This window comes from Miniopterus natalensis, chromosome 1 (genome assembly GCF_054644295.1).
Source record: "Miniopterus natalensis isolate mMinNat1 chromosome 1, mMinNat1.hap1, whole genome shotgun sequence".
Lineage (NCBI taxonomy): Eukaryota > Metazoa > Chordata > Mammalia > Chiroptera > Miniopteridae > Miniopterus > Miniopterus natalensis.
The window spans coordinates 194,393,091-194,461,833 of record NC_142081.1 but is presented as its reverse complement, the minus strand read 5'-3'; the positions used below and the strand labels follow the sequence as shown (position 1 = coordinate 194,461,833).

Sequence of the window (68,743 nt, the reverse complement as noted above, 5' to 3'; positions counted from 1 at the left end):
AGGGAACAAAGGCAAGGCAATGGAAGAGTTCTGAATGCTTCCACCAGGGCTAGTACTGAGCCAATTGATAGAGGACCTTGGGGTCCATAGGCAGTGTGTAAAATTTCCTCCCATTCCTTACAAAGAAAGCTTAAGCTTCAAAATCACACAATAAAATATATTTTAATTTTGCAAATAACCATGGACTTGTAAAAAACCAAACACTCCAAACCAAACACACCGTTAACAACAACCACCACCAAACAAACATGGAATGCCATTTTCCAGTGTTTTTGCTAATACACAGCAGGGCGGGTTGAGGGAAGATGTTCTCTTAAACAACACCAACACCAGACGACCTGGCCTTGCAAAGAGTTGTGAAAAAAGGCTGTGCGGTGAAACTTAGCTACGAAAGACCCTCAATGGAATGGATCTCGCCCTCTGAAACAACTAGCTCAGAGCTTTTCTTTCTAATCTCCAATATTTTGGTTTTAGGCAGTTTGGTTTATGGCTAACAGTTTGTATCACAAGGCAGGGCTGGAGTTGGGATACATTTGAATAAACATTTTGAATTTAGCCCGGCTGAGCCTGGCTCAGCAGTTGAGCATAGACCTAGCATCCAGGAGATCGCTGTTCGATTCCGGGCCGGGGCACATGTGCGGGTTGTGGGGCTCGATCCCCAGCAGAGGGTGTGCAGGAGGCAGCCGATCAAGGACAACTCTCTCGATCCTTGATGTTTCAGCTCTCTTCCTCTCTCTGAAATCAATAAAGATATTTAAAAAAAAAAAAAAAAGGAAAGAAAGAGAAATTGTGAATTCATATTTGCAGTACAGGCCACACCCAGGAAGTGACACTCAACCATTTCCTTGAGCTGAGTGGCGACGTGGTGAGAGTGTGTTGGATAGGTTAAGGAAGGCTGAGAAACATTTTAACTGCGAATGTATTACATACTCCTTGACCTTGTGAAGATGGTGCCCTAAGCAGAATGTGAACCTTCTCTGGAGGAGCCGGGCCATCGTCATGAACTTGGGTCATTGTAGCATCCTGCAGGTGGTCTGGGCTGGGGAGCGATGTTGTGCCTGCTCGTGGCCTTGGAGGGTGAGCGACAGAGTGACTTTCCCAGGTTTTCCGTGTGGCGTCTGATTGTGCAGTGGCTGGCCGGGTCCCTTTCCATGATGTTTAGTCTTCGATGTATCATTCTGAGCCCAAGGTCAAGCACCAGCTCCACTATGCCTTTGTCTTGTGACCCTGGCTGAACACAAGGGTGCTCCTCCCGTCTGTAAGAAGACAAAGACACGCCTCCAGGACTGCTGCAAAAAGCGCCCCTTCTCGTCAGGAACACGTCCCCTCCCCACGCTCGCCTTCTTCTCACCACTCCTTCCCTTAATATTGTAGAGGATCGTTCACGAGGAGTTCATTAGAGAGCACATGTTTCACTTTAAAAGGTCTAATGACGTCAGCATGTTGATGACTAAGATTTAATATCAGGTAATGAAGTTATGTATAAGCTTTGTGGTGTCAGTGCCTGTATGTTCCCATAACGAAACCGAACAAAACGCTTCCCACCTGAGCCAGGCGCTCATCACAGCTCGTGTGCCGGTGCCCTTTTCGCTGTGGGGGGTCTCACAGCTCAGTGCCTTTTGTAGGGTGTTGGGCTAAGCCTATGCCTACAGTTAGGTGGACAGGGGTCGAACCCCGTATCCACCACACGTTACCTGCGGGTCTTTAGTTAACTGACTCCCCCTGCAGCGGTCAGGGCTCTTAATTATGTGCGACAGGACTGTGTCCCAGTAGTGCATTCCAGGATATTAGGAAGCTCCAAATCTCTGGGAGGGCAAAGGAATTCGCCAAGAGGGACAGAGAATGTGCAGATTATCCCACTGCTCCGGTAGGGAGCCCAGTGCCCAGACCTCTGGGAAAGGAGCCGAAGTCTGCACCACGGATGTGCAGGCCAAGATTCAAACACCAGAATCCTCACCAGCGCTACCTCTGAAAAGTCCCTGCCCATCACACTCAGTTTCTAAATCTGTAGAATGGGCGCAGTGATAGCACCTGCCTCGGGTTATTTTGAAGATTCAATAACGTGGTGCGTGCTGGGCACATGGCAACGCTCAGCCGCCGTTTCCTCTTCGTTTCCTGCTCTCCCTGCTCCCTTTGCTGCTCCTTCGCTTCCTTTTTTCTGCCTCCGTTTCTCTTTTTCTTTCCCTCACGCTCCCCTCTTTCCGCCTCTCTGCTCCTTCTGCCCGAAGGGACGGGAAGGAGTGTGGAAAGGTCCAGGCTACGGAAATAGTTTTCCCTGCCCCGGGCCGGGGGGTCCAGGGCGCAGCGCTCCGCCAGACCGCGGTGGACAGCCCCCTGCTCGCTTCCCCAGCCCTTCCCGGGGGCATCGACGGCGACCTGGGCTGTCTTGCATCAGGCCCAGAAGAAGGGGGGGGGGCTGCACTAGAGCATGGAAACTGCACCAGGGCAAGGGTTTTAAACCAGCCTCTCTTGTTTAAACCTGTACAGTTCACGTGCCATACGTCTACACATCCATCACACACGTCTATACAGCTTACACAGCAGAACATCCACCCTCCTGAAGCCTCCGATTCGGTGCTTTTTAGAACATTTACAGCTTTGCAACCACCACGTGATCCAAGTTTAGGACATTTTGATCCCCAAAGAAGCCTCGGTGCCACTAGCAGTCACTTCTCATTCCCCACGTGCAGCCCTGGGCACCACTAAGCCCCTGTCCCTCTCTGCGCTGAACGACAGTCCAGGGTCCGGGCGGGCCACGTGCTGTTTGTCCAGTCGCCCCTGACGAACATTTGGGTTGTTCCCACGTTTAGGTTATTACGTGATGCTGCTATGAACATTCGCGTACATTTTTGTGTGGATATATGTTTTCTTCTCTCTTGGGTAGAGGCATAGAATTGGAATGACTAGTTGTATATTAGCTCTAAAATCTGAAGAACTGCCAGGCTGAGGGCAAGGATTTGCATCTGGTTTTTCCACTGCTGATACCATGCTGGCATATGGTGAACTCAACATAAATGTTAAACAAATTGAATATAGTCTGGTGAATACATATCTTTTTCTTATATATATAAACATGCATAAAATAATTTTTTTTGAACATCGAATATGACATACAGTTCTTTCTTTTCTTGGTAACGGATGCCTATTAAAAATGGGATTTTGAGACTCCACTCCAGCTTGTGCAGTTGTGAGAAGGAGGTCTTTTATTGGTGTCCTGGGTGCCACCCTCTTGTTCTAAAAGAAAAAACAATTAACTAAGTGTGAAATTGAAACGAGATAATACTGCATATGACAATGCATGTTTAGTATAGAACAGGTATGCGTTAAAGCACTACAAAAAAAGAAAGTAGTTACTTTCTTCTTACCTTCTAGGCCGGTCATAGGTTGGTGGCTGAAAAACCAAGCTTCAAGACTGTATCTAAAATATGAGAACATAATTTATGAATGAGGACCTGAGTGACGTTCTACTTTAGTTCATTCCCCATCCGTCAGTCTTGTTACCACGCTTCTGCTCATGAGCTGTACCACGGCGTGGGTAACAATCAGTCATCCTTAGTTAATAAGAATCCCTTCTCCTGAATAGACTACAGGCCTGTACAGGGCAGACACCTTGTCTTGAAGGTGTTTTATGTTCCTGGAATCTAGCCCGCAGCTGGCACACGGCACGGGCTCAATGCACAGTTTTTGAAAGTGTATGTGAAGGAATGAGTGAACTTTTGTGACATTACTTTGGTGCTTATAGGCCGTTTTCTGTTATGTGGGTGGTTTTAAGAACTTAAATCTAAACTGTGCATTTATATATGTGTGTATGTATGTAACTATATGTTGTATGCATATATATTTGATTGGCAGGATACATAAACACAAATTTGTAAATTGTATATATTTTCAAATTATTTTGCAAAAAGCATGTATGACACTTCTGATGAGAAAAAAACTGTAATAAACGCATTTCTATAAACAAAATGGAATAACTTATTTCTAGGTGCTTGATAACGTTCTCAGTAGGCGACATCACTGGGAGGGCTGGGCTCCTTCGGCCCTTCATGACTTCTAATGACTGTAGCTTTGCATAGGTTTTAATTTCCAGTTTCTTCTGACTGTCCTTTTTCTTCTAACACCAATAATTGTATTTTCACTCACATTCCAGACATCTATTGTAAGAAACCACAAGACGTGTCCAGCAGACTTCGTTAGGATGATATCAGAGCATAGCAAAAGATTGGAAATAAACTATGGTATGATGATACCCTAAAAGATTAGCATTAGAAACACTATATATGAAGAATATTTGAAGGCAAGTAAAATATCTATCATATAATGTAAAGTTAAAATCCTTGGACATAAATTCTGGGAAAATGATATATGTAACTATATATTGTGTGTGTGTATATATATGTGTATAATTTTATTTTCTTCTTTGCACTCTTCTTTTTTTAATGTTTTAATTCATCTTTATTCTTGAAAGTATTACAAATGTCCCCCTTTGCCCCCCATTGATCCCTTTCACCCTGCACCCCCCTCCAGGCCTTCACCACACTATTGCCTGTGTCCATGGGTTGTGCATATATGCATATAAGTTCTTAGGTTAATCTCTCCCCCCACTCCCCCTCCCACCCCGACCCCTCACCCCTGCCTTCCCTCTGAGATTCCTCAGTCTGTTCCATGCTTCTATGTCTCTGGATCTATTTTGTTCATCAGTTTATTTTGTTCATTAGATTCCACATATGAGTAAGATCATGTGATACCTGACTTTCTCTGACTGGCTTATTTCGATTAGCATGATACACTCAAGTTCCCACCATGCTGTCTCAAAGGGCAAGGGGTTCCTTTTCACAGCTGCATAGTATTCCATGGTGTAAATGTCTGAGAAGACGCTTGATATGATTTCAATTTTCTTGAACTTGTAGGCTTGTTTTGTGTCCTAACATGTGGTCTATCTTTGAGAATGTCCCATGTGCATTTCAGGAGAATGTATATTCTGCAGCTTTGGGGTGAAATGTTCTGTAAATGTCAATTAAATCCATTTGATCTAGTGTGTCACTTAGAGTCACCGTTTCCTTGTTGATTTTTTTTTCCTGAAAGATCTATCCAGTAAAGTCAGTGGAGTGTTAAAGTCCCCTGCTATGACTGTATTGCTATCTCTCCTTCAAAGTCTTACAGAAGTTTTGGGGTTTTTTTCCAGCCTGTGTGAGTCTTTTGTTCTGAGGTGGTCTCTTGTAGACAGCATATATTTGGGTCTTGTTTTCTTATCCATTCAGCTACCCTATGTCTTTTGATTGGAGCATCTAATCCATTTACATTTAAGGTTATTATTGATAGGTACTTATATATTGCCATTTTATTTCTTTATGCCTATGTTTCTCATTCTCTCTATTTCAATTTATTATTACAGCAGTCTCTAACATTTCCTGCAATGCTGGTTTTTGTGGTCATAAACTCCTTTAGCCTTGTTTTCTCTGGGAAGCTCTTTATTTCACCATCTGTTTTGAATAATAGCCTTGCTGGTAGAGTAGTTTTGGTTTCAGATCCTTGCTTTTCATTACCTTGAATACTTCATGCCATTCCCTTCTGGCATGTAGAGTGTCTGATGAGAAATCAGCTGTAAGCCTTATGGGAGCTCCTTTTTAGTTAACAGATTGCTTTTCCCTTTCTGCCTTTAAGATTCTCTCTTTGTTTTGAATTCTTGGCATTTTAATTATGATGTGTCTTGGTGTTGGCCTCTTTAGGTTCTTCTTGTTTGGGACTCTCTGTGCCTCCTGAACTTCTGTGACTTTTTCCTTTACCAAGTTAGGGAAGTTTTCTACCATTATTTCTTCAAACAGGTTCTCTAATCCTTGCTTACTTTCTTTTCTTTCTTTTTTTAAAAAATATATCTTTATTGTTGAAAGTATTACAGGTGTTCCATTTTTTTTCTCCAATTGACCCCCTCCACCTCACTCCCACCCCCTCCCCTGGCCTTCACCCTGTTATTGAGTGCGTGCATGGGTTATGCATATATGCATATAACTTCTTTGGTTAATCTCTTCCCACCCTCCACCCCCCTTCCCTCTTTCCTCTGAAATATGATCATCTGTTGCATGCATCAGTGTCTCTGGATCTATTTAGTTCATCAGGTTCTTTTGCTCATTAGTTTCTTCTTAAAGAAGAACCCTCAACATTTCCTGTAGTACTGGTCTGGTGGTGATGAACTTTAGCTTTTTCTTGTCTGTGAAGCTCTTTATCTGACCTTCAGTTCTAAATGATAGCTTTGCTGGGTAGAGTAATCTTGGTTGTAGTAACATGTTTTTCATCACTTTGAATGTTTCTTGCCACTCCCTTCTGGCCTGCAAGGTTTCTGTTGAGAAATCAGCTGACAGTCGTATGGGTGCTTCCTTGTAGGTAACTAATTGCTTTTCTCCTGCTGCTTCTAAGATTCTCTCTTTGTCTTTAACCTTTGGCATTTTAATGATGATGTGTCTTGGTGTGGGCCTCTTTGGGTTCCTCTTGTTTGGGACCCTCTGTGCTTCCTGGACTTGTAAGTCGATTTCTTTCCCCAGGTAGGGGGAAGTTTTCTGTCATTATTTTTTCAAATAGGTTTTCAATTTCTTGCTCTCTTTCTTCCCCTTCTGGCACCCCAATAATATAAATGTTGGGAAGCTTGGAGTTGTCCCAGAGGCTCCTTACAGTATCTTCATATTTCTGGATTCTTTTTTCTTTTTTGCTCTTCTGGTTGGGTGCTTTTTGTTTTCTCATGTTCCAAATTGCTCATTTAATTCTCAGTGTCCTCTACTCTACTGTTGATTCCCTGTAAATTATTCTTCATTTCAGTTCGTGTAGCCTTCATTTCAAATCCGCACTTTATTATGTCATCGGTTTTCTCAGTTGTTTTCATAATACTCTTACTAATATGCTTGAGCATCCTTATAAACAAAATTCTGAACTCTGTATCTGTTAGCTTGGTTGTATCTATTTCATTTAGTTCCTTTTCTAGAGATTTCTTCTGTTCTTCCCTTTGTGACATGTTTCTTTGCCTCCACATTTTGGCTGCTTCCAGGTGTTTGTTTCTATGTATTAGGTAGAGACATTAGCTATGTCTCCTGGAATTTGTAGAGTGGCTTTGTGTAGTAGGTGTCCTGTAGGGCCCAGTGGCTCAGCCTCCCCAGTCACCTGAGCTGGGCCTTCTAGGTGCTCCCCTGTGTGGGCTGAGTGCACTGTTCTGTTGTAGTTGAGCCTTGGTTGCTGTTGGTGTCACTGGGAGGAATTGACCCCCAGGCCAATCAGCTGTGAGGACCAGCTGCAACCACAGCCAAAGAACTGCTGTGCTGGAGACACACTATGGAGCAGGATTTACTTCAGTGGAGCTTTGGTGTTCACCAAGTGTGCCTCTTGAGTGTCACTCGTGGATGTGGTAGAGTTCTAATCCAGCGTGGTTGAGTCTGACTACCAGGTGCACTGTCTCTGGGGCCTCCGGGGAGGTGCAAAGTCAGCCTCTGCCAGTGTTGCCCAGGGCCACCCAGCATGAGCTACACAGTAAACCATAGTTGGCTGCTACTTGTGCTGGGCTTGGCGGTGTCCAGGAGAGGCCAAGCTATGGACCAATGGAGGCTGCCACTAGTGCCATGCCTGGGGCCATGTATCAAGCTGTATGGAGCACACTGAGGCCAGCTGCTGCTTGTTTGAGAGATTTTAGGAAAGTCCTAAGCATAAGGCTTGAGAGGCCACTTGCACAGAAAAGCCACTGGAAATGGCCCGGATGAGCTGCAGGTGGGGAGGGGTAGGGTCTCCAGGAATCACCAGGGCAGAGCCAGAGGTGTGAATCAGGTGCTGGAGATTCAAATATGATTCCTGTTTGCAAGCTGTGTGGGGGGGAGGGCTCGCCAAAGGAGCAACGGCCTCTGCCAGCCCTTCTGTCTGGGAGGAAGCTGCCCCTCCACCTCTCACCCCAATTTCAGGCAGGCTATTTCTCCCCAAGTGTCCTACTTTCCTTTCAAGCTGCTGTCTGGTGCTGGGGCTCAGAGGAGGCACATCTGAGTCCGTGTGCGGGCCCTTTAAGAGGAGCTGGCTGGGACTCCCGCAGCCTGTGACCCTCAGCCACAGTCCCTGCTGTTTTTCACAGCCCCAGGTTATGGGGCCTTCTCTTCCCAGCCCTGGAGCCCTGGGACGGGGGCCTGCTGTGGGGGTGGGACAACTCACTCTTCCGGAAAACCTCCACCCCGGGATGCCCTCCCGGGTTTAACCCGTGGCACCAGATGTGGGCCCACGGCTGCGTCTCCACCCCTCCTACTCGTCTCGGTGCTTTTTCAGATTCCTGGTTGTAGGGCTTCTGTTCAGCCAGATCTCAGGAGGCTCTGAGTGATGGTGGTTCTGTATTTTAGCTGTAATTTTGATGTGGTTGTGGGAGGAGGGGGGTACAGCTGTTACCTACACCGCCGTCTTGTTTCCCCTCCTTGCTTACTTCCTAGATCTTCTGGCATTCCTGTGATGTGATGTGAATATTGTTATGTTTCGTGTTGTCCCACAGCTCCCTTAGACTGTCCTGCTGTTTTTTAATTGTTTTTTTCCTCTTTGGATCTCGGATTGAGTGATTTTTTCTACCCTGTCTTCTAATTCACTGATCTGATCGTCAGCTTTTTCTAATCTGTTTATTCTTCCAATGTATTCATAATTTATGCTATGTCATTCTTCATTTCTGACTGGTCATTTTTCATAGATTCCATATCTTTTTTCATGCTGATGAGCATCCTTACAATCAGTACTCTGAACTCTATAACTGATAGATTGCTTATCTCCATTTCATTTAGCTCTTTTTCTAAAGATGTCTATGTTCTTTCATTTGGAGCTTTTTTTTTTTTTTTTGTCTTTCCATTTTGGCTACCTATTTGGGTTTGTTTCTATGTATTAGGTAGATCTAGTAGGACTCTCAGTCTTTTTGGATGGTCTCTGGCTCTGGTGCAGGCCAATGACAGATGCTGCTTGTGACTAGCCTTGAATATCCTGTTTGGAGCTATCAACAACCCATGGCTTGAGGTTCCCTCTGTTGGGGCTGGGTGCATTTGGACAGGACCAAGATGCACACCAAAGTCTGCTTTTCCAAGGCCCGGATCCTGAAGAAGATCAGGCAAGGATTCAAAGAACTCTGAGGTCTGCCTCTGCTTGCAGGCTGATTAATCTGATTCTCTTAATAAGCCTCAGGCTGTAGAAACTCCATAGAGTAGGGCAGCTAATTGTTATCAGTCTCTTAATGAGCCTCAGGCTGTAGCAACTCCACTGGGTAGGTCAAGAGGTTTTTCAGCAGGGTGGCACAATTGCTTCCCTCTCAGGCAAAAGCTGCTTGGGAAGTAAATCTCTGTCTATGAAAGATGTCCTCTGCAGTAAGGGGGAATGACTCAGCATAGAAATCCAGAGGGGTGCCCTCTAAGCTCTATCTCCAGAGCCCACAACTCTAGTTTCTCCTCACACAGCTCCAGTCCACTCCACCCTCCCTCTGCTGGAGCCCAAGGTGAGTGGCTGCACACAAAACTTTATGCATTGGCTCTTTAATGGGGGCCTGTATTTCCTGCTGGCTTTCCTTGGCAGACAGAAACCCAGTTGCTTTTCACAGCCAGTTGTTATGTGGGCACCTTTCTCAGTTCTGGTGCTCTTGGCTGGGAAGCCCAGCCTGGGGTTTTGGCCCCAGAATCCTCAGAGGGAACCCCCCCACAGCTGAGATATCCCTCCAGACCTTCAGCTGCTGCGTGTGGGAGCCCAGCCAGCCCTCTCCCACCTCTGCACTTCCTTCCAGAGTCTATGTGGTCTCCACTTTTCCTCCTTGATCATGAGGGTGCTCTCCAGCTTGTCTTCAGTTGGTAGTTGATTATTCAGGATGGTTTTTCTATATTTTAGTTGTAATTCCAGTTTGGTCCTGTGGGTGTCAGTGTAGCTTTCACTCAGTGTGTCATCTTTTTCTTCCTGTTTTTTAATTGTTTTTTTCTTATTGGTTCTCTGATTGGGTGACTTTTTCTGCCCTGTCTTCTAATTCAGTGATCCGATCTTCATCTTTCCCTAATCTGCTGTTTATTCCTTCCAATGTTTTATTTATTTATTTTTTTGTTTCTACTATGTTATTCTTAATTTCCTTCATAGTTTCCATTTCTTTTCTCATGCTGTTGAGAAAAGAAATTTCTTTTCTCATGCTTTTCTCATCTTTATGATCAGTGTTCTGAACTCTATATCTGATAGATTGCTTAGCTCCATTTCATTTAGCTCTTCTTCTGGAGAATTTTTTTGTTCTTTCATTTGGAGCTTGTTTGTTTATCTCCCCATTTTGGCTGCCTGTTTGGATTTGTTTCCATGTATCATGTAGATCTTCTAGGGGTCCCAGTCTTTTGGATGTTCTCTGGTGCAGGCCAATGTAAGATGCTGTTTTGACTGGCCTTTAGTACCCTGTTTGAAGTTTTCCACACTCCATAGCTCTTGATTCTCTCTGCTGGGACTGTGTGTGTTTGTGTTATATCCAGTTTTTGCGAGATTAATTCACACAGAGGCCAAATTGAGCGTTTGGAGATTTATTATGCCGGTGGCTGCCAGGGGCTCATGCCCTAAACAGACTTGCAGCCCAGAACAGTCTTTGCAGGGAGAATATAAAGGCAAAAACCATATTGTTTGGCGAAGGGGGCAGGTGGGGGGCTAGTGAAGCAGCAGACAGAAGCTAAGATAAGCGTTAATTAACTTTCTTGGTTAACTATTTCCTGGAATTTACTCCTTGGGATATTTACGGAGGAAACTTTTTCCAAAGTTCACCAAGATACAGGAGAAGGAGAAGAGGTCATTGTTTACCAAATTTTGTTGCTCTTGCTTGTCTTCAAAGTAGCGGTTGTAAAGGCTGAAATGGGAGCACTATACTTCATTTAGAAAGGACCAAGATGCGTGCCAAGGTCTATTTTTTCAAGCTCTGGGTTCAGAAGCAGATCAGGCAAAGTCTCAGAGCACCCACCCAGATACTGACTGTTATCTGTCTCTTAATGAGTCTCAGGCTATAGAAACACCAGAGTGTAAGGTCAAGAGATTTTCCAATAGGGTGGGGCAATTGCCCCCCCCCCCCCAAGGCAAAAGCTGCTTGGAAGGTGAAGGTCTGTCTGAGAAAGAAGTCCTCTGCTGTATGGGGAATGGCTCAGCACAGGAATCCAGATGGCTACTCTAGGAACTCCATCCCCCAAGCCAGAATCCCTGGATTCTCCCCACACAGCTCCAGTCCACTCTGCCCTCCCTCTGCCAGAGCCCAAGGTGAGTGGCTGCACACAAAACTTTGTGCATTGGCCCTTTAAGAGGGTGCCTGTATTTCTAGCCACCTCTCCCTGGCAGACAGAAACCCCACTGCTTTTCACAGCCAGGTGTTATGTGGGCACCTTTCTCAGTTCTGGTGCTCTAGGTTGGGGAGCCCATCTTGGGGTTTAGGTCCCCAAATTCTCAGTGGGAACCCCGCACAGCTGAGATATTCCTCTGGACCTTCAGCTGCTGCCTGTGGGAGCCCAGCCAGCCCTCTCGTGTCTCTGCATGTCCTACCTATCTCTATGTGGTCTCTACTTTATGTCCTTGGTTATGAGGATGCTCTCCAGCTAGTCTTCAGTTGCTTTTCAAGATGGTTTTTCTATATTCTAGTTCTAATTCCAATTTTGTCCTGGGAGAGCATCAGTGTAACTTCTACTCAATCCACCACCATCTAGGAATCCCCCACCCATATTTCTTAATCTGCTGGTGACCTCTGCATTCTTTTTAATTTTCAAAATTATATATGAGCACAAAATTGATATTATAATTTGAAAAATATTTATAGAGCTGTTACTTTGCAAAAAGGGATATCTTTCTAAAATATAAGTTTGAACTTTGCTTTTACTACTAATCAATTAGCAAAATTTGCAGAATTTTAACATTTATTAAGTTGAAAGAAATTTAGTCTCAGAAACAAAACAAAATAATCAAAAATGTCCTTCAGTAAGTGAAAGAATAAGTAAACTGTGGTACATTTAGACAATGGAATATTATTCAGTGCTAAAATGAGCTATCAGGCCATGAAAAGACATGGAGGAAACAAATGCATATTAAAGAAAGAAGCCAATCTGAAAAGGCTACATACTCTATGACTCTGACTGCATGACATTCTGGAAAAGCAAAACCAGGTAGGTAGTAAATAGGTCGGTGGTTGCCAGAAGTTGGGGGAAAGGAGTGCTGAATAGGTGAAGCACAGAGGATATTTAAGGCAGTGAAACTATTCTGTATAATACTACAATGGTAGATAGATGACATTACACATTTGTCTAATCCTATTTAATGTACAATGCCAAAGGTGTGCCTTAATGGAATCTATGGACTTTGGTTGACTGTGATGTGTCAGTACAGGTTCATCGATTGTATCAAATGTACTGCTGTGGTCGGGGATGTTCAAGGTGAGGGAGCTGTATGTGTGTGGGGGAAGGGACATGGGAACTCCACTCTCTGCTCAGTTTTGCTGAGAGCTTAAAACTGCTCTAAAAACTTAAGTTTATTTAAAATAATAAAGCAAAATAAAACAGTATCCTCACTTTCAATGAATTCTACTTGGGGCTTTCTTTTGAGTTTTGTGTCTCTTTTGTTGTTAGCCTGCTCTGAAGAACGCTAGGTTGGGAACACATTGAACAGCTGCCTCTTAGATACTCAAGTGTGTGTTCCTCCCCTCAGCTGAAATATTTGACCTTCAACCTCTTTGTGTTGGACTATAAGAATGGAAAGAACAAAAATCCCAGGGAATCAAGTAAACATCTCATAAGAAAAGCTGTTGAGAAAATCTTGGCATGAATTTTAGGGTATTCTGGGGTGGTTTGAAATATATATATGAGTGGGCTAAATTGGACATCAGTGAGTGTGCTTTTCAGTTGTTTTTGAAATTCAGCATCTATTTACCCTTCTTTGGGTGACAATATCTTGATTTTTCTCCAGAAAGCATCCTTTGTGACACTCTAAGCCCATGTGGGCCTCCACCCAGTTCAGGCAGCAGGGGACTGAGGCCTAATCTAATCAGAGCAAGCCAGCCCTAGGCCCCAGTGATTGGCTCAGAGCTAATGGAAAGGATTTTTGTAAGTGACTGAAATTTGGTGGGGCATGTTTGTATGCATTTGCTCAGCCCAGGGGCAGCATGGTTTAGAAGAGCATGCATTTCTGCCTGGCCCGGCATGGCTCAGCGGTTGAGCATCGACCTAGGATCCAGGAGATCAAGATTTGATTCCTGGTCAGGGCACATGCCCAGTTTGAGGGCTCAATCACCAATTGGGGGCATGCAGGAGGCAACCGATGAATGACTCCCTCATCATTGATGTTTCAACTCTCTCTCTCCCTCTTCCTTCCTCTCTCTGAAATCAATAAAGAAAAAAAATTGGAGAGAAAAAAAAGAGCATGTATTCCGGAGCTCAATGCTTGGGTTTGAATCTCAGTTCCCCAGTTCCACTACCTACTAGCTAGATGACCTTGGGTAAGTCACTTATCCTCTCTGGCTCTCAACCTCTCCTTATAAAATGGGACCAAGAATATGCACCACATCATGGGGTTGTTGTAGGGATTGAAGGAGGTCATATTTGTGAAGTCTGGCACCATGTTTGTCTCCTTGACGTTTTCACTTGGGTATGTAATGAGCATCTGAAATTTACTGTGCTTCAAATGAATTGTCCTTTCATAGTCTTTGTCAGCTCAGTTAATGATATTTCCATCCTTCCAGTTGCTCGAGCCCAAATCCTTAGGCTTGTCTTTGACCTTTCTCTTTGTCTCTTTACCCCATACACAAATTTTGTCAGTTCTACCTTCAAAATATATCCAGAATTCAACCAACATCTAATTATGCCAACTGGTTCAAACTGCCATCCTCTCTTGTTTGGATTATGGCCCCATAGCCTCCTAAATGGTTTCCTTGCCCCGTCCTCAAACCACTTCATTTATTTTCAACAAGCAGCCAGAGTGAGCCTGGCAAAACAAAGCCAGAAAATGCCAGTCTTCTGCAGTAGCAGTGCCCATCTATCCTCCTGCTCCCAACACATGCCCTTACATCTCTAGCCTCTCCTCCAGTTTCCTTCCTCCTTGTCCTTCTGCATCAGGCACCACTGACTTGGCCTCTGCTCTTCTTTCAATACCCCAGATGTTCAACACTTGCTCTGTTCTTCCCTCTTCTGAAACCCTGTCTCCCCAGATGCCATGTGGCCACCTCATCTTCCTCAGATCCTTACTCAAATGCCACCTTCTCAGTGAGACCTTCCTTGACCTCATTCCGATGTTGCAACCCTCTCCTGGGCCCTTAATCCATTTCATGCTAATTTTGTTTCTTAGACTTATTTATCTTGTCTAATATGTCTATCCATATTAGAATGTAAGCTCAATAAGTACCAAATTTTTATTAACTGCTGTGTATCTAGTACCTAAAACAATTCGTGGAACAGAGTAGGTGCTCAGCAAATATTTAATGCACGAATGGATGAATAAATGAAAGAAAGAAAAAGATCTGCATTAAAGTAATGATACTCAACGGTTTTCAGTGTCCACTTATAGTGTAGTATGGGGCACAGGGGAATGAAGAAACTGCCCCCCACAATCAGGAAGGTGATTATGGGAGCCCATGGTAGGAGCTTGCAACCCAAACACGAAAACTTGCAAAAGAGGTCCCAGGCCTAGGGTGTCTAAGATGTCACCTGAAAGTTGAGGAAGAGCAAGTATCTAGATGAAGGGCGTGAATGGTGGGCAGAACTAAAGAGTCACAAATGTGTTTGGCTGAGCTTCGCCATCACTGAGGGCGTGGTTGAGAAGTTGAGTTCTCATGTTCTCAGTTCTCTCCCCAGACTGAACAAACAAGCACAGTGCACTTGAAGGAAGAGCAAGCAGCCCAAGCGAATTCAAACACTCCTCTTAATACTTACTTCACTGAAAATACAGAGTAAACAGTGAATATAAGATACAGCCCTGCTCAGTTTCAGGATGTGGAAGGAGAAACCATGCAGTTTTCCTTTCCATGAGACTGCTGGAAAAAAAACAGGTCTCGGACTGTGTGTTTGACATCAGTGAGTACCCTCTTCTGTGGGTTTGATATTCAACATCTGTTCACCCTTCTTCTGGTGATGGTGCTCTGATGCGAGGAGGTACACAGCATGTCGAGGAGACAAACACGTTCCCAGGAAATCAGGTCCACCCCCAGCTTCCCAGTGATGCTCAGAGCCTTACGGCTGCTGTGGACTCATGTCCAAGAACGTGCTTTCACCTTGGACCACAAATCTCTGCAAGAACAGGTTGAGTCTGTCAACTCTGGACCAGCACGTAGCAGGTACCCATTAACTATCTGTTGCCTAATGGCATAGAGGTAGGTTAGTTGGGCAGGTTCGAAATAAGATTGTCTGGGTTCAAAACCTTCTTGACGAACTAACTTTAGCCAGTCTAAGCCTCTCATCCCTCATCTGTAATATGGGGATAAGAAAATGTTCACATGACAGCAATGTCGTAGGGGATTGGACCCAAAGTATCTGACACTCAGTGATGCTAGTCACTCCTGTGGAAGGAGGAAGAATTCTGTAATTAACTGATGCCACTGTCCTTGTCTCTCTTAAACACGGTGGTTTACTCTGCAGCAGATGAACACCGGCTGCTTACTGGTGGTTGGGTGGGAGCTGCTGAATCTGATGAAGACCTTGAACCTATGAGCTTCTCCATCCCTGGGCGATGACCAGTCTGCAGTCCCTGGGTTTGAACTGCGGGAGAGGAAGGTGTTCAGTATGCAGGCATTGCTTTGGCGCTAACTGCATACCAGGCATTGTTCCAGTTTAGGGGCTCAGTGGTAGGCCAAGACAGCCGGCAGCCTTATTCTCATGGAGCTCACTTTCTACTGCGAGGCGTGAGGACAGGAGGAACCCCCACTTCTAGGGCTTTACCAGGGACGGTGGCGGCTCCTTGTTTTACACATACACTCACAGGTGCTCACGGCAAGCCTGAGACGGGGAGATCACAGGATAAGATGCTCAGGCTCAAAGAGCTACCAAGAGGCGGATGGTTGGGATCTGGCCCTGGGTTCAGCGTCTGGGAGAGGAGACACAACCTGGCAGGGATCATGAATGCACAGTGAGGTGGAAAGAGCATAATTTACATATCTATATATACATACATGTGAAATATATATATATTATAAAATAGTATGTGTTGTAACTCCCTTTAAAGCTGGCCAGCATGACTCAGTGGTTGAGCATCGACCTATGAACTGGGAGATCACAGTTCGATTCCTTGTCACAGCACATGCCCGGGTTTCAAGCTCTATCCGCAGTAGGAGGTGTGCACGGGGCAGCCGGTCAATGACTCTTTCTCATCATTAATGTTTCTATCTTTCTCTCCCTTCCTCTCTCTAAAATCAATAAAAAAATAAAAAGCTGTCAAAAGGTAGAAAAAAGACTGTGGGGATACCAAAATGTTAGTGATAGCTGGGTTTGGGTTTGGGAACAAGGAGGACATATTTCTTCTTTTCGCTATTTCCAGTTTTTAAACTGATCATTTTACTGGAATGATTTGGAAATGACTAAGGAAGTTGACCAAGGAAAGGTCATTTCAGAACCAGCACTTCCACCAACTGGCTGTGTGACTGGGAGGGAGTCACTTCTCTGCTGCCCCAGATGCCCCATCATCCCCCTGCAATTCTCCTGCAAAATGTGTTTTTCCCCACATTTTGCAATCCTGCTTGCCCATCAGCAGCCTGATCTAGTGCCACCGTCTTTTGCAAGGCTCCCTGAAACCCACTCTGATGTATTCGATCTCTCCTGCCCAAGCACAACCGGCCCGATACTGGTGCGTAGTGGTTGGATACTCGCTAGTGGTCAGACTCTCAGCTAAGTTCTCTACATACGTTACCTGATTCAATCCTCCAAGCAACGCAGTGACACCTGCAAGAATTTTAAGCCCACTCTACAGAAGAGAAACTTGTCCTTCAGAGGTTTGGTCCCTCCCCAAGTGGCAGAGCCCCCTGAGGTCCACCGGACCAGAGAGTCCATGTACTTAACTGCTCTACACAGGTTCCCTCAAGGCCAGTCTACTTCTGTGCCCTCAGCGAGCTACCACGGTGCCTGGCCTATGGTGGGTCCTTAATGTTTGTTGAATGAATACATACCAGCATATACCAATTTTAGAGCCTCGGTGTATTGTAACTATGTGCAAATAAGTCCACAGTAACAATATCACCATGTGTCCAGTGCCTAGCCTGTCCTAGGTGTGTATATTACCCCAGGCAATCCCCACTTCACTGCTGAGGAAGCACTGTGCTGCACCCATTTGACAGATGAGAAAACTGCCTCAGAAATGTAACTTTCCCCGAATCGTGCGCCAACCAGAAGGAGTGCAGGGAGGTGGCTACCTCTCTGTGCACCTGCAGTCTCCTTCGCCAAGGGCACACCAGGATGCTTGGCATCGTAGCTGAACACCTCCCCTGCAGACAGGTAGAAAGGTGAGAGTGTTCGCCAACCGGGTGACTTCGGCAGGGCAGAGCATTTCAGGGTCCTTTGAGATTTTATTTTCTCAAGTCTCTGTTACACTGAACAGTAAGAGAGACGAAAAGCTGAAGTGCTGATTCATAATGGGAAATGCAGACAGAACAAATCTGAAAGTGTAACTGTGAGGGCCTGAGTGTCAATTGTGCAACCTCTTTGGTTATCTGTGTCTTGCAAAATTTTCAGTGATTGTTCCCTTTGACCCAGGAAGCCTACTTTGGGAAGTGTATGTTGTTGGACATGTGGGAAAATATATGGACACAGGAATATTTATTCTAATATTTAATGTAGTAACAAAGGCTTGGATATGGGCCTGATGAAATAAACCATGGCATATCCAAAGGAGTACCAGGGGTCATTGAGATGAATTGGGCAGAGTGATATGTGCAGACCTGTAATTCCTTCTGAATATATGGTGATGTGCAGAAAGCCAGGTGCACAACAGGGTGTGCGATATGCCATGATTTTTATGAAACAATGAAGGCTTAGCTCCCTGTTCACATGCACATGTATGAAGGCTGCCCGGTCATTAATATGGTAAAAAAGAGTCCAGGGCAGGAGAAAGAAAGATTTCCATATATGGACTTTGTCCTATTTGACTTTTACTCCATGTGTATTCATTATATTCATTATCAAGAACAAATAGTCCATTTAAAGGGTTTGTTTTATGGCAGGTCTTAAATGTTTCATGCTACAAGCCAGGAAACTATTGGCATCGGGAGGCTCGGTACAACCAGGGCGGGCGGCGAGCCTGTGCCCAGGAGCTGCTTTTGGAGCCTGCGCATTAGACACAGGGAAGGAAGTTCAGGCCCCGGTGAGCTCTGCCTGGGTGAGAAAGAGGGTGACGTCCTCCTGGACTAGCTGGTGGCAGTGGAGGTGAGGAAAGTGGATAGTTAATGAATATTAAATGTCATTAATTATCATGAATATTAAGTATCCAGTATCATTAATAGCAGGCAGAAGGCACCAACTTCTGGGTGGATGTGTGGGCTGAGGAGGAGGAAAGGGTTTGGGGATTTGCAAGCTTCTAGCCTGAGCAACTGGAGGGGGGCCTCCTTTTACTGCAACTTGAAAGACCTGGAGAAGGTCTGGTTTGAAGAACAAAGATGAACAGTTCCGTTTTGGACAGTGTTCTGCAAGTGGAGAAATTCCCTCCTCTGTCAGCTCTTTGGCCCCATCAGCCCTCCCAGCCATGGGGCTCCCCCTCTTTCACTGTCTCTCACCTTCCCTGTGTCCTCACTTCACTTTCTGTGGGGCTCAGGTGCTACGTTCCATCAACAAAGTTCCATCTTTGCTTAAACTTTCCACCTCCTTGCCTTTCTCCTACTGCATTGTTCTTACCTGGCGTTATGGGCTGAATGGTGTCCCCACCCCCAAATTCATATGTTCAAGTCTAACCCCCAGGACCTCAGGATGTGAGGGGATTTGGAGATAGGAGCTTAAGGAGACAATTGAGTTCCAATGAGGTCTGTATGGTGGCCCCAAACCAGTGTAACTGGTGTCCTTATAAGAAGAGGAAATGCGAACACAGACCATGTGCGAACACAGCAAGAAGGCGGCCGGCCATCTACAAGCTAAGGACAGAGGCCCCAGAGGAAATCAACTCTGCTGACCCATTTAAAAATATATATATGTTTTTATTGATTTCAGAGAGAGGAAGGGAGAGGGAGAGAGAGATGGAAACATTAATGAGACAAACATTGATCGGCTGCCTCCTGAATGCCCCCTACTGGGGCCCAGGCCCAAAATCCAGGCGTGTACCTGACCGGGCATCGAAGCCTGACCTCCTGGGCTCATGGGACCATGCTCAACTGACTGAGCCACACTTGCCAGGCGGCCCCGCTGACATCTCAATCTCAGATTCCTAGCACAACTGTGGGACAATAAATTTCTGTTGTTTACGCCACAACAGACTCTGTGGCTTTGATACGGCAGCCCTGGCGAACTAATACAGAGGGAAACCCCCGCCACAGCCCCCCATGAAACCAACTCTGCCCACTTTTCCTTTTCTTCTCAGCAGAGGTGGGCGGCTGGACCAACGTGCCCTCGCTGTCTGATGTTTCTTTCACTTCCTGACCACTAATGACACCCTCAGAACCTCTCTCATTTCCCACTCCATCTGCTCCCCCAGGCTCCTGCAGCCTCCCCAGCACCCCACCTACCCACTCTCAGCAGGGGACTCATTTCACTGAGAACCAATCAAAGAGAATGTCCACTGTCACTAACCTTCCAACCTCCAAAGCCATGCTCTCTGCCCTCCCTCTGTGAGGTGGCAGAACTCCTACAACCCGCCCCACACCACCCCACATCTGGGGTTTCCAGTGCTAAGGGACCTTGAGAGAAGAGAGGCAGGGGATGTCTGGGAAAAGCCACCTGGTTATTTATTGAACCACCACTGGACATGCTCACTGCATGCCAGGCATTTTCTAAGCACAACCCATGGATGACAGACTGGCATCCCCTCCACAGGCTCACAGGGCAATTAGGGAGAGCAAACTTTGATGGAATGCTTACCATGTAGCGGGCACTGCACTAAACATGCTGTAACAACCCCATGGTGTGGGTACTGCTATTGGCCCCACTTTACATCTGAAGCACAGAGAGGTCAAGTAACTTACCCCACTTTGCCCAGCCACTGGGTGATGGAGCTAAGTTAGAGCCCAGACTTGGATGCCACTTGAAAGAAGGGGTAAGGCTTAGGTGGAGCTTTTAAAGGGAGCTGAGCAGGCTTTTTCCAACTCTAAGGAGTGGAGGTGGAGCATTGCTTTGCAGGTGAAAGACATTGGTTGCACAAAGAGAAAGAGGCTGGCAGCCAGCCTTCATCTTTACCAGGAAGCAGTGTAGCTAAAGTATAAACTTCAAGGCTGACAAGGGAGCTGTTGGAAAGGTGCAAGAATATACAGGGTAAGTGTGAGGTGGCTGCCTCCCCCTCCCTTTTTATTTATTATGAGAGTGTGGTTATTAAAGCTGGGGACAGTGAAACAAGGAAGGGCTTGGCACTGAAGCAACGGGAGAGCCTCTGCTGCACTGGGTTGGTTCTCTAGAAACATCATAGGAAATGGATGAGCAGAGGCAGGGCTGCTGTCAGCTCACTGGGGAGTCAGAGAAGAGGGGGCCCTGGAGACGGGTTCCTGGGGTTCGCCTGCAGGAGCTGTGGGTGCCCATTGCTCCCCTGGTTGCAAGCCTGGTGGGGTCCCTTAGAGTTTCAAGGTGGAGGAAGGGAAAGGCTATCCTGGGAGGGTCCTTTTTCTTAAAGGCTTGATCTGTCTCTTGCAGGCAGGAATCTTAGGGGAGGGCTCAGGCAGGGCTTCAGCAGAAGATTCATCAGTTTTCCAGGTGGGATCTTTCAGGGCTCTGGTGTCTACTGATTGGTCAGTGCAGGGTGGGGGTCATGGGTCACTGCAGCTGGTCCTGGCATCGCCCATCTGGTTTTACTGCTTTTCTAGGCCTGGAGCTGAAATACAACTGAGGCCTAGGTGTTACATGTAGGGAGGGGACCTGTATCTGGCTGTAAATTCCTCTGCCAGTTTGTTCAGCTGTCTGTCTGTTTCCCATCTGACTTGTCAAGGGATTTTCCCAGCTTAGATGGACCTCTGTAAAAGTCCTTTCCATCCTTATTGGTCAGTCTGTCCAGTGACTTTTGAAAGAGGGGGTGGGTTGGGAAAGGCAGCCTAGAAAAGGCAAGTGAAAGATAATGGGGGAGGTGCAGTTTCCAAAAGAGGCCGCTCTCTCCACCCCTCCCGCCCAGCCGCTCCAGGGACACTGTCCTGCCACTTAATCCCCTGGACCGGGCAGGAGACCCCATGCCCGACGACGGCCCCGAGTCTGAGGAGAAGAGATGCTGGCCCGACCTCTCACGCGCAACCAGCATCTACATTGGCGCCGGCCTCTTCTTTGTCCTGGCCGTGGGGACGGCCGTCGGGGTGGTGGTGGGGCTCCGGACGCGGCCCCAGGAGCGGAGGCAGTGGAGGGGGCGGGGCAGCACGCCCCACTTCCCCGAGATCGTCCTGGGGCGCTGCTACTCCTACACCGAGGTCCTGCGGCCCGAGCTGAAGTGAGTTGGCGTCGGGGCCCGTGGGGGCCGGGCGGGCGGGGCGCGGGGCGCGGGGCGCGGGGCGCGGGGCGCGGGGCGCGGGGCGCGGGGCGCGGGGCGCGGGGCGCGGGGCGCGGGGCGCGGGGCGCGGGGCGCGGGGCGCGGGGCGCGGTCGGGATCGCCCACTCCAAGCGCCCGGTTTCTGCTCGGCTCACACCCGCCGGGCAGGGCTGCGGGCCTGGGACCCCGCGTGCAATTCCGCGCGCCCCCGGCGGGAGCTGCGGGCGGCGGCCCCGAGCCAGCAGCAGGGCGCGGGCTGCGCCCCCCCAGCCGGGCCGTGGGCTGCGCGCAGGGAGACCCCGCCCTGCCCGCAGCCGCGCTGGGCTCGGCGCGCAGGGCTCCGCGCAGGGACCGCAAACCTCCCAGCTGCTGCGGCTGCACCGGGTGGGGTGGGTGGCCCTGGGCTTGCTGGCGGTTTCTGTTCTGCCTGGGGTTCCCGCTCCTGGTCTCTGGGCTTACAATGCCCGGCAGGTTGCAGATGACGCCTTCTTAAGCTGCTTGCGGAGCTCCAGGGGCGGGTGGGGGCTCCGGGATGAGCGTCACTGATAGGAAACAGCGGCCCCTGCTTCTCGCGCCTTGGGACGGGTGTGTTAATGCTTCATGAACTAGACGGAGCAGAGCAATGGTCACTTTAAAGGTTGAGCTGCGGGTTCCAGGGGAAGGGGAACCCGCTGGGTGGATCTGGGCAGCCCTGGGAGCACCCCGCAGGTGCTGGGGCCTTTCCCAGGGTCCTCGCCCCCCAGGGCCCGCCCTCTCCAGAGGGAGCCCTGCCCCCCAGTCCCGGGCTGGGCCTCGGGGGAGAGCGCACTCCTGAAGCTGGGCCCAGACCGACGCGCTGGGAAGCGAAAGGCCGCCTCCGGGCTGCCCAAGGCGCGGGGAGAGCCTGGGTCTCATGCCCAGGGTTTGGGGGCGCACAGTGCCGCCGCCCAGACACCTGCGGCCGGGGCGGGACAGGGGGCCCCCCAGCCCCTCACCCCGCCCGCTGCGCCCCTCCCTGCAAGCGCTCAAGGATTCGCCTCCAATGACCCCAGGGGTCTCCACTGCAAACTGGTCAAGTCCAAAGACTGCCAGTGTCCCTTAAGTTTTATTTACAAATAACTAACTAGCTGAGCGAGACTAGAAGGTGAGGCGTTCCTTCAGGTTGTGACAAAAACACTTCTTTGTGACAGAAAATTAATGTCTAATTTTCAATCCCATTAATTCATTCAACAAATATTTGCTGAGCACCTACTATGTCCGGGCAGTGATGTGGATGCTGACGGTACAGGAGGGAATGAGAAAGTCCCCACTCTCGCGAAGCCGCCGTCCTGGCTGGGAGACGCGTCTCAACGAATGTCTTTGTGCAGATAATTTTGCGAACCTGTGTTTCTGTAGAATAGGTTCCTGTAGTGAACTTGCTGTATCAAAGGAAGAATTATGCCTATTTAAATCTGGATAGGTATTTCTAAGTTCCCTCCAAAATAACTGTACTGCTTTAGACTCCCATCCCCGTCTGTCAGAGGACCTGACTGCCCCAGATCTCCTCACTGCTGAGTACTATCAACTCTTCCTCATTGTGAGAAAAGTGATTTCTGATCGCTCCCTGATTGTCAGTGAGTTTTCGCATGTTCTATGCGTTTATTGGTCATTTATACTTTTTTCTGTAAATTTCTTGTTCTGATCCTAGCTAATTTCTCCTGAGCTGCTTGTTTATTTCTTTTTGGGGGAGTTAGTTCTAACTGTACATTACACATATAGAGTTTTCTCTCTCTGCCTGTCCTGCTTGCATCAGATTTAATGTCTGTTGTCTCCCCAGAGACCTGAACCTCAAGGGCATGCCTGATTAATAGCTTTCTCCTGCTTTCCGTGCTGTTGAAAGTTTGGCGCCCTGACTATCGCCCTTGTAACCGTGCCCTCCTAACACCAACGATCTCTCCCTGATAAGCCTTACAACCTGCACCTGCCGGGTTACTCTCTCCTGCCCTGGTCTTTTATGTTGGGCGAAAGCAGCAATTTATGTCAAGTATTTAACCTAGTATTTCTCCTCTGACCCAGTTCTTTTAACCTCTGCAGGCCTTTATTAAAACTATATAATAACAGCTGGCCTGTGACTCAGTGGTTGAGCGCTGACCTAGGAATCGGGAGGTCACGGTTCGATTCCCGGTCAGGGCACATGCCTGGGTGAGGGCTCGTCCCCAGTCGGGGGCATGCAGGAGGCAGCCGATCAATGACACTCTCATCATTGATGTTTCTCTCTCTCTCTCCCTCTCCCTTGCCCTCTCTCTGAAATCAATACAAACATATTCTTTTAAAACCCTATGTAATAACGTAAAATGTCATGTTATGTAATACCAAGCAAGACAAACCCAGTGTAAAAGTTACACAGGTAATAATTGTAACTGCATGTGTGAAACTGGATGTGAAGAGAAAAGATGGTAAATGATGGCACTGCTGGGTTAATAATGGGATTATCGTAGGTTCCCTTCCTTATTATTCTTCAGTTGCAAATAATCTGTCATCGGTATTTGGCTTACCTATTACTACATAATAGATCACCCCAAAAGGCAGTGGCTTAAAACAGAAACCATGTTATTATTTTACACGATTCTGTGATTGATTGGGCTTAACTAGGCGGTTCTTCTGCTTCTTGTGATATTGACTGGGCCTGAAGTCATCTGAGCACCCAGCTAAGCTGGAATGTGCAAAACAGATCAGACATCACTCACATGAATGACACCTTGGAGGGGTCAGCTGAAAGGCTGCTGTCACCTGGGAGGCTGGACAAGCTAGGTCCCTCTTTTTCTCCATGACATCTTAGAGCCTTACAGTCACAAAATTGAAGTCTTGACTCTGTGAACATAGTTTACTGTCAGTGCCCTGGATGTGGTCATTGCCTTGAGGCCCTTCCTTCCTTCCTTCCTCCCTCCCCCCTCCCTTTCTCCCTTCCTTCCTTCCTTCCTCCCTCCCCCCTCCCTTTCTCCCTTCCTTCCTTCCTTCCTTCCTTCCTTCCTTCCTTCCTTCCTTCCTTCCTTCCTTCCTTCCTTCCTTCCTTCCTTCCTCTTCTTTCTTTTTGTAATTTCCTTTTTTAAAAAATATATATCTTTATTGTTGACCCTGCACCCCCCATCCAGGCCTTCACCAGGTTATTGTGTGTGTCCATGGGATGTGCATATATGCATATAAGTTCTTAGGTTAATTTCTCTCCCCCCACCCCCACCCCTGCCTTCCCTCTGAGAGTCATCAGTCTGTTCCATGCTTCTGTGTCTCTGGATCCATACTACCCAAAGCAATCTAAAGATTCAATGTGATTCCTATCAAGATACCAATGGCGCATTCCACAAAACTAGAGTAAGTATTCCAAAAATTTATATGGAACCACAAAGACCCTAAATAGCCACAGCAGTCTTGAGAAAGAAAAACAAAGTTGGAGGAACCACGCGACATGATTTCAAACTATACTGCAAGGCCACAGTAATCAAAACAGCATGGTACCAGCATAAAAACTGGCACAAAGATCAATGGAACAGGATAGAGAGCCCAGAAATAAACCCATGCCTTTACAGTCTATCAATATTTGACATAGGAGGCAAATCATACAATGGGGTAAAGATGGTGTATTCAATAAATGGTGTTGGGAATATTGGTCAGATATGTGCAAAAAATGAAACTACACCACCTTAAACCATACACAGGAATAAACTCAAATGGATTAAAGACCTAAATCTTAGACTTGAAACCACAGAAATCCTAGAAGAAAATATAGGTAGTAAAATTACAAATGTTTTTTGGAGAAGTGTTTTTTTTTTAATATATCTTCTCAGGCAAGGGAAACAAAAGAAAAAATAAACAAATGGGACTACATAAAACTAAAAAGGTTTTGCACAGAAAAGAAAAAACAAAAGGAAAAGACAACCCACCCAATGGGAGAACATAATCGCCAAAACATCTGCTACGGCCTTAATATCCAAAGTTTATAGGGAGAACCCAACACCAAAAACAAACAACCAAATTAAAAACGACGCAAAGGACCTAGTAGAGGCTTCTCCAAAGAGGACATACAGATGGCCAAGAGACATATAAAAAAATGCTCAATGTCTCTAATCATCAGAGAAATGCTATTTAAACCCGAATACAATATCATCTCACACCTGCCAGAATGGCTGCCATCAATACATCAACAAACAAGTGCTGGCGACGGTGTGGACAAAGGGAGCCCTGGTGTGCTGCTGGTGGGGACGCAGACTGGTGTGGCCACTGTGCAAAGCAGTGTGGAGGTTCCTCAAAAATTAAAGATTGAGCTGCCTTATGACCCAGTGACCCCACTTCTGGGAATATATCTGAAGAAACCTGAAGCCCTGACTCAAGACTGTACGCATCTCTCTGTTCATAGCAGCACCATCTAGAGTAGCCAGGAGCTCAAGTGCCCATCAATAGATGAGCATCAAAAAAGCTGTGTGACATTTGCACAGAGGAATACCACTTGGCCATAAAAAAGGAGAAAATCTGGATGGACCTGGAGAGTATTATGCTAAATGAAATAAGCTAGTCAGAGAAAGACAAGTACCATATGACTTCACATAACCAATGAAATGAAATGAAGAAACAAGCCAATATGTCTGAGAATATTAAAGGCACAAAAGAATTAGAAAGAAAATTCCCAACAGCTAATGTGGGCATTAAATGCCGAGTGTGGGGCCTTTTTAACCCAGGTCCCTGTATGACTGCACTGGTCATAAGTCCCATGAAGTCAGTCTTGTAGTTTGGCACAGTGGGGACTGAAACCCAACTCTGTCTATCTTTGGACTCAGCAGCCCCATTAGGTTGGTGAGAAAGCTGAGGCATGGAATAATTTCCCCGAGGCCCAGAGCTGGTGAGTGGTAGGGCAGGTGTTCGCCCCGAATGCACAGCCTGGAGCTACTGAGTCGTGTGGCCTCAGAAGGGTGTGCTCGCAGCAGCTCTCAGGGCCTGGCCCCCATTCCAAGTCTACCAGCCTTTCTGTGGACTGCAGGGGGGCACCTGCTGCTCTTCTGTCAGCCTCAAAGGCTGCTCTGTGGGGTCCCAGAGCTCTTCCTTTTAGGGAGGCAGGGTGCTTTGTCTTGGTACTTCAGGAGATATCACAGGTTCCTCCAGGAAAGCAGCAGAATGCCGTGTCCTGCCCTGGTCGCCAGGACACATTCTTTGTGGTTTATCTCACCGCTTGAACCTCCCATCACCCGTTAGAGCTGAGCCAGGAAGGACTCGGCTCACAGCCGCACCGCTATCCAGGGTCCATGGTCCATGGGAGGCTCTGCTGAGTAATCAGAGCACCGTGGGTGAGCCGGGTCCCTCTGAAAATCCTCACAGAGCACAGCCCGTAGATGCCCCTAATGGGTTGGAGTTGTTGCAAGAGGTGACATCATTTGTGACGCTGCCTCAGAATCCTGGTGCTTGTGGGGAGTGAGGCATGAAGCAGGGGCGAGAAGCTGGATGGAGGTCAAGGGCCTGGGCTGCCTGGCCTGGAGGACCCCGATGGGAGACAGCACCCCCCCGGTTCACGAGCAGTGCTTGTGCAAGGGGCTCAGACGTGTGCTGTGTAGCTGTGCAAGGCAGAACCCGAGACCCAAATCGCGAAGAGCTGAGCAGAGCAGCCAGATCTGCACAGCGCATCGCAACTTGAATTCATTTGTTGAAACAGGCGTTTCAAAGGTTAAGAGCTCGCCTTCCTAACATGCGGAATAACACACGCCAAAGATTTATGAGCCCATAAATGATAACGTCAGCTCAAAGACCACTTGGAGGCACTGAGTATTTACAAGTATTTGAAGGGAATATTAGAATTATATTTACAGCTGGGATATAAACCTGGTTAATGTTCTACAAGGCAGTAGTAAAATGCCATAACCTTTGGGGATATCTTTCTCTTGGAGAGAAAGCACTTGCATCTCTAACAGACAAGATCTCCAAGTAAGTGCCAAGGACAAAGATACATTGTGCTGGGTATTGTGTCCTGGTCAACCGGTCAAATCATGCCCCCGGGACACTGAAGGGCCGTGTTGCCCATCTCTTTGCCTTCTATCCAAGTTTTAATGTTTTTGTAACATTTTATCCAGTAAGTATTTGTTGAGCTCCTCTTATGTCAACCAAGCCCGCTGGATCCTCACCGAATTCCCGCTCAGGTGGACTCGTTCCGGGGGCAGAGGCCTGAGGACGCCGGCAGGACAGAGCGCGGCGGGTGCGGGACCGGCGGGGGAGCTGGGGCAGGGGGTGTTCAGAGGCGCGGATGCGGTAACGACCTAAGGAGGGCTCCCTGAAAGCTCACCTGTCAGCAAGGACCTGAAGGCAGAGGGGAGCAAACCCTAGAACCGTCTGGAGAAGAGCATTCTGGGCAGGAGGGAGAAGCGGGGCGAAGGTGACGAAAAACAGCGAGAATGCCCTTAGGGTCGGAACTTGCTGTTTGTTATAGACATTTGCAGAACTAAAGAAAATAACCCAGCCTCCCTTTACCTGTTTCCCAACCTCAGTAATGATCAACCCTGGGCTAGCCTTATCTCATCTGTCTCCTCACTTTTTTCCTAAAGTCGTTTTTTTAAAACTTTTATTTTTAAATTAATTTTATTGTTGAGAGTATTACAGAGGTCCCCCATTTCTCCACCTTTGCCCCCCCATCTCCTACCCCAGTGCAGGCCTTCGCCTGTCTGTTGTCTGTGTCCATGGGCTGTGCATATGTCCTTATAAGCCCTTTGGTTAACCTTTTCCCACCCCCCTTCCCGTCTCTCCTCTCAGATCTGTCCGTGTTTCATGCATCCGTGTCCGTGGTCCTATCTTGCTCGTCAATTTTGTTCTTTAGATTCCACATATGAGTGAGATCATGTGGTACTTGTCTTTTTCTGCCTGGCTTATTTTTCTCAGCATAACACTCTCTAGGTGCCCCATGCTGTCCCAAAGGGTAAGAGATCCTTCTTTTTCGCAGCTGCGTAGTATTCCATGGTGTGAACGTCCCACAGCTTTTTTATCCACTCATCTACTGATGGGCACTTGAGCTCTTTCCAGATCTTAGCCATTGTAAATAGTGCTGCTATGAACATCAGGGTGCATATGTCCTTTCTGATTGGTGTTTTGGGGTTCCTAGGATATATTCCTAGAAGTGGGATCACTGAGTTAAATGGCAGCTCCATTTTCAATGTTTTGAGGAACCTCTATGCTGTTTCCCATCCGGGCTGCCCCAGTCTGCATTCCCGCCAGCAGTGCCCCAGGCCTCCCCTTTCTCCACGCCGTCGCCAGCACTTGCTGTTTGTTGATTTCAGAGGACAGACAGATGCCCAAGAGACATATGAACAAATCCTCAACATCCCTAATCATCAGAGAGATGCAAATTAAAACCACAATTAGGCTTCACTTCACACCTGTCAGAATTCCTAAAGTGCTTTAAGCAAATTCCACACTTCATATCATTTCATCTCTAAATGTTTCAGTCTGTGTCTCCAACAAAAAATAGCATTAAAAACATAGCAAGAATACCATTATGATACTTCACAGAATTAAAAGTAATTAGTCCTTTAAGAGTAATATCCAATATCCACCCTGTGATCAATTTTTCATGATTTTCTTAGAAATGGGGTGAGGAAAGAAGCATGAAAGCTTCTTAGAGACTCTTGAATTAATTCCAATGGGAGCTGATGTCATTGCATAGTGATGGACGGTGGTGAGGATGGACGGATTCTGGGTACATTTTGAAAGTAGACCCCTATGGATTTGTGTGTGGGGTGTGAGAGCAAAAGAAAAACCAAAGATGACTCCAAGATTTGGGGGCTGATGGACTGGGAAAATGAATCGTCGTTCGTGAAAAAGGGGCAGACCGGGGTGTAGCAAGTTGGGAAATGACTCAGTGGTTTGATTTTGTTTCTGTTGGCTTTGCAGTGTCGCTCGCCATCCAAGTGGAGACGTTGCGTAGGAGGTTGGTTCATATGAAGTCTAGAGTACTAGGGGGAGGTCTGGCTGGAGATTAAATGTGCACGTCCACAGTGCAGAAGCTCCAGGCAAGATGTGTGAGGAGGAAGTGTAGTCAATTCCTTCAGTGATTTCAACTGGTCAAGTAAGATACCGACAGAAAACCGGCCCAGGGACTGATGACTTAGCCAAGGTCAGCTCGGGAGGAGTGGTAGTAATGAAAGTCTGTCCAACATGCACTCAGGAAACAACAGTAGGGGAGGAACTGGAGACTGTCTACGGAGACAACTCTTGCAAAGGGTTTTGCTGGAAAGGAAACAGAAATGGGAGAGTGGCAGGATGGAGAAGATGGGGTTCAAGATGGAAGAAACTTGGGTTCGTTTGAGAGGCTGCTCCTTTAAAATCGGCTGAGAAGTCACCTAAGGAAAGAACATGTCGACATTCGTGCAGCTTCCTGCGGCTCTTCACAGTTGGCTCACCAATATCAAACTCAGGAGCAGTTTTTAAGTAACCCACCTGTGATCATTTTTACAAAACATTCAAGTGAGTAAAAATGATTTTTCTTTTTCCACTTACCCAGTTTGTTTATGTACAATTTAATTAAATTTTATATTTAAAAAGCAAGCACAACAAATAAATAAGTAACAACCAAGTCAGTAGAAACAGAAGTTCTTGGGAGTAGCCTGTTAATTACGTAGAAGACAAACAAACGTACAGAGAGAGCAGAGTGTCCGCTTTAGACAGTGACTCAGATAAATAGGGGTCAGTTAAGACTTCTTTGCAATAAATGATCAGGCGTGTTTTTCTTGCCATTAAAGGAACCCCTTAGAAATATTAGAAAATTACCAAGGCAAAGTTTTCTTTAAATAAAGGATGGGGAAAGAATGGATACAGGATTCTGGGAACAAAACAGGAAACTGAGTGAGAGATGAATTCAAGAACTGAGATTGTGTGTGTGTGTGTGTGTGTTTCAGAGACTGAGGGTTTGGGGACAGTGATAATATCCATGGAATTCTGTAGTTGGTCTGAGTAGAGAGCAGGGGATTCTCTTTTTCAGCAAAACATCACCTCTAAATATCCACTTGGGAGCAATGAGATGAGAACCTTATTTCTGACGACAATAAGGAAAGTGAAAACTGAGGTAACAAATTTGAAGGATATAGGGAGCAAGAGAATAAAGTTCTGTGTCCTTCCTTCCAAGGACCTTATGCCTGTCTAATTGTAACAGTAAAGCATGCCCACTGCAGAGCACGGGAGAGTGCAGAGCTGAAGAGGAGAGTGCAGAGCGCCCCCCGACGTGGAATTCTAAATAGTGGACAGTTTCCTACAAAGCCAGGAGACTCACAGAAGGAAGATACACACCTGCTTAAAGCGGTGGCCTCACCATACACAGTTTTATAGACAGAATTCAAAGTTCTTCCACAATCTGACCTTTGAAAAAGTTGCTGAGCTCAGTTTTTCACTTCCCACTAGAATGTATCAACCATGGTGCATCCACATGGTAGGAAGTTATGTGCATTTTTGGTGTTTGGATATATATATATATATATATATATATATATATATATATGTCTTTACTGATTTCAGAGGGAGGGAGGGAGAGAGAGAGAGAGAAACATCAATGATGAAAGTCATTGATCGGCTGCCTCCTGCACGCCTCCGCCTGGGGATCGAGCCCGCAACCCGGGCACGTGCCCTGATGGAGAATCGACCCTCCATCCGCTGGACCCTTGGTCGATGCTCAACGGCTGAGCCCCGCTGGTCGGGCGGCGTTGGATATTTTAGAGCAGTCAGTAAAGCTTGATTTCAAGGGGCGTTAGAAACTCCTCTAAGATATATTTTACTTGGCGCCATGATCTGTGTAGGCCTTGATATTGTTCAAGGGTTTCTTTTTCTGATTATGACAATCAAGCAAATGTAAAGTCCTTTCTGCCTTTGGCACCTCATGGTTTCAGTATTGTAAACTCCTAATGAGATGGGGCCCTCCCTACCTTGCTGGGAGTCGGGGCTCCCTCCTGAGCTAACAGCTAGCGCAGGGTCAGAGCTGCGGTGACTCAGTCCCCCCGGGAATTCTTCAGGACGAAGGCAGCTGAAGGTGCGGTTGCAGGTGGGAGATGTGGGACCCAAAGGCAGGCTGGAGACTGCGGTCCAAGGCCAGCGGAGCGACCCTGCACATTGGGGGACTTGGTTTCACGGTTCAATCCTGAGTAAAATGTTTCTAAAGGCACCTGGAGCCGGTGTGCACATCCCGGTGACAGCCGAGCCGGGCCACTGGCTTCGCGGGGCCTGGTCCTCCCCAGTCTGTCCGCTCAGGGCCCCTGGTTCCTCTTCTGTGCCCCTTCTTCCCCATCAGCACCCCTCTCACGCTCTCATGTTTAAAGCTAAGGAATGCTCACTTATGAAATACTGAGCACCCCGAGGTGCCCGCGGAATAACCCTGGAAATATCTATTTAGTCACCACGCGGCGCTCCAGGCAGCAGATTGTTTGCGGATTTGTTTCAGATCCCTCTTCCAGATTTTAACAGAATACTTTACAGAAAAAGTCAAAGTACCCATCTTTCCAATTTCCTTTTCTTCTCTCTCAGTGGCAAATGAGGCTACTTGTTTTTCCTGTATCTTTCCAGAAATGTCCTCTGAATGCGTAACTTTATATTCGCTTCTCCCTCGCGCCCTCTCTCCTGTCCCGCCCGGCCCTGGCCAGTGCGTGTTCATGGTCAGCGTGGTCTAGCTCTAAGTTACATAGCGCTGCATTTTATGGAGGCTTCTGTTTTGTTTCTACCCCTCTGGACTTGTGCTGATGGACACTTAGGTTGTTTTAAACCTTTTACAATATGTTACCAAAAATGCTGCCTCAAAATCCCTGTATGAGTAAGACAGAATCCGGGAAGTGGAATGGCTAAGTTAAAGAATATATTGCTATTTTAATTTTGAAGACAGTCAAATTTCTCCTTACGAGGCAGTTCTCTCCTTGAGGCATGGAGAGTTTCTCTTTCTCCATAACTTTACCACACAGGTTGTTTCGAATTTTTTTGGATTTTCTGACTTTCTGATTTTTATCAATATGATAAGGGCAGATTTTGCTGCAGTTTAATTTTAATATGTCTTTATTTTTTGTTCTTTCCCTGCAGAAAAAAGTTTGTTTTTGCCAGGTAAATACTTAATACTCTGCCTGACACTTAGCAAGCATTCTAATTATTGAACAAAGGAATGGGAATATAAACTAGATAACGTTGTGTTTTGTTAATATAAATATACTTCATATGTTCATGTTTATAACAACTGGATATTATAATAGTGCTCAGTAGAATTTAATGAGTAACAGAAGTTGAAGTAAAGGGTTACAAGTTACTGTCACAGGATGATTCAGACCTAGATGATGTATTGTAGAACTGTATGCCTGAAACCTATATAATTTTATTAACCAATGTCACCCCAATAAATCCAATTAAAAAAAAATAAATTTCTTTTACTAATTTGTTTTGCTTTACGGTTTTAGGATAATTTTCATCCCAACTGATAATTATGAAGGAAGTGGCTTGCTGAATATTGTAGCAGAAAATGTGCTCAGGCTTGATAGGGGGACAAAAGGTGGCGGCATGAAAGGTTAGATTCCAGGATATTGCTTTTTTAATCATACACTCATGATATGTTTTTCCCAAGATCTTTCCCTAAATAAATTCACAAAATAAAAGAAAAAAAACAACAATCTAGGAATCAATAACAAAAAGATAGGCATTGCATTTGGAAATTAAAACAGCTCTTGACATGACTTCCTTGCTGATCATTCAGATGGTCAGGTCTCCATCTGCATATTCCTGGACCAAGCAAGAGCGTCTGACACGTTAACCGCTTCTTCCTGCCTAGTATGCTTTCCTCAGTCACCTTCCAGCATAACCCAATCTTCTGCTTTCTGTCCTATACTCTATCCAGTCTTTGCTGGTTTCTTTGAACCTCTTATGTTGGAGCATCTCAAGACTCAGTTATTGGTCATCTTCTTTTCTTTGTCTTTTGGATGCTTTGAGTAGTTTCATGGCTTTATTTCTCCTGAACTTCAGACTCATATACCCATCTGTTTATTCTGTAGCTTCACTTGCATGGCTAATAGACGTTGAAACTCAGTGTGCCCCACACCAATGATCAATGCCACCTCCATCCAAAGCCTTCATCATCCCAGATATCAGCAACTCCATCCTTCCATCATCTCAGATCCCATCCTGGGAATTATCATGGACTCCTTGTTTCTCTAACACCCCACATCCACATTAGGAAATTTACAATGAATCCAGAATCTACCACTTCTCACCGTCTTCACTGCGGCCACGCTGGTCTAAATAACCATCAGCGCCTGCTCAGATTACTGGTCTACCTGCCTCTACCCTTTTGCTCTTTCTTACTATACTCAGCAAAGCAACCAGGAAAATCCTTTGAAACTTAAGTAATATCATGTACCTCTTGTGCTCAGGCTTCTCTATGGCTCCGCAGTTCACCATGCGTAGAAGCCAAGATTCTTACTATGGCCAACCCTGCCCAGCCTGACCCCATTATCCTTCTGATTCCATTTCCGTCTATTCTCTGCCCTCCTCACTCAGTTGCAGCCACACTGGCTTCTTTGACATTTCTTGAACATATCAGGTATGAGGGCCTTTGTTATCACTGTTCTTCAGCCATTTCCTTGGACATCTGCATGACTAAGTCCCTCACTTCCTTCAATTCTTTGCTCAAATGTCATCCACTGCCCATCCTGTTTAATGCTGAACACCACCACCTTCTGTATCACTCCTGACACCCTTGTTCTACTCTATTTTTAGTTTTTTCCATGGAACTTAAAAATATCTAGGGTCCCCTATAACTTATTTACTGTTCATTGTTTATTGTGAGTCTTGCTCTGATAGAATGTAAGCTCCTACAAGGACAGGGACCCTTGTCTGTTTTGTTTACTGGTATATCCTAAATGTTCATGAATGTGCCTAGCACATACTAGATTATCAATAAATATTTTCCAAATTAATGAATTCTAAGCTTCCTTTGGCCTAAAGAGTCTTCTGATTTTAAGACTGTTGAGAAAATCCCAAGTGCCTCAGGAATCCCACCGATCACTCACCTCTGCCACCAGGTGGCAGTCTTTGCCCTCAATACCAACTCCAGTAGTCTCAAATTTGAGAAATACTTGAGGTAACCTGCTTGTTTTCTTTGGGCCAAGACAACCTGCCCTGTGGGACTTGTCAGCAGGAAAATTCATCAAGTTAGTGTAATTACCCATCATGATCTAAGTGCTTTTAGGAACATGGATTTAGAGCGTGTGAGCTTTCCCTGGAGAGCAACACATTATGAAAGTGATGTTGCTTCATCGACGGGGACCTGAAATATAATTAGTAGTGGGAAGGGTGTAGGTTTAGAGAGAGATGACAGGATAGTAGGCTGACAACACACCAAATGGATTTAACCACCAAATGTATCAGCTTTTCCACCTTAGCATGGATGTCACAGCATAAGACTTTAACGCTTCCTGCCCCATCTCCTCTTACCCCATTCACTGTATCCGTCACCTGGGAATAGCTATGCCCTATTCTGGTTTTCACCTTCTCACTAGATCTGGGGAAATGTCAACCCCCCTGGGGTCTGAGGGCCTCATTTCTGTTAGGAACAACCTCATTATGAGAATAAGGCCATGAGTTTATTTTCCTGTGGGAGGCAGCATCGTTTGGAAGAAGGAACAAAGTTTGGGATGCAAGGCAGCTCTGTGCTCACTGTTTGGCTTTGGAACAGTTACAAAACTCTCTAAGCTCCAGTAGCTCCACAACAGGGGTCGTGAGAGCATCCTCCCCAGAGGGCTAGTGTGAGCTGTAGAGAGGATGAGTCTAAATTAGGCACTTGGCGCCGTCTCTGGCACCTGGCGGACGCGCTCTCTGCCTCTTTCTGGTACCACCTCCTGCCTCCGGCCCCTGGGCAGGTCAGAGGTAGGGAAACGGGTGAGACATGAGCAACAGGGCATGACTCGTGCAGGATGGGGTAAGTGAGGAACCGTCTAGCGTCTGTTGGGAGGAGCAGAGTAGTAGGAAGGGAAGGACAGATCATTGACCTTGAATCCTGACATTTGTGCCCAGCACACACCACAAGTGGAAAACTGCAATCAGGCTAAGACTCCAGCTCAGCGAGAAAACTTACTAACAAGTGGAGACTTTCAGAAGCTGGTCCTGGAGCTTCTGCCAGGCATAGACACAGACTCAGGCTTGCCGATCTCCCCAGGCCTTTGATCCTGTACATCCCAGCCAAGATCGCCCGTTACCGTCAATGTCCCCAACCCAAAACCACCAGGAACACACTGCAGTTGACTCAGGGCGGGTTTTCTGGCTCTTTGCAAGAAGACTGAGCACTCACTGTGGGGACCCACAAGAGCAGGGAGGGTTCCGTCCAAAGATGTTAGAAGGGACTTATAGGATCTGGGCTTGTTCAACTAAAATTTTGAGGAAGGTTCAAGGAGGTTGACTTTGTGTGGATGCTGCCAGGAGGCAGAGGAGATGGGGGTAGTTCTGTGGTAGGTGTCCCCATAAATTGTATCCACGACGCTGGAGGAATGTCAATGGAAGAGAAGCAGCAGGCACTATATTTGTTACGATAAAAGGATGTTTGGTCATTTTTTGTGGTTTGGACCTTGTTTTCATCCGTTGACATTGTGGTCTGTGTGGTCACCCAGTGGCCATATCTGATGTTTGCACTATGAATTATATTCAGCAAAACACCAAGGCCTCTGGGCGAGTGCCAGGCTGGCTCCTGAGTGCCAGGGCCTGTGGTTCTCTTTCTCGCCTGCAGCATCCACGCACTACCTTGCACACTCTAGGTCCCAGGGAGGAAGGAACGAGCAGCTGGCCTGTGATGACTTTACTTAATATGGGAAGAGGGATGATCCTGGGGAAAGAAAGGAGGGCAGGTGAGCTGGTCTAGTCTCGTTGTCAACTGGACTTCCATGAAGTGACATTTACCAGAAAAAAGAGACCTGTCTCTGATTCTCTCTCTATTTTTAAAAAAAGAATATGTTTTTATTGATTTTCAGAGAGAGAGGAAGGGACAGGGATCGAGAGATAGAAACATCAATGAGACAGAAGTATTAATCGGCTGCCTCCTGCATGCTCCCTACTGGGGATCGAACCCGCAACCCAGGCAGCCTAACTCGAGGGCCTGCATCCCTGCCACAGACAAAAGGGCTCTCCCCTGTTTCCCGTCCCAGAAAGAGCAGGGGGCAGGGGGCTTCTGTGGAGGCCTGCGCCATGCTAAGACCCTCGGGTTCCTTGGCTTCTCTCTCGGGAAGCTGGTCTGCGTCCTGGAGGCAGAAGGCCCCGGGAGCGGCTGCTCGGCCAGCGCTCTGCAGCGGGGCAGGAACAGGCGCCTGGGCTTCCCGTGCCCGGCGCAAGCTGCCTGGCCTGGCACTGCTCTGGGCCCTGCTCCAAAGGCCCGACGTTGCCCTGACAGGGACGGTTGAACGCTCCCGTGGAAACCCACGTCTCTGCCCCGAGGAAAGGACGGACTGTGTGCACTTGTTAACACAAACACACCAAGTCCCCCCCGCCCTCCCCAGCGCCCCTGCAGGCCCGCATCCCTTCTCCTGCCCTGCCTGCTTTCCGCCTCCAGGGGCTGTTTAAAGGGGACCTGGAGTGAAAATTCTATTTCAGATTCTTTCTCCTTCTGTGGGGCCAGCTCAGAGTTTCCCAGGGTGATTTTTCCAAAGCAAAAAACAGATGAGGACACTTCCATGCCTAAAACCATCAGTGGCTTCCCACTGTAATTAGAGCAAAATTTGAAATCTTTTCCTTGGCCCAAGAGGCTAAGTGATCTGCATCTCGATTATTTCCCTGCCTGATTCCTCGCCATGCCTCCCCTTCCCCCAAGCTTGTTTCTTCACCCTGCAGCGATGCTGTTCCTCTCTCAGTTCCTCAACTCAACTGGATTTTACATTGTCAAAGCCTTTGCACATGCAGTGCCCTTGGTCTCGAATGCACTTTTTCTCCTCATTTAGTCTCCGCTCAAGGGATCTCTCAGGGAGACCGCCCCTGGCCAGCCTCCCTAAAGTGGCCATTGCTTCAGTACTGGGCTGTCACCCATCCCCACTGCCTTCCTGCACCCTAATGATCATCGGCACTTGATTGTTGTCTAATTTTCTTGTTTGTGTGCTGTCTGCCTCTCTAACCAGAGAGGCAGCTCCACGAGGGCAGGGACTTTGTAGGGCGGGAACGGTAGTGCTCACCCATAACATGATCTCGCTCATATGCGGAATCCAGTGAACAAATACACTGATGAACAAAATAGATCCAGAGACAGAAGCATGGAAGAGACTCAGGGATCTCAGAGACAATGGCTGGGGGAGAGATCAACCAAAGAGCTTATATGCATATATGCATAACCCGTGGACACAGATAATAGTGGGGCGGGGGGAGGCCTGGGGGTGGGGTGGGGCGGAGTGGGGTGGAAGAGGTCAAGAGGGGAGGAAAGAAGGGGCATCTGTAATACTTTCAACAATAAAGGTAGATTTTAAGAAATGTTGTACAGATTAGATGAGATCATGTGTTTGAACTACAGGGCACTCAGGAAAGGCTTCCTACATGGGATTTTTGGGACAGGGGTAATTATGCTCCCAAAATATGTTTGAAATCTAATTATTCATGCTTTCTCTATTTTCCGTGTTTTAACTCACAGAGATAAAAACTGCCCACAGATAACGGATGCGTTCATAAAAGCGTTTATTTCCAAGGATCCTTGTAAATCTACAGAACAAGACTATAAAGAGCTGATGGATCTGACCAGTCAAACCATACCCTGCAACAAGGTAACTGGGTCAAGATCTTGATTTTAACCCTGAGACTGAAAGCCAGAGGGGAGAGGTCACAGGGCCAAATTTTGACCAGGATGAGGGAAGAGGAAAGATCTGGACATTAGAATGTAGGTGTGGTTGTCGGGATGGAGCCTGTGGGGCTACAGGGAGAACAGGGTATGATCAGCACTTAGGGCGATGGGGAGGGAGATAAGAGAGGAATGGGAACACGCAAAGAGGAAGGACATTTGTGTAAGAATCAGGCAAAGTAACCCTCACAGGAAACTCAACCCAACCCAAACAAAAAGATCGTAGGTTTATGTAATTACAAAACTGTCTCCTGACCTCTGGGGGTAACTTCAAATCAAGATCAATGACTCAATTTACATTTGCCACCCTGTGGAACAAGCAGGTCCCCTGTCACCACCCCCATTTCACCAGAGAGAAAGTGAAGCCTGGGGACTTTAGGTGACCAGTGACTCCTCAAGTTTGATGATCTTGAAAGTGACCAGTTGAAATGGCACAAGAGTTGGAGGCCTGGGTTTTAACACATTGCTCGATTATACTGGAGAAAGTCTGCAGTGCAGGGAATCTTTTCCGAAGTAGCACTGAAGGTGAAAATTCAACATGTCCCTGGTCATCTTCGTGAAGCCCTTAAGCTATATTCCCTCACCCAGCAGGAGAAAGCTGGAGCTATATGGAGCTCCTGCGGGGGCACCTAGCATGCCCAAGGCCTGGCCAGGAAGAGCTGCTTGGTAGACAAACAGCTGGTGACACTGTGGAATGAGTGCCTGTGCCCCAGACGTGGGCGGAGCACTTTATTTGCATTGTCTCATTTACTTCCTCAGCACCCCAAGAGTCTCTTACAATTGTCCTTGCTACCATTTTACAGATGGGGAAAGTGAGGCTTTGCAATGCTCTGGGTGTCCCGGGTCAGACAGCTAATGGGCAGTGACGCTGTGCTTCACAGGGCAGTGACCCCAGGGCCCAGGCTCCAAACACACTCTCCAGGGCCTCCGAGTCAGAGTGAGCGGATCCGTGGAGCTGCAGAGCGCTCGGAAATTTCATTGCTTTACCTTAACAAGAGACCCTGAAAAAATCTTGCATTTGCTTTTTCCTTTTCCTCCCTCCCTCCCTCCCTCCCTCCCTCCCTCCCTCCCTCCCTCCCTCCCTCCCTCCCTCCCTCCCTCCCTCCCTCCCTCCCTTCCTCTCTCTCTCTCTCTCTCTCTTTCTTTCTTTCAGAAGGGGAGATTTGGGAAAAGAAGCAGGGGAATGGAGCCCTTTGAAAAACAAAGAGCACTTCTCCCCCAAAGACAGAGTAGTTTTGCAGAAAACTTTAAGGTTTTGTAACTGCTTAATGCCCCCTCCAAAAGTGTTCCTAGCCTGTTTTGTGTAAGATTTTGATCAGCGGCTTTCAGACATTTTTCTGTTTTTACTGCAACCCAGAATAATAAGCTCACTTTACATTGTGACATAGAACATCCCCCCCCACCACCACCCCCCACACACAGCAGCAACACACTGAACAACATTTACCAGGCTGTATGTGACTCACTCTGATATTTTCTGTATTTGTCTATCATTTAAAAAGATGTGGATTTGTGGGTTTGGCTTGCTGAAAGGATCTCAACAATAGTTTGTGTTTGTTCTTCCTCAGAGTATCCTTTGGAGCAAATCAGAGGAGCTGACAAAACTCTATAGTCATGCCTACCCGGAGCTGTTCATGCTGGAGGACACGCTGATGGGCTACATTGCTGATAACCTCACCTGGTGCGGAGACGAGGGCTCCTCTGGTGAGGATCGGGGCCATGTGGGATCGTCTAGGGATGTGTGTGTGGGGTGAGAGCCCTGAGCTCTGCTAGGGGCCCTGAAAGATCGAGGTGGGGGACGGAGCCCCAGGGCCCACCCTGATGCCATCTATGCCCCAAATGACAGCTCAGCCTGATGGACAGTGGTGTTCTTTAGACCAGCTGGTGTGTTCATCCCTCCTTTCCTACCCCTGTCACCACCCCCCGAGTCCAGCCCACTAACGTAGTGCTTGCTGGGACAGTTCTAACACTCTTACTGCCCACTCCTCAGCCCTGTAGGTCAGCTTCCATGGCCACCACCGTGGGCTTGTCTCTAACCAAAAACCTAAATTCCACAGCTATCTTTTGCCTCTGAGATAAGGCCCCAATTCCTTAGCATGGCCGGGCCCTGTCTCTCAGATGCCTCAGCTTCCAGCATTCCTGTTCTCCTGCCTTCTGCTCTGGTGGTACTAGTCTAAGCCCACGAGGCTGCTTCTCACCTGCCTTTGCACATGTTCTCTGCACGGAATACCTCCCTCTCCCTCCTCTGTCTGAAGACTCTTACTCATCCTGCAAAATCAAGTTCAACATCAGCCTTCCCCAATGGTGCTGCACACCACCTCCTACCCAGGTTGACCTTTCTGTGATTTATTCCATTATGCTGGATGGAGTGGTCTCTGGAGGCAGGGCTTCTGTCTAATTCACCCCTCTATCCCCGGGACTTAACTCTCCAGTGTCTATGCCATCAAAGGCAGTGGGTAAAGAAAACGTGGCATATGTATTTCTATAAAACGGCCCATTATTCAGCCTCAAGTAGGGAAATCTGTCCATTTTCAACAGTGCAGATGAATCTGGAGGGCATTGCGCTAAGTGAAATAAGCCAGACAGAGAAAGATGAATGCTGCATCGTGTCACTTTATATGTGTGGAAACTAAAACAAGAAATTAAAAACAGGAACTCATAGAAACAGAGTAGAGAAGTGGTAGCCAGGGGCAAGGAGTGGGGTAATATGGACAGGCTGGTAAAAGGGGACAAACTTCCACTTCTAAGACGAGGAACGTCCGAGGATCTAGTGTAGAGCATGGTGACGATCGTTGGTAACACTGTAGAAGGGTAATTGAAATTTTCCAAGAGAGGAGGGCCTATGTTCTCTCACAGACACACCTGCAAAGATAAATATGGGAGTTGATGGCTGTGTTAACTCCACATGGGGAAATCTCTGCCCAGTGTACAGATGTGTATCAAATCATCACATTGTACACTTTAAATATCTTACAGTCTTATTTGTCAATTGTGTGTCAGAAATAACTAAAAAGTGTTTATGCATTAAGGCAGGCATCCTCGGGAGAAGAGACATAGGAACTGAATTCATCCCTGAGTTTGGTGCCTGAGTTTGGTTCGAGGCCTGAGCTTTCTCAATGGGGACAGTGTAGAAAGTCCAGGCTGCCTGAGCCTAGGGTGTGGGCCTAGCATGTGGGGGCAGAGAGCTGTCAAAGGAGAGAGTCAGCAGGAGGCAGAGGAGTGGTCAGGGAGAATGGCCCAAGGCCCACTTCTATCTGTGATTTCCCTGCATGATGTTGGGAGCTTGCCTGTCAGACGAGCTTTCTGCAGTTTCCCAGAATGCAGACTCAAAGCTGGTCACTGTGTTCCTGTCTGGGATTTGGAGGGGAGGGTAAGGACTCGGATGGGAGTCAGGGGCACGCAGTTAAATTGAGTCCATTCTCCACCCTCCACCTTGCCAGAGCCCCTTGGATAGTGGCTCTGCTTTGACTCCACAGCCAGGGAGGGATGGAGCTTAATGACACCTTGACTTTCCACTGCAATTATTTTCTACAAACTCTGTCTTTCAGAAATAAACAGTCAGTCTTGCCCCGACTGGACTTATGAGTGCACAAACAACACTATGTATGTGTTCTGGAAGACAGTGTCCAAGAGGGTAGGTACCAAAAGTGAAATTCTAGAATTGGGAAACCACGGAATGAAGAGGTCATCTAGTCAGTGGTTGGTTTGAATTCTTTTGGGATCACAGATCCTTTTAGAAACAGAAGTTTGGGATTCTTTCCTGAGGAAAAGGTTCCTGAGTACACTCTAGATTTTCACAGATAATTTTAGGGCTTGCGTGGAGGGCTCGTGGGCCCCATGGAAGAGTCCTTGCTCTTGCCCATTGTTTGGGCTTCGGCTGCCAGGAATCTCCTGCTCGGTTTAATCCTCTGGCCCAGGTATTGGCCAGTCCTAGGTTCCTGGAACAGTCTTAATAATCCGCAACTGCAGGCCACGCCCTGTGTGCCAGGCGCGGTCCTTGGGCTTCACCTGGATTAAAACCTTTCATCCTCACACGAACCCTCTGAAGTAGGAACCATGAGCATCACACCAATTTAAGATGCCCAAATAGTAGGAAAGCCTCTGCTGAAGGTCCACGGTGAGGGGCAGGTCTGGGAGTTAATCCCACTGTCTCACTCCAGGTCTGGAATCGGGGCTGGGAAACAGTCACCATCTTCCCCGGCCCCTTCTCTCTATATTTCTCACTTCGCGCTGAGCTGCCTTTGTGCATATTTCTTTTTCGTGTAAGTCACTCCTTCTCACGCAAGTGGACTAGGGAGAAAAGGGAAAGAAAGGAAGGAAGATGTGAAGGAAAGAGAAAGAGGGAGAAAGTAAAGCTACACTACTTGTAATTCTCCAAAATTCAATTCAGACTCTGAGGAGCTGGGGCCAGTGGAAACTCACATCTGTTAGGTGCCTATTTGTGACAAGCCCTGGGCCAGGTGCCTTACCTATGTCGCCCCATGTAATCCTCACAGTGGGTGCTGAGGGAAGGTTCCGGTGAGGAAATGAAGACTCAGAGGTTAAGGGACTCATCCAAGGTCAACGGGCTGGTTAGGAGACAGAGCCCAACCCACTGTAAGGAGATTCAGGTAAACCCTGGTAGAGAAAGGAGGTAGCCTGGGATTTGAAGCAGGAAGACTGTTTCTACTTGGAAAGATCCTCTACCACCCGTCTGACCTTCAACTGGGGATAAAACTCAGGCCTGTCTCAGGTTACCACAATGTTGAAACAAGATACCGCTATCCCGCTCACGAAGAATGCATTCTTTTAACAAATATTTGTTGAGTACCCACTATGTGCTGTGAAAAGTCAGAGGCACCTTACAGGCTTTCGTTGTTTGTTTTTTGAGAAGGGTTTCTTGCTTTTTCTGAGAACAGTGTCTATTTGGTCCCTCTATGATGTGTTTTGGGGCAGTGCTGTTGCTAAAAACTTGTAAAGCCAAGTCTCATGTTATAACTGACAAGCACCTGTTAGTGTTCCCCACGCTGTCCTTGGAGCTAGGATCACAGAGGTGATGGTGACGGACGGTGCACCCTCCCACTGGGAGCTCCCTGGGTGCACCTTTATCTTGGCCAAATGCGAGCTCATGGATGTAGGTAGACAGCCTTCTTTTACCAGACTAGGTCCTTTCTTTTTCTGACAATAGAGGCAGTGCCTTTGGGGTTTGAATCCCCATCCCACTTTCTCAGTTCCATGTGACCTTGGGGTAAAGGGACCCAACACTTACTTCATGGGGCTTTGAGGATTACCTAGCATTGCGGGGTCACCCCCTGCCCTCTGCCTTCTGCCCCTCTGCAGGACAGAAGCCACAGTGGATTTTCACAATTCTGTTTCAAGTTGCTCAGGGTATTTTATCACCTGCAGACTAAAGGCCAGCTTTCTTTTCTTTTCTTTTTTTAATATGTCTTTATTAATTTCAGAGAAAGGAAGGGAGAGAGACACAGAAATCTCAATGATGAGAGAGTCATTGATCAGCTGCATCCTGTAGGCCCCTGCTGGGGATCGAACCAGGATCTCCTGGATCATCGCTGGATGTTCAACCACTGAGCCATACTGGCAGGGCGAGGCCAGATTTCTTGGCAAAGCCTTCGTGGTCCTCCATGAACAAAATTCCCTATCCAACTTCAGACTCCCCTGAAGGTGGCCCCACACACCACTCTTCTCCTACCCCGAGGCCTTTCTGAACATTTATTCATTCCCCACCTCTCTTTGTCCCTGGGCAAGCCTCAGTGCCACCTGTCTCATTGTTCCCCGTTTCCTTACCCCTGGATGGTCTGGTCTGCTCCCTAAATGAAAGGCGCAATGTCTACAGTTTGTGGCACCAAGAAAGCACCTTTATCTTCCTCCTGCAGCAATGTTCCTCTTACTCCGCTGAACTTGTGACTTCTGAGCCACCAATTTAGTGACAATGATGTTGAACCTCACTGTGCAAACACAGATCAGAGAAACCGCTGCCAGAGCTCATGTGAAGCATAATCCCTCCAGTGGTTTGGGATGAAAGTCCATAGACCTAGTAATACTGAGCTGGGAACATACAGGTTATTTTCCGCATAACCACAAATGCTAAGAGCTGTGTTGGGTGCAGCTGCTGGGGTATGCTGACTCAGTCTACATGCTGAGGAATTGTGGGCTTTCTTTTCTTTTAAAGTTTGCAGAAAATGCCTGTGGTGTGGTCCAGGCGGTGCTCAACGGGTCCCACAATAACACCTTTGATAAAAACAGGTACTGGGGCGAGGGGGAGAGAAGAGGTGGAAGAGGGGAGGGGGGGATAAGTGGCGATGGAAAAGAACGCAGTCCCTTATTTCTCTGCATTGTGTTTGCAAGGGTTAGCTCAGCCCCGTAGTAGATATTCCCCCTGTAGCAAAATATGCTCCTGATGTTTAAGGTCACTCCTGAAGATTTGGGCCAAAAAAGGTAAAACTGTATTCAATGGAGAGATTTGTCCTTCTAAGTGAATGTTTTTGTCTCTTTTTCTGCTGCGCATAATCCTCTAAAGGGCCTAATGGTCCTTGTGCTGTGTGCAGCTCCCCCTCTGGACTCTGAGGCCTGGTGGAATTTCCTCAGCTCTGTCTCCCTTTACGCTCCACGCTGCCCATTTCCCTCCTTGGTTCACGCTGTTCCCCATATGACCAGCCCCCTCCCTCCCTCTGCCTCGCTAAACCCTCACCATCCACGCAGATCTGCCCCGCGCCTCTGTCCTCCGTCGACACCTGAGTCCCATTCAGCGCCACAGCTACTAGTGGGAACATCGGGAGCTGCACCGTGCTCTTGACTTGCCTTATCCCCTTGCAGGCGGTGTCCGCAATCTAGCTAAAAGCGGGGCCTCCAGAGGCCGCCACGTGCTCTGTGCGGGACTGTAGGCAGGGCGCGTCACCCCTGTGAGCCTGTGGCGTGTACCTGCAGAGGTGGTGGTGAGGTGAGGATGGGCTGAGACAAGCATGAAAAAGGCCGAGCTCTGTGCCTGACAGAGGGGGCGCCCCTTGAGAACCAGCTCCTCTCTCACTGACTCCACGCCGTGGACGCCCAATGCCTTCCTCCTCTGCTGACTCTGTACTTAGTGTTCACCACGTGGGTGACCTTTCCAGTCTTTGTTCTCCAGTCTTTCCCTGGGTAAGGCTGGATAGAGAGGGGGGAGCAGTCTAGGTGCCCCCAATTAGTTCCCCTCTCTCCTGTTTTCATATTTAATTCTACGAAGAATCATTTGTCCTTTTGTCTTCTTCTTTTGACCTCAACCTTGTGGGCCTTTGGATGAAAGTGCTGACGTCTCAGAATTTTATAATCTGGTAGGAGGGTCCTACGTACTTGCCGTGGGAGTGGCAGGCGTCAGCGACATGGGGAAGGGTTGAGAGTGGGGCTAGAGCAGGACGTCAGTCTTTCAAGGCCGGGCTGCAACGTGCCTGAGCGGGTGGACCGCCTGCGGATTGCATGGCTTCAGAGTCTGGTTCAGCAGGGGTGGTGGACTGAGGTTCTGTCCTTCCAACTAGCTCCCAGGCGATGCCATTCTGTTGGTTTAAGGCCCACTCTTGGAAAACCAAGTTCTTAAAGAATCAACATCATGGTCCAGATAAGGAATCTTATCGAGAGGGCCTTACTCACTGAGGGTCACACTGAAAGGGTAAAGGTGGCTTCAGTTCCAGAGGGTGGGTTCCAACCAATGGCGACCCACCTGCTGGCTTTCCCAGGGGCTATGGGTACCTGAACCATTTCGTTTGGGGTTAACAATGTTCCTTTTATATCTTAGCATTTTTCTAAGTGTGGAAGTCCCTAATTTGAATCCAAAGAATGTTTCTACACTACAAGCCTTGGTCATGGATGACATTGGAGGAAATGTCAGGTATATGTTACTACTTTGTACCCATATATTCTCAGGGTTACTTTAGGAATCACTGTGCAAAAGAATCCTCAGTCTCGAGAATGCTTTGAGGAAAGACTGGCTCAGGAAATGAATGAGGACTTTCTGTACATTCAACCCATCCCCACAATCTCTCAATTTTATCTCCATGTTGGGTATCTACCTAGTTCTCACCTTCAGCTCCCCTGCTGACCTGTGAACAGTTAGAGGCAGCCTCAGCTTCACCTCCATATGCCAGGGCTTTGTGCAAGGCCTGCTACCTAGAAGAAACTGACTCAGGGAATGTTTGCAAGATCTTGTTATTTTAACACTTTCTTTGTTCTTTCCTAGTCACAAGTGCTTGGGACACAGCATTGATGATCTGAAATGGATTTTAAACAACAAGAGTATTCCATTTTCCTGCCTGGATAACTACAGGTAATTGATTTGTTCTTGAAGAAGAAATAGCCATCTTGCCATCTGTGGGCATTTTCCCTGGGGCCTGGATGGAGATCTGGGATGGTGACCTATGGTGACCTCTCTTCCTCCGCCTCCACCCCCCAGCCTCCCCCAGAAGTGTTCACAGCCAGGGACCTTCTGAAGAAAACAGGCTGGTGCTTCTGCTGTTTCTGGATCATCAGCTGACACTCATGGCCCACATCTGTGCCATGTTGGAGCCAGACATTTGTTTTCAGCATCTAACATCCCTTCTCAGTATTTATTTTTATGGCTTTACAAGTGAAATGAAACTCAGCTGGGCCCCACTTTAAGTCATTCACTCCTGGGCTTGACCTTTCTCCATGTTGTCACTGCGGGAGAGGAGCTTGTCTGGATGCTAAGTGCTCAACCCATACTTTGGTTGCTAATGAAGGATTTTCTTCCCTTGATGAATTGAACGATAGATGTATTGAACTGCCTCAAGATTTCCTTTTTTGCTTTCTTGTCATAGGCCTCTCCATCTTCTTCAGTGTGCAAAAAATCCTGAGCATCCGTCTTGCAGCTCTGTAATATGAGCCATAGGCATGGTGGTTTCAGGTCTTTGAGATCTTCATATGTGACTGTGCATGACTCAGGAAACACCGTGGTGGAAAGCTGAAGATTTGGGGGATCTTCTGTCATCATGTCAACACCAGAGATGAAGCCTTTCCCCCCAAAGTCTTAAAATAACTTGTGCTATAGGCATAGTTTTTATTTTTATGTTGATATATTAATATTCAAGAAAAGATGAATTATTATATAAAATTAAAATGAAAAATTTACATTGTTATTTTAATTTTCATATGATGTTTATATGTTGGCAACATCCTTTCTATTGAAGAATGACTACACCAAACCTCTCTAACTGAAACAGGCAAGTAAGGAAAGTTAGATACCCAAGCTTTTCAGAGCACTTTACATTTCCAAATGAGTGGCCTTGTCTCAGGATATATTATTGTACCCTTTTTACTAATAAACTATCATGGGTTTGGGCCATAGTTATGGGTCATGTTGGCGAAAATATTCTGCAGGATGTAAGCTACCCATGTGCTTGGTTCTTTACCTCTAACCCTTCTAACAGCTCTATAAGGTTGGTATTTGTTAGAGAAGAAAATGGAAGAGAGGTTAATATAATTCACCCAAAGTCATGCATTGAGTTCGAGGTAGAGGCTGAATTTGAAGTGAGCTCTGTCTGACTCCAAAGTAGATGCACTTTATCTTTCTAGACCTATAATCCCAAACTGATAGTGCCTTGTGCTCTCTTCAAACAAATGCATGTTGGATTAACTTGAATACAATAGAATCGAGAATGTGATTTTTCTGGATAGTTTCAAAATAGATACTTTTAACAATGTTCTTTTAAAAAAATTTTTTTTTAATGTCTTTATTGATTTCAGAGAGAGGAAAGGAGAGGGAGAGAGAGATAGAAATGTCAATGATGGGAGAGTCATTGGCTGGCTGCCTCCTGCACGCCCCCGACTGGGGACCGAGCCTGCAACCCGGGCATGTGCCCTGACCAGGAATCGAACCCCGATCTCCTGGATCCTAGGTTGATGCTCAGCTGCTGAGCCACACCCGGCTGGGCTCAAAATAGATACTTTTTTTTTTTTTTCATCTTCTTCCTCCCCCTCCTGCTGTTCATGCTCATTGTCTCACATCTGTAGGAGGCAGTCAAAATATGTATTTTTCCTGGTACTGGCAGTTCACTTTGTTCATTTCTCTTTCTTTGTCTTGGTCAGAATTATCACTTTTATTACTCTCTCAAAGAACCAACCTTTATCTTTGTTGATTTTCTCTTTCTTTTTAAGTCTATGTGTTTTTTGTTCTTATCTTTATTATTAGATATATAGAAATTCCTTATAATTTCTTTGGATTTATAAAATCAGCTTTCTGGAATGGAAGTTTAGATCACTGATTTTTTTAAGCTCATTTTTTTACACATATATTTGGTACTATAATTTCTCCTGTGAGTAGGGCTTTAGCTGCAGCTTTTAAGTTTTGCTATCTCTCCTTTCATTATCATTTACTTAAAATATATTTCTTAATTTGATTGTTATTTAGAAATGTGTTGCTTAATTTTCAAACATCTGGATATTTCCCAGGTTTTTTTTTTAAAACATAGATGTTTGAATGAAAAATTATCAAACTAATTTGAGACTCCTTGAGGGAACCCACTTGGTTTGTTGAAATCAGCATACATTCGGGAGTCAGGCATTTCTGGGTTCATATTTTGGCATCACTCTGTGATCTTGAATAAAACACTTAACCTCTCTGAACTTCAGCGTCCTGGTCACTCAAATAAGGATTATAAATTTACCCCCCATTAAAGTGTGGTGAGAACCAAAGAAGATGACAGAAATTACAAGCCACAGTGCCTTGTAAGTAAGTGAGTACCGAACCAAGGTTGACCCCTTTCTGGTTGCCACTGGCTGGCAATCCAGTTTCCTTTAGGAGCCCTCGTAGCTACAGCCATGGTGGTCAGGCCTTGGATTCTTCACTAGCCTCTTCTCCACCTAGGCACATCCCCGTGGGATTTACTGTTGACTGGACATGAGGCTGGGTGCTTGGAACCAGGGCTGATTAAGATTCAGACTTGCCCCAAGTTTCAGGGAACTCCACCTGCACAGCATCTTCAGCAACAGGCCCCTGCCAATCCACTGGGTGACCTGGCTGTTTTCCCTGCAGGACAATGCCTGCCTTGTTGTTGGGCTTGCTTGCTGATTTCTAGACTCTCTGGGTGTATCTTTCTTGTTCACGAGGATGCCCCTGGAAGGAAGTGCCTGTGTCAGAAAAATGTTGTTCTTTAGTAGAAATCAGTTTGCAGGAGGCTTGTCCCAAGAAGACTCATTGGAGTGTTCAAGTCAGAGCTGGTGGAGACTAAGGGGGGCTGGTCCCGTGGTTTTTCACAATGTGCTGCAGAGGGCCCCGGGAGCCCTGGAGGTGGCTGGGCGCTGGGGTGCTCTTCCCTCCTTGCACCACCTCTGTATCTTTATTACCATGAGGGCCCACCCCTGCCTCCTCTCTCTGTAGTTCCAAAGCGGGTATCTTTGCCATTGGCCATGCAGCCACCTGTAGCCCTGAGGCCTTTCTGACTGCATACATAAAGAGACCCTCCATATTCCTCTTCTTATCAGTGTCTCTCTGCTGGATTACTGATTGCTCATAAACCTCCTAGTTGACTCAGAAACCAGCTACCCCCTGTCTCCACACTGCGTTCTTGTTCACTCTAGAAAATCCCCTGTCATCCCAAGGTCCACCCACTACCACACTTACCCAGAGGCTGTGGAAATGAGCTGGCACCTAATTTCCCTTTTCTAACTCCCAAAGGCTATTTTCCTTCTGTAATAGTTCTTGACCTTACTTATTTTTTTACTTTAAAATATTTTTTTAAATTCTCACCTGAGGATATTTTTCCCATTGCTTATCTGAGAGAGAGGTAGAGAGAGAGAGAAAGAGAGAGAAAGAGAGACATGGATGTGAGAGAGACACATCAATCGGTTGCCTCCTGCATGCGCCCTGACCAGGGCCAGGGATCGAGCCTGCAACCCAGTCAGGTACCCTTGATCAGAATCGAACCCGGGACCCTTCAGTCTGCAGGTTGATGCTCTAGCCACTGAGCCAAACTGACTAGGGCTTGACTTTATTTTTAAGGCACACTTTCAAATACAGATCTGACATTTTAGGCTGAATACTTGAAAAGATACACACACACATGCATGTGCATACAGAACCTGTACACACTTTCATGATACAAAACCCATGTCTCTCCATCCACAGCGATTCTGTATTCAGTGGTCCTTTCTGTAGCCCTGTGTCCCTGTTGGTGGAAACCTCTTTTTTGCCATATTCATGTCTCTCATATACCTGGTAGACAAAGCTGCTCACATATCAAATATTTTGGCAAAACACACTCTTTCTTTGGCTTGACAGCTTTCTGTGCCTTTAGCTTTTGTTGGAAACAAGCTCTACCCATGTCTGCACAGTCCTGGATACAAGGGACACAGCAGGAGAGGCATCAACTAACTTCCTGGCATCCCACTCCCCCTTAGAGCAATGCTTAAGACTGTGGCTTGAGTACCTCAGGCAGAATCCATACTTTTTTTGTGGGTTTTTAAAAGGCTAGAACTTATATGCACTAAATGAATGTTCTGTGTGGCAAATTAAAATTGTATAAATAAAATGTTAACGTAAACCTAGAGTATGATATAACTATAAAAGGTATTTTATAAATACATTGTTAATCCAGATATTTTCTACAGATTTTTAAAAAATAACAAAGCAATTAATTATTGATATGACTAAAAGTTATCATTTCAATGTATATATATTTTTAATGGTCCATCAGGGAGTCAGTGCTGGCATCTCCCTGAGAGGCAGTGGTTAGCTGGCCCTCAGCTCACACTCACAAAGCACAGAAGGTTTTGAACTGTCCCTAACAAAGAATTTACCCTTGAACTTGATTCACATAGGTGCACATTGCCATTCTCATCTTCTGATTGAAGTGCAAGCAGCACAAGGTAGCGAAAACCATGGAATCAAGAGGCAGGCGATCCATTAGGCAAGTTTATTAACATCTGTGAATCCCCAGTTTGGAATGTATCTATAATAGACATAAATGAATTATATAAACAATAAAAGAATACTAATGGACTTTATGGAATGATTTTTTTTAAAAGTTGCCTCTACAAATACCTCATGATCTCACTTATAAGTGAAATCTAAAAAGAGTCAAACTCATAGTAACAGAGAGTAGAATGGTGGTTCCCAGGGCTTTGGGGGAAGTGGGGAGATACTGGCCAAAGGGCATAAACTTTGTGTTATAAGGTGAGTAAGTTCTGGAGACCTCCTGTACAGCATAGTGACTGTAGTTAATAGTACTGTAGGAATAGCGCTGTTTGCTTTTTATTAAGAATCTCAGCTTTGAGAATCATGCAATATGCCTTTGTTCTACTCACCTTGAGACCTCCCGGGAGTCTGTGTGATGACACAGTGAAATGTGTGATGCTTAACAAGGTACATAAATGGGAAACATTTGAAGTCTTGATGCAAAATGCAGACCTGCGGAGAGGAGAATACTAACCTGCATTGTACCAGGCACTTCACATATGTGTCCGCCAGTGATCTCACAGCCCATTCAAACCTTGCAAGAGAGTGCGGCTGACCCTGCTGATTGTCCAGAGGCCTTACAGCTCCAGCTGGAGATATATTTTCCAGAGCACATTAGGGAGTTACAGGTTCTCCAGGGGGACAATAAAAGTTTGGAAGCCTCTTTGTCAAAAACAACACCCAAAATTACTCCACAGACTGACCGGCAGAGAAATCATTCTTGTCCTGAGGATACTTGGCTGTCACTTTGTCACTGTGAGATGTGACCACTGCTGCTTCTGGAAACAGAAGTAACCGGAGTAGATGGTGCACGGTTCATGGTGGATGGCACATGAAGCATGGTGCCTGCCTCAGGCTCACCAGCCCCAGGTTCACGAATGCACAGATCCACCTGGAGCACAGGACCCAATACATGGAAAGTGCTTAGAACAGAGCTCAGAGCTCAGTTTTTCTATCTGAGAAATGGGGATGATGAGAGTGCCAACCTCTGGGTTATCTTGAGCATTAAGCAAGATGATGGAAGTATAAATCTCAGAATAGTGCTTGATATAGGAAGAGCTCTATTAAGGTTAGTTTTATAATTTTTTAAAAAGTTGGAACCTGTTTTATTCTGGAGGAAATTCCTTGACAAGCTGAGACCCTGGGAGTAAAGGAGAAGAGGGTAAGGCATGGCCTTCTGGGCAACCAGCAGAGTCAGCCACACTCACAAGGTCTGAATGGCCTTAGATGGTTAGGACTAGTCCACCTGGGAAGACTGGGCCAGGTGTCCTCCAGAGGCCTTTCATTAAGAGCTGGTTCCCATCCCAAGGTCAATGTAGACAAATGGTATCAACAGACGATGCCCCACGGCCCCCCTCTCCACCAAATCTAAGGATTTAATATTTGTAATTGTCATTCTTCGGCCCACCATGAATTCAACAACTTCCCCTGGCATTGGGAAGCCAAGCTCTGCTTGGTGACCAGGGCCCACCACTCCAGCGACAGTAAAGGGGTGCAGCTCTCATTAGTAGAATGAAATCAGAAGACACAATGTGCTGCAAGCACCACTTCCCTCCCAGTAGAGTCGGTGCCCTGGAAGAACACTGGAGGAGGGTGAGAGAAGGAACTGGGTGGCTAACCCAAGCTTTCAGTGCAAGAACAAATCTCCCTTTGTGAAGGCTACTTAATAATCAGTTCCATTTCCACAGAGCTGCCTTCCAGGGAATTCCCTGACTGGGCAGAGTAATCAGATCCAAGTTGACCGCTGGAGGAAGAGAGGTCCCCTTGGGAGCCACTCAGTCTCAGATCACTCTTGGTTGCTCAGGGTTAATGACTTTGGCCCTGGGTCAATGAACTCAGAGCTTCTCCAGGGACAGCTCTGGACTGGTGAGGTGGAAGGAAGTGGCTGGAGGTGTCCTTCCTGCTGTCAGCTTCTAGAACATGGGGAGGGGTCCCTGGGTCTGTGCAGTGAGACTGGATTCTTTTAAAGATGTGTTATTTTTTAAGTGTCACCCATGACCATTCACATGTCAACTACTCCCACGTTAAATTAACAAACAGACATTTCTGTAATAATGTATTGTGGAATAATGAAAGATTACAGACCCAGAGCAGTAACTCGACTTCTCCACTTGGCGTGTGAGGAAGTGAAGCCTCCTGGGAGGGTGGGCGTGGAGCTGGTGGGAGTAGCTGGGGCGGCAAGGTGTCCACACTCGATGTCTCTCGTTCAGGCCACAGGGCCTAAGGCCCTGCAAATGGGCGCAGATGACTGACTGTGGCTTAGTGTCTGTCACTTCCTGGCTCTTTTTAATAAACAGTATTTGTCAGCCCCCCCATTTTTAACTAGGAACCCGGTTTCCTTGCAACAGAATACATCCTCAGCTCTACGGTGGGGTCTGGCGGAGGGGACGCGAGCGGCACGAGTAATGCAATTGCCTGGCTATTTGAAAGGCAAAGGCCCTGCCCCAGTTTCCCTTTTCCTTCCCTTTGCTGAGCAACAGTGAAACTCCAGTAGCAGCCTGAGACCCGGAGACGAAGCCACGGCTTGTGGATGACAAACCTGACCCGTCACAGAGGAGGCCTCTCTCCTGCTTCCCCAGCCTGAGTCGCTGTCATCCAGAACCTTGGCTCCCCCTGGCTCGACTGGGTCTGTTTTCTTCCCTGCTTCATCCTTACTCTAGGCCCTTAGGAGAAACTCAAGAAGCATTTGCCCTCGGAGCTCCTGGTTCCATGACACCCTGTTTCATTCTGGCCTCTGCATCTGGACCTGGCTTTGCTGGCCGCTTCAGCCTCCCTGTGAAATAATCGGTTTATGGATTATTCATTCAATCACCAGTATTAACTGACCCTTTTCGTGGACAGAGTCTAGTCTTTGAACTGAAGAGAAAGGTCAATGTGTAGTTTTAAAAACATGTGATGGAGATATATTTTATCTGAATAAATTATGAATGGAAGGAAAACAGTTGGCATTAGATGGAAAATTGCATAAATGATAATAAAGTGCTTGAAACGTAGGTTAACATGGCACTTTCCTCTTGAGTTAATTGAATTCAAGTAAGACATTGAATTAGTGAGGCGTCTCCCCATTGGGTGCACACATGGGTGTTTTGAGTCAGAAACTTGGGCATGAGTGTGAAACTTCCAAACCAGGTAAAGAGCGTTTGTCCACTCCAGGAGCAAATTTAAGGAGACATGAGTCTTCTGATGCTTAGTCAAGGGAGATTTCCCAGCCAGGAGTTACGTGAGCTTCGGAGGCCTCACCTGTAAAGAGAATTCAGTGCCTACCAACACATCTGCCAACGAGACCTCGGGAACACCTTCGTCGCAGAACACAGTGTGGGCACAAGAAACAGAAAGTCCCGTGGGTCAATGCAGCCTCCGAAGGTCACATTCGCCTGGCATTTGAACTTCTTAAAGTTGAAGACTTATGGAAGGAGACGGTGCGACACCTTGCTGAGGGGGAGAAACAGAGAGAAATGCCAAGTCATGCTCCGTAGAGGTCACGGTGACTGTAGGCCCAGATGTCCAGACCGAAAGAGGAAGCAGTGTGGCGGTGGGGGGGGGGGGGGGGGGGAATGGCGTGAGGTCTGGAATAGGTTCAAATCCCAGCTCTGGCATTTACTCAAGTTCTCAGGGGCCATGGGCAAGCCATTTCCTGTCCAGTCCTCAGAGAACGCGCATGTAAATGGGTTAGTAATGGCAGCTACTTCCTAGAGATGTTGGGGACACTAAATGGCCTGGTGCACTTACTGCGTTACTGCAGTGCCTGGGGTGGGGTTGGAAGACAATAAATAGTTTTTATTAGGGAAGGTTAGAAAACCATGAAGTAGGATATAAAGTGTTACAGTCTCTAGCTTGGTTTTCATGTTATACAAGGTTCTTAGTCATATGGGGGTCTTTCTCAGTGACAAAAAGATAGACTTCATGGCAAAACATTCTATCAGAGCCCACAGAAAGCGTGCCACATCGCCTTTCTGAGCCCCAGTTTTCTCTTGCATAGAGTGGAAATGACATTTTACTTACCTCACAGAGAGGATATGAGAGCCAAGGAGAAAATGTTAGGAAAAGCATGGGGCAAAGGTGAATTATTGGTGTGGTGATGATGATGACGATGATGACAATACGATTTTTATCAATTCTCATCTTGTAATTTGGGGCAAAAATAGAATTTTTATAAACCAGGCTCTATTTAAAATGCCCTTATAAAAACTGAGTATGTAAAAGGAAGTTATAGCAAATATTCAAGGCCAATAAAATACCAGAATACTACCTAGCAAATAACCGCTGTTGTGTAAGCAAATATAAAAACAGCCAGCAGAGGGAGGCAGACACTGGCTTTGGTACAGTAGCCCCTTTTTCTGCCTCCCCAGAGTGACCCTGACATCACTCCAAGCACACAGTGGAGCCTCTCGAGGCTGGCTCTGGTTCCTGCTCTACATGCTCTTGGAATTCAGTGAATAAATAGATAAAAACCAACTCTGATTTGAGGGCCCACTGTTGGAATGGGAAGGTCATCTATGTTAGATGCCACATTTCAACTGCTTTTCCTCGCTAATTCCTGCCCTGGCGTCTCCCCTCCCGCCTGCTCTCTCCAGAGCTCCTTCATGTCTTCACAGTGCCCAGCGCATCTCCTGTGTTACAATCCTCGATCCCTCTCTCACCCCCACCTCCAGACCCACAGAAAATCCCCTTGACTCAACCTCCAAAATATATCCAGAATCTGACCACATCCCACCACCACGGGCAAGCCCTAAATGCCCTCATATTCTTGGACAGGCTTCCTTGACCCGTTTCCTGTTCCTTTTCCCTCTTATGGTATATTCTCCTACGAGAAAAGCCAAGATGGACAACAAGCCCTAAGAGGGTCTCCCCCCACCCCAATCCCATGCCTCTCTGCCTTCATCGTCTCCTTTTTCTCCTCGGGCCACCCTGGCCTCCTTGCTGCTTGACATTCCCCAACCAGAGTCTTGCACTGCCTTCTCCCTGGGCCTGGACCACTTCCCTAGATATCTACCTACATGGCGGGTTCTCGGGGTCTTCTCTTCTGTGAAGCTTCCCTGGCCACCCTATATGCATGGTACCCCCCCCCAAACCCCCATGCTTCTTACAGCCTTTGGCCCCTTCTCTGCATTATTTTTCTCCACATTTATTAATTTAAAACTTTCATGGTGCTTCCTGTGTGCTGGATACGATCCTGAGTACTTTCAAAATCTCTTGCTTACTGCTCACAAAAGTCTGTATGAGGTGGGCCTTATTATTATTTGCATTTCACAGACGAGAAAACTAAGGGTCAGGAAAGTATGTAGCTTGACCAGCGTTCCCGAGCGAGTGTCAGTAGAGTTGGCTATACGTGCCCCGCTCAGTCTACCCGGCTGCCTCTTGTTACACTTAGCACCGTGGGACGAAGTCGTTCAGTATTTACTTATTTATTTTCTGTCTCCCTCACTGGAGTGCAAGCTCTAAGAGGTCAGGGAATTTGTCAGCTCCTGGTCCCCACCTCCAAGACACAGTTTATAGTAATGGTCTGTTTACATGTCTCTTCTACTGTCCGTAAGCTTTCAGAAGACGGACACTGTTATTCTCATTATTTTAATTCCAGTAACATAGTGCTGATTGCTTGAAACTTAAGTATAACATATTTAAAAACAAAATTAAGTCATAAAGGATGAAATAAAGCAGATTCTAAAACCAATACAAACAGCAGCAAATTAACCCAACCATATATCATATTGATAACTCAGCCACCCAAGCACAAGGAATTAATTCAAGTCTTGTTTGAACATAATACTCTGACTATGCACCGTCATCGCGGTCTAAGGGGGAAAATAACTGCAAATAAATCTTGAACTTTAATTAATAGATTGTATTGACATATTTCACGTTTTGTAGGTTAGACCAGATGAGTACATAGAACACATAGATAAAGTGGGAGACGAAGGAAAACACTGTGGTGTTGGCCTTGAACTGGTGGGATCGCTATGAACTCAAACATATTTGCAGCTGCAAAATCATTGAGCTGCATTGCTATTTAGCTATATTTATCCGAATTCCTCTGCATTGTGCTTCAGCAACCTTTGTTGAATGCTCGGCGTATTTTGGACACTGTGCTGAGAGCTTCATATGAACTATTTCACTTAAGTTGTGCGACTTGTACAATTGTTGTCAGGCCAGTGAGAAACTTGCCCGAGGCAATGGCACAGCCGGGTTTGGTCTGACTCCAGAACTGTGCTCGTAATCGCAGTAAGACAAGTCCATACAAAACCTTTAGCCCCATCTTAAAGCACTGTACTCGTTTGTGACACTGAACTCGATCTGACTACTGAAATGAATAAGCTTATTGGAGAAAAAGGACCCCTTTGGAATCACTTAATTTGTCAATAAAAGTATTTGTGTCATTTGGCTTAGAGCGTATTCTAAGTTGCCTGGGAGGCAAGAAATCCCGGTTTTGGACCCTACTCTGCCCATCCCAGATGCACAAACTCTGCATCTCTCTGTTTCCTCTTTTCTAAACTGAGGGAGCTGAAGGACAGAGAATGACAGACCCAAATGTCTACAGGAGTTGAAGGGTGACACAAAAGAGTAAAGTGGCCTGATGACCTGTGTCCTGTCTGAGGTGGCAGTGACCCCTCACCTCCAGTCTATTGTTGCCAGGCAGCTGTGCAGGCCTGAGGCCATCTGATCTTTCAACTCCTCAAGAGAAGCCAGGAATGCAGACTTTTTTGACTTTTCTCAAATCTTAAATTAAATTTAAAAAACCACAACATACTAGTATGTGACCCTCAGGCCAACACCTTGCGATTTTTGGACCAGATGAACTCTGAAGTCTCTTTAAGGATTATTTATAGAAAACAAAATGGTCCTTTAAATTGTGATGCTAAAAGCCAATTACCTGGTTTACGTTCTCAGAACCTTTCAAGGTTTCATTGGGATAGTGGACAAGTCCTCGGCCAACACCTCTAGAATGAATGGCCTCTGGAGAAGGGGGAATGAAACTAATATATACTGAGCACCTGTTATATGTCAGACTCGTCATGAATCATGTCAACTGTATTAGTCATTAGTCAGGATTCTCCAGAGAAACAGAACCAATAGGATGTATATACATATCCTTTTGGTTGTATTCTGATATCTCTCTCTCTTTATATGTGTACACAGGATGTCCCCCAAAATGTATACACACTTTGAACAATTATAAAGCCAGTGTTTGTTAAAATACATTTCATTTTCAAAATGTAAGCTATTAGCTGTTAAAGCTTGTATACATTTTTGGGAGATACCCTGTATATATTGTAACTGTAGAGCCCAGCACACTGCCTAGTACGTAGTAGGTGTTCAATAAGTGCCTACCGAATGTATGCATGAGTGAGGGAATAAATGAAATTATTTATTTACACATCTGTGCCTTTTACTCCACAATCTCCTTAAGCTAAAAACGTGAGCTCACAACTTGGACTTTGTGATTTTAAAGCCCAGCCCCCCTCTTACTGACTGCTGGGATATGATCTCTCCAAGGCTCAGCGATTGCAACGGTACAATGGTACTAAGGGCACTGTGAGGCCCAAAGGAAATAATGAAATTACAGTGCTCAGTGGAGCACCCAGCAGCCAATGCTCTGTCAACAGTAACTATTTCATTGCAGTTATCATTAATTTCTGTCTTCCTGGCACCCAGCAGGACTCAATAAGCAATTGTGGGCAATAAATGGATTTATAAATTAATTTATCTTGGGCCACCGGGGGCAGGGGAACAGGCAGAGCCTCCCTTTTGCTCTCTGGGTTGTTTCCTCTCGTCTCACTGCTATGTCCCCGTCAGGGGCCTTGCTAGTCCATGAAACCTTGGAGACCAGGGACATGGAATGTGGAGGTTTGGTGCAGTGAGGATGCAGACCCAGCAACCCTTTTCCTTGTAAATTCCCACCTAGTCTCTGAGTTAGCGACATGTCCTGATGAGTCCAGAGTGAAGGAGGAATTAGAGTGTTCTTCAAAGTTTGAAGGGAAAGAGAACGGGACAACCTTTCCCCCCCTTCACAGGCAGTCATTGCCTCATTAGATGTCTACCTGAAGCACATTTCATTAAGAGATCAGCCAAGTTAGTCCTACCTGGAAAAGGCCAATTCTCTATAAGTAGTGCCCAGCCCTCCCCGTGGGCCATCAGAACTCTTCTGGGCCACTGGCTTCCCTTGATTTTTCACGTAGTACCTCTTCAGGGGTAGAAATATTTCCAGTTTATAAGAAGAATGTGTAATATGCTTTCGGCATCTCTGCATGGAGGCAGAGAAGTGGAGGCTGACTTCAGAAAGGCACGGAGATATGGTGGAAAAAGTGCTGTGTGGCCTTGGGTCAGCCACCTCACTTCTTTCGGCTTTAATTTTCTCATCTGTGTAATGAGGGAGCTGGACAAGATGATTGTTAAGATCATTCTTGCTCTAAAAGCCTATGATCCTTAAACCCTAGAGTCAACAAATCACCCATGTGTGGAGAGAAATGCTGCCTTAGGGAGGTTAGTCTAGCAATAGCTTGTAGGATAGACTGAGGAATCTAGTAAACCCCGTAAAAGAGAAAACCATTTAGATGCCCGTTAGAATCGAGGAAGGTGACCTCTTGTTTTGTTCCCAATCCCAGGGACCAAAGTACCCAGTGGCTTCCCATTTCTAGCACATGCCACCTGATACCCTGCTAGCTGCCAGGGGTTCATAGTAATAGTTTCCACCTTCCCTAATGAGGGCCACCCAACATAAGCAATTTTCTAATGAATACTCTGGTTTCTTTGAAAATGACGAACATTGCTCTTTTCCTGGAAGTCCTTGCTATGCCTTTGTTTGTTCCAAGACCAGGGAAAGTTGGAAACACTATTTAAAGAGATTAACTCTTCTGACTTCTCAAGACCCACCTTCTTAGCTACATCTCATTCAACGATATCAGACAGTGCCACTTTGGATGTGACTTGGCGTGGAATCACCACAATGGCCAGACTCATGTTCTGGAAGGCATCGGCTTATCTCTGCATCTCACCCTTTATCTTGGCTTGGCAGAAAGTCATTAGCAACTGGAAATGTTTACATAAAAATGTCCACACTTCAATCAACTTTCAAGAACCTTTGTTTGAATTCAGTTAAAAGTTTTTGGCCAGAGAGAGTTGGTAAAATATATTTATTTGATCCAAGAAAGTAAAAAACCAAACAAATACATTTTGGGGGAAGGAATAATATTGTAAAATATTTTGTTCTTTTAGCCTGAGAGTAACAATATATTGATTTTTCTTTCTGAATTGAAGACCAAATATAGTCAGTTAAGAATGAATTCTAAATAAACATGTGGCAAAGGAAAAGGAATGGATATAATCTTTGGATGACAGATTCTAGATTGGAGTAATAAAAATATCCTGATTTGATCCCAAACTCTCAAGTTCAGGCTTTCTTGATGTCTATGGTGATTTTGTCAAACTCAGTTCTGGGAAAAATTTTAAGTTCCTGTGCTGTCTATCTGAGGTCAGTGGAAAGTACCGAGTTCCCTTTTCTCAGGACCCATCTCCTTAGCTAAGTTTCAGAATGAAAATGATTCAGAAAATGCTCAAGCTATTCCTTTTCAGTACTAAAGAATTAATGACAGTTCTGCATATCCCAAATCTTGAAATTCAAAACTTGCTCTTTAGCTTCTGTTGAACTGACACATCTTATTTTTATATGTCTCAGGCTTTGCAGAGAGGGGGAAAAGAATTTGAGGTTACATGTAATATAAATATTACAACAAACATTTGTTAAAATAGTTGATATAATAAGCATTTACTTATGTAAGGTTTATCTGTAAAGTAATTTTTATAACTTTGTATATAGAATCGCAAAACAAAACGTGGGAAGTGCTCTAAAAAGAGAAAGAAGAAAGTAAGTCTCTTCTAATTCCATCACTGAGAGTTCATCGCCGTTTGCATATTTTTGGTGTAATGTTGAACTTAATGCCTGATAAAAAGCAGATACATACAATTAGTTCATTGACTATGTCCTCAAGTCTTTATTATTATGAAATGTATGTGCTAATCAATATGTTTTTAATTGCAGTCATAGCATGTGCACTGTTTTGTAATCAGCTGGTTAACATACACCTCAAAATTGCAAGCCAAAATGAGTTTTCTGTTTCTAAACAGTGCCCTTGGACATACATTCACGACTTAAAAACAAGTTGGTAGATGTTTTGCTTTGAACCACCTTAAGGCATATGTGTGTTTTAGGTCAGGTTCCTTGGGAAATGGATTTTGAGAAGGTGATTCGAGAGCAGAAAGTTTCAGGGTGCTCTTGAGTTCAGATCTATACACCAGGAGGGAGGCAAAAGAATCAGGATTGGGCAAAAGGAGGCGCAGGCTGAGGAACGCTACTGAGCCATGAGAAAAGATGAAACCTGAATTTTCAGCAAGTCCTTCTACCTAGTGTTTACCAACTATAAGAATGATATTTTATTCGTCATCTGCCTTAATTCTTTGACTATTTTTCAACTAGGGTGCTATTTCTTGAGCCCTTAGCCTTAAGACATGTTTATTAGAGGAAATTTGGAAACTTCAGAGAAACACAAAGGAGAAAAAACATCCATAGGGTCACCAAGCAAGGACTGCAGTCGGCATATTTCCTTCTGCTCATATTTCTTTTTAGAATAAAGAAAACAAGTAAATCTTTCTTTTAGAAACTAGCTGCTCACCTCAAACAATTTTGAAAAATCCAAAAATAAATAAAAACAAAACTTACTCATAAACTTACCCCTTTGTTGATCTTAGTATTTTTTCTATGAATTTTTAAATTAGTTTTAAAGAATGCAGGTCACATTGTAGACATAATTTTACAGCTAATTCTTCTCTTTGTTTTTATTTTATCGGCTTTCATAGATGCACATAGTTATAGTCAAAATGTTTTAAAAGACTTGTCAAAAACCAGACTCTTGGCTTTACCAACCACCCTTTCCTCTTCTCCAGAAGCAAACTTGTTCAACTCCTTTGCTGTATCTTATAGTGTATGGTGTCCTAGATTTGACGAATTGAGGTATGTATTAAGAAAAACCTAAAAAGTTAATACTCTTGACTCAGATGTTTACTGCAGTGTTATTTCTATCAAAAACTGGTAAACACATCCATAGATCAAATAAATAAAGTATGATACCCTCTTGTTGGAAGATTTGGTTATGCAGTTATAAAAATTAGCTTTAAGAAGATTTCCCAATAATTTAGAAAATTCGTATGCTGTCATGTTAAGAGATATAAAGTGAGCTAGAGACACCTGATGAGAGATGATGGATGGAACACAAGCATTTACTTTTGCTGACTTCCAAACCACATCAAATGAGAACAAATGAGACACATAAAGAAAGACATAAACCTTTCAGGACAAAAGCTTTGGGAGGCAGATTAATGGCAACTACATTTTGGAAGATAGAAAGCATTTGGTTGAGTGGAGTTGGCAAATCCAAAAAGCTAAATCTAAACTAGTACAGGGGGAGGCTAAAGTAATTCAATTTTATACCACATGGTATAGGCTGAATTACATCCCCCCAAATTCATATGTTGAAGTCCCAATACTCAGTGCCTCAAAATGCGACTGTATTTGGAAATAAGATCTTTCAAGAGGCAGTTAAGTTAAAATGAGGTCATTATGTCCAGCCAGCATGGCTCAGCAGTTGAGCATTGACCTATGATACAGGAGATTGTGGTTCGATTCCTGGTCAGGGCACATGCCCGGGTGCGGGCTCGATCCCTAGTAGTGGGCATGCAGGAGGCAGCCGATCAGTGACTTTCTCTCATCACTGATGTTTCTCTCTCTCCCTTCCTCTCTCTGAAATCAATAAAGACTTATTTAAAAAATAATAATAATAAAATAAAATGAGGTCATTAGGGTGGGTCTTAATCCAATGTGACTGGTGCCCTTTTAAAAAAAGATTAGGACACAGATATGCACAGATGTGCACAGAAGGAAGATCATGTGAGGACACAGGGACAAGACAGCCATCCACATGCCAAGGAGAGGGGCCTCGGAAGAAACTAACCCTGCTGACACTTTGATCTTGGACTCCCAGCCTCCAGAATTGTAAGAAAATAAATGCCTGTTGTTTAAGCCTCCCAGGCTGTGGTACTTTGTTTAGGCAGCCTGAGCAGACTAGCACACTGCCAATCGCTTGAAAGGAATTGATGGAAGCAGATGCCTCTGGAGAGTGGTATGTCAGACCAGAGGGTGGACTCCTTAAAGGTCTGTATAAGAAGTAATTTAAATCCTGGGTCCCCTCTTTGAATTTAACCATCTCCACCCTGGGAGATGATTGGAGGTTTCTTTTTCTTAAGAAGATAAAATAGAGAGGATTTCTAGACTGGTAGCCATGGCCACATGAAAGAGCAGTGGTTCCATAAAAAAACAAAAACAAAATGAAGGATTAATTAAAATTTACATTCTGAATGCTGAGACATTGCTCCTACCCTTCTTTCACACTCATCCTCCATGAAATTGGAGTGTGGCTGTGCCATTCAGAAGAGATTTGAAGAATCTCTTCTAATGAATTTGACAGCCCAAGACATCAGGGGTTTTCTCAATGAAATGGCCCAGCCAGACCACCCTATAGTGAAGCCCACTTTCATTAAGCAACCCCGCTTCTGTCCCTTGGGCTCCTAACTTCCAAATGGTTCTTCAAACCTAATTCATCATCTTCCCTGAGCACCCATGACCCCTTCTTCTTGAATTCACAATTGAGCTCTCTCAAAGGAAATCCTCTTCACAGATCTCTTCAATCTCCAACTCCTAATCCTTGTATACCCCATATAAATCAGCTTATCAGCAGAAGACAGACACTCAAAAGGTAATTAAAGAGAGTTCTAAGAGGGGTCATTTCCAAAGGTGTGGACAGGGTTAATGGAACCAATAAAGGATGGTGAAACCCCCCAGAGGGTAGCAACAGTGGGGGGCTGTTATCATCCCTACTCAGGAGTGTCACTAGAACTGGAGGAGAGCTGTGGTCATTGAAGAGGGGCCTCCTGCCAAGAATGGTGGCCATTGCATGCCACTATGTGCACATAGTACAATATGATGCTCTTGGTCTTTCTCTCATACTTGCTACCTCTTTGTTGCAAGACAGTTGCTCTACCCTAAGAGAGGACATTTGAATTGAAGAAGGAAGAACCCTGAAGGTTGTCCGAGCAATGCCTTTACCTTTAGTCAAATAAACAAAACAAAACAAGAAAATCTCCCCAGAATTTCCTAACAGAATCCTTCTTATGCTTCATTGGCTATAGATGTGTCATATGAATAACTCCTGTTGCTATGGAGCTTGAGAAAGTATCTAATTTTTTTTTGGCCTTTATAGTAAAAGTGGCATGAGAGAAAGGGGTTGGAATATCTATTGATTTGACCAAAAAATTGTCCTCTGTTCTGTTTCCTCATTTATCTTCCTTCCTCTAAGTTTTCCTTCAAAAACTTTTAGAGCCCCTGTAACAAATTACCATAAACTGGGTGGATCAAAACAATAGAAATCTGTTCTCTCACAGTTCTGGAGGCTGGAAGTCCAAAGTCAAGGTGTGGAAAGAGCCATGCTCCCTCGGAGACTCTGGGTAGAATCCTTCCTTGCCTCTTCCCAGTTTCTGGTGATGGCTGCTGATCCTTGGTGTCCCTTGGCTTGAAGCTTCAGCACTCCAAGTTCTGCCTCTGTCATCACAGGGTATCAGCCTCTTCTTATAAGGCCAACAGTCATATTGGATTAGGGCTCACACTAATGACATCATCTTAATTTGATAACATCTGCAAAGACCCTATTTCCAAATAAGGACACATTCATAAGTACTGGGGATTCGGATTTCAACACTTTGAAGGGAACACAGTTCAACCCATAGCATGCATGTAATAGTCACCATTTTTTCCCACTTACTTTGGGTCAAGACTATTCAATGCACTGCACATATTTCATCTTTTAAAATTGTGCCAAAATTTAAGAAAATACAACATAAAAATCTCAGCTTCTGGGATAGAAAATGACCCTGAAGTGATTCATCATCTTAAAAATGATTTAAGCTCTATAAAAAGTGCACTGCTGGTTTTCTTGAAGTGGAGATTTTTATTTCATTAAAATAGGATTTGATTTACACAGGTTTCGTTTACATAAAACATTTAAAAGACGGGCTGTATTGTGAAAAATAAGGCCCACGTATAATAAAGCTAATGAATATGCTTCTTACTTCTGTCAGGAAGGGCATTCCCCTTTACTGACTTCTGAGGAATTATCCATTGAAATATATCTAATCAAGTAATTAGGGAGCAGAGTAAGTTAGTATATAACTGAGTGCTGAATTGTGTGGTACCAACTAAACATGGTTGTGCTTTGAAGCCTATAATTCTGTAATTAAAATCTTGAAATTCAAGTTCTTTATGCAACTACAATGGAGTATGAAGAGAAAGAATAAGTTTCATTATCAACTTGGGAGAACCTGGAATTGTGTTCTAACCTCAGCTCTGCCCTTCACTCTTTTTGTGAGTTTGGGTAAAGTAATTAACTCATCTGAACCTCATTGTTTTGTGGGTGGTTTTTTTGTGTGGCTTTCCCCTCCAAAATTTAGTGCCTTAGAAAAATAACCATGTTATTGGGCACAATTTTGTGGGCTGGGAATCTGAGCGGGGTGCGGTGGAACAGCTTCTGACTGCCCCATGAGGTGTCAGCTGGGGTGGCTCTTCTGGGGCTGGAGGATCATTCACGTCTGGTGCCTTAGCTGGAATGGCTTGAATGTCTGAGGACTCACTCTTGTGGTGTCGGCTGGAACCTCTCATCTGCCTGGAACCTAGATTCTCCTCCATGTGATTTTTTCTGTCCACACAGAAAACTTGCACTTCTTTCCGTGGCCGGCTGGCTGGGTTCCTCGCTGAGTGAAAGAAGAATCTATGTGGCTTCTTAAGGTCTAGGCCCAGAAGTCCCAGGGCAATGCACTGGCTGCATTCTGTTGGTCAAATCAAGTCACAAGGCTAGACCTGGTGTCAGGGTTGGGGAACTGACTCCTGTCCTGCTGGGAAGAGGAGCCCAGTAATCATCTTTGCAGACAATCAGCCACAGAAGCCAAGGTGGAAAATCAGCCATTGCCACACTTCTCTACCAGCCTGTCTTCTCCCCTTGTTAAAGTTAAAAATTAAAGAGCACTCAAGGCCTATCTAGGGAGAGGAGAGGCTCTTAAAGAGGAGAAGTGGGATAGTGAAAGAGTAAGGAGATGGAACTGAAAAACAGTTTGGACAGACTCATACACATCAAACCTGGGACTACAAACAGCCACAGCTCCCTGTCATCGACCCCAAAACTTTCCAGTGAAGTCCATTCACGTCCTTACTGTTCTTCTCAAGTCAGCTCAGGGCAACCATTGCCAATCCAATAGTTTGAAAAAGAGAAGCCAATTGCCCACACTGGGCAACCTGCGAGGGGCCCAGGAGCCCTGACTGTTTTGAATACACTCCACAGGTTGATCCTGACACTCCCTGCCCTCTCCTGCCTGAGGCCACTGCTTTAGCTTCTGAGCTTGGAATTGCCGAGTGCCCTTAAGAAAGTGGTTCTCTCACAGGACTGTACTCAGTTCTCACAACATGGCTGAAAGATGAGGAAACTGAGACTAGAAAAAGTTGAACAATTTACCCAAATTCCACAGTGGGCTAGTGGTGGCCCCAACCAATCTGTATCTACTGCCCATAAAGCTTCACAGGATCTCAGACTCCCAGATTCACAGGCCCTGAAAGCTGAAGTGATGCCATCAAGTCCAAGCCCCTTGTTTTATAGAGGTCTAGCAAGTTAAAGGTCTTGCCAATGGTCAAGTCCAATAGGACAAGTTAACTTCAGGGCTTGAGCCCAGGGTTCCTGATTTCTAGGGAGTTAATCTTTGCCTTAATTTCAGTGGAGTGAATCAGTGCAACTTGGCCAACTCCAAACCTTTGACTCTTCCATTTGGCTGCTCTGTGCTCTGAAGTCAGGCAGAGAAGGAGGTGGTTTCTCACGGATTTTGCCCCACAGCCTGAAGCAGCCCCTGTACCTCAATTCTATTATAAAAACTAGAACACTTAAATAAATCTTTAGGTTTAAAATTAGTTTATCCAAACAGGATGGTAAAGATATGAAATATACTACTCTGCCAAATTCTGTTACTGCCTTTGATGTAATATATTAATCGGAGGTATTTCATGCAGTGCCTAAGGCATTTTATTAAGAATAAAATGTTTTTAAAAATCTGATGAGTACTTATGGATAAACTTAATCTCACTAGCTTCTCAAATTTTGTCTAATAGAAGTGCAACCTCTCAATAAAGAGGTTTCCAGAATGGAAATTGTAACTAGAGGACAAGGGGACAGGTCAGGGGTTGTCATTTTTTGAGTACTATTGAGAACTAAGTACTCACTCATGTTAACTCACTTAGCCTCTACAAAACCTAGGTGAAATGAGCACTATAGGCCCCAGTTATGGATAAAGAAGTGAGGTCCAGAAAGGTTTTCATCTACCAGAATCTGTACCCACATACTTTCCCAACTACCACCATAGATGATATCAAAAACTATTCACTTGTGGACCAGATCCTACTCCTCTAGCCTATTCAGGGACATTTTCCAAAAAAAACCCAAAACATTTTCCCTTCATTCTCTATAAAATCTTTTTTAAAAAAATTTATTTTATTTTTGGTAGATTATTCTTATCAGCACATAAACATACAGTCAATTTTTCCATTTAACAAAAAACCTAATATATAAACAGAAAAATACTTTTCTGGACTCTTGCATTGGTGACCTCGCTTCTTAACTCCCCTTTGCAACAAAATTTCATTGAAGAGTTGACTAAACTTACTGATTCCCATTCTTTTCCTCCCATCCTGTCTTGAACTCACCCCACCTGTCCTTTGGTCCATACCTCTAACAAGAGACCTCTTGCCAAAGTCATAACAACCCTCAGGTTGCTAAATCCATTGATTCTTCACCTCCCTTGGCATTTGACACAGTTGATCGCTGCATTCTCAGTAATATACCTTCTCCACTTGTCTCCAGAACACCATATTCTCTTGGCTTGTGTCCTTCCTTATTGCCCACTTTCTCTCTGTCTCCTTTGCTGCTCCCCATTTCTCACCCAGACGTCTCCACGCTGGAGGCCCAGGTCTCAGTCCTTGGACTCCATCTGCTCCCTTCTTGGCCTCTAATCTCATGGTTTGAATACCATCCATAGACAGATGATTTCCACAATTAGATCTCCTTTCCAGACTTCTTTCTTGAACTTTAGACTCAAATATGCACCTATCTCTTTGAAATCTCCACTTGGCTGTTTAAGAGCTATTTCAAAATTTGATATATTGCAAATGCACTAATCCCCACCCACGTCCCCCAAAACTCAATTCTCATGCTTCACCTCTCTCAGTTGTGGGCAGTTTTCTCCCCCAGTGGGTCAGGCTCAAACCTTTGGCTCTCTCTTTACATACCACACCTCAT

General features: G+C 45.8%; 1 protein-coding gene across 1 annotated transcript; it reads left to right on the top strand.

Moving 5' to 3' along the window:
• Positions 1 to 21,248: 21,248 nt before the first annotated feature.
• On the top strand, positions 21,249 to 48,985 carry CD38 (CD38 molecule). Its single transcript, XM_087817044.1, has 8 exons — positions 21,249 to 21,543; positions 38,177 to 38,306; positions 39,949 to 40,084; positions 41,929 to 42,014; positions 44,550 to 44,623; positions 46,143 to 46,235; positions 46,584 to 46,670; positions 47,182 to 48,985. The coding sequence occupies exons 1-8, from the start codon at positions 21,293 to 21,295 to the stop codon at positions 47,243 to 47,245; spliced, it is 921 nt and encodes a 306-aa protein (XP_087673170.1). The 5' UTR covers positions 21,249 to 21,292; the 3' UTR covers positions 47,246 to 48,985.
• Positions 48,986 to 68,743: the final 19,758 nt, after the last annotated feature.

Bases quoted from the DNA above. Each gene is read 5' to 3' on its own strand.
- CD38 (XM_087817044.1), top strand. From the start codon at position 21,293: ATGCCCGACGACGGCCCCGAGTCTGAGGAGAAGAGATGCTGGCCCGAC. The intron at 40,085-41,928 runs GTGAGGATCGGG...TCTGTCTTTCAG, and splicing joins CGGAGACGAGGGCTCCTCTG to AAATAAACAGTCAGTCTTGC. The intron at 44,624-46,142 runs GTACTGGGGCGA...TTTATATCTTAG, and splicing joins AACACCTTTGATAAAAACAG to CATTTTTCTAAGTGTGGAAG.